At 39.8% G+C, this 72,089-nt stretch overlaps 2 pseudogenes; both read left to right on the forward strand.

The window, feature by feature from the left end:
• Window positions 1-10,725: 10,725 nt before the first annotated feature.
• LOC121458724 lies at window positions 10,726-53,939 on the forward strand (annotated as a pseudogene).
• Window positions 28,985-29,625, forward strand: LOC121458635 (annotated as a pseudogene).
• Window positions 53,940-72,089: the final 18,150 nt, after the last annotated feature.

The raw sequence follows: 72,089 nt of genomic DNA on the forward strand, positions 1-72,089 counted from the left end.
ATGTGTCTTTAAAAAAAAAAAAGGAAACAAAATGTCTTTTTGTTTCACCTTGAAAACACACCTAACATGATTATAATAAGTGACTGTTAGGCCAATTTATTCTTTTGAAGAGGATATTTTATTTGGATGATGTGTTATTTTTTAGATACCTCGGTTGTCTAGTGGTTTTTAGATTCCTTAGTTCAATGTTTTCATACTTTTGTAAAGACAAAACAAAACTCTGCCGGAACCCTACCTTTATGAAGATTTATTGTTGGAAATTATATTTAATCAAAAGGAAGACATCTGGTAATCTTACGAATTAGTTAAGATTGAATGGCAATGCTCTCTGATGAACTACTGTTTCTTTTACTCAAGGGATTTTTTATTTATTTATTTATTTACTTAATTATTAAAGATTTCTGTCTCCTCCCTGCCACCACCTCCCATTTCCCTCCCCCTTCCCCCAGTCAACTCCCCCTCCATCATCAGCCCGAAGAGCAGTCTCAAGAGATCTTTTTGTTTGAAGCTAATCTTTAAGGATTGAAGTGGTATCTATAACTTTATTCCCCAATTTAATACATATCTTGGTTTTTATTCTGAATGCAATGTATCTTTAAACCATACAGGTTGGTTTAATTTAGCAGGGCTTTTTTATTATCTAAGGTCTCCCCACAGCTGTTGTTTCCTTTTTACTAGCATTTAAAACTGTAAAAATTAATAATCTATTCTGTAACCTATCTTTATGGCCTTAATTCCTCCTTTCTGCTAACTGAGCATATATTTTAAGATGCCTGATGAAGTGTTAATCTAATTAATCTTTTCAATCCCAAAACAACCTAAAAATGGTTTAAAATCTGCTTTCTGCTACATGGCATAGAGCAGAATATGTGGATTGTGCCCTATCTACCTGTCTACCACACTGCACACCTGAGAAATCTCTGCACATCAGAAACTCCTTTTGTCCCCTGGAACTAAGCTTCACTGGATCCCACCATTGCAGCTAGTGGTAACACCATGTTAAAAGCACTCTACTCTACTATTGCTCTACCAGGTCCTAAACAATTTGTAATCTTTATAACACAAACCTGAAACTGGAATGCAATATTCAGAACTTCTAGAAACTAAACCTTCAGTTTTCTAATCTCTCTTCCCACTGCACAGCAAAAGCAGTGCCCATGTGTGTACTCTGGACAGAGATACAACCAGCATCATTTCCTTCCATTCCAGGGCTGCAGTATTTCTATACACAAAGAGGCTCAGAGAACAAGCACCACTGCCTACATGAACCACATGGACCAACATAACTGCAGTCTATCTCATGGTACTTCCCAGTCTCAGCAGAAATGACATTTCAACAGAACTGCTCTGAACATGCCCCACTCATTACAGGATTGCTTATGGTCTTCCTTACCACCCCCTACAGCAGAGACAGAAGAGAATCATGGAAAGAACTGACAAACTGTCTGCCCACTAGTACTCTTGATGTCTAACCCTGCTCAGAATTCCTCACTGGATAGGGCCACCTAGCCTAGCCTCTCACTATTAGCAGCTCCTCTACAGGAGGATCAGAGATCAAATGACTCAGACAGCACAATCCTTCCATCCAGTTCTGCCCTCCCAGCCCAGCAGACAGGGCCCCAGTTTAGACAGTTTGTATTAAGTACACATTTTTCCACTCTACTAGAGCACATCCTCTTTCTCATCTAAAGCACAGGGTCCTTTGTGTGCACATTCCATTACATATCCACTTTCCAGTTCAGCATCCCATTGGCTCAGAGATGGAAAATCCTACAGACAAACAGGTCACATTCATAACGTAACTACTGTTAGAGTGTAACTGTGGTTACTCTATAACTGTTGTTAAAATAGAACAGACCAGGAATTAAAAAACAATCCAGGGATCTTAGGGCTTGGAGGCAGCAAGGAGAATGTAAATATGATGTAGTTGTCATCTCAAAAACTATTTTGAAATCTTGGGACAGACTTTATGGTCATATACTGCAGAGACTAGGGATTTGTATTAGAGCACAGTAAAAATTTTTCATGTATTTTCTCTAAAGATCAATGTCTTAATAGAGAAAAGTCCTGTTAAGTAGAGCCACAACATTTTGCCCAGATCTTCTATTGTAGATGAACTACTGTAAGTATAGCAATTAGGTTTAAAGATAAGGTCACTCCCTTTCCCAGTTTCCTTTTGGCACTGGTCTGTGGACTGCAAACAATGGTCAATCAGGACATTCATAGAGCATCTACAGTTGACTACCTGATTTCACATAGCTAACCTCAACTACTTATGAAGGAGGAAAGTTTTCACCCTCAGTCCAGCCTCTCCTTTTCTGCACTGTGTCTCCACCAGCTTCAATAAACTCTTCCTCCTACTGTAGTCTGAGGACAGAAGGAATGCTCCACATGCAAATCCTTTCCCTGCAACTGCAATGCATAGTCAACTACATGACTCTCATTTATAATTTTAAAACTGTGAGGTGGTGCAATCATTTTTAAAGGAGTTTTGAAAGTCTAGTGTACAGGACAGCAAGGTCATTGCCCTGGACAGCAGCAGACCAAGGCCACCTGCATCAACATAAGAGAACTTGTTTCAGAAACTATTTTTCTAACAGGGTGGAAATGCAGCTGTTCTAGAATTAATATAACTTTCATTGAGAAATCACTTCACACACTGACAGTGGCAAACTGTAATGCCTCCTTGAAAGGCTTGATAAAGGTTGTTCTTTGATATGTGGAATCAACAGTGGATTCTTTGTAATAGTTTGGAGCCAAATATCTGGACAACCCAGTTGAGCAAAGTGTACCCTAGCATCCTAAACTCTAACAGCCCTGAATAAAACACATTTATCTTTTGGGTTATTAAGAGGCAGTCCTCCCTCAGCTAATTCTACTTTGTGAGACTGAACTATTTCCAAGGCATTGGCAAATCCTTTATATCACCAATTCTCCTCTTCTACGTTGCAGCTAAAAGTGCTGCGCTACCCAACTGGTGAGATGCCTTGATACCATCCACATAGTTAAACTTAAATGGAGATTGTATGTAAAGTTAAATGCAAAGTGCGCAATATCGAGAAGATTCTGAAGAACCTAGGCTTCACTGACTTTGGCATATTGAAGTTGACAAGATGTTTGTACACACAGCACCCTGCTCCCAATTCTTTAAGCGGATTAAACCCAAAGCGTAAAGTTATTCAGAGGTCTGTCCCTAGGTCTAGGAATTAACAGGACCACGTGGGACTTCACAATGCAGAGAATCTGGCGGCAGGTTCCCACGCGTATCCTGGGAGGATGCACCATGCTGTCTCCCGCACCTCACCCTCTGCTCCTCCCCATCTGGAGACAGCGTTCCCCTGCTCACCCTGTTGTGGTTTCTCAGCTCGCCAAAGCTCTCAGTTTATCAACTTCCTGCAGCAGTAACTTCACCGGAACACAGAAAACAAATGGCGCCAGCTCCTCTGCAAAATCGAGACTGAATGCGGTGCCCGGAAGAGCCCTGCACAACATCTGACTGGCAGGTCACCTGGAGGGCCTGATTGGCTAGTGAGGGAGGCCTGAGTGACAAGAACACCTCCCACAGGACTGAAGTGCGCTTCACAAGACAGCACAGAGACTTTGGGCCTCTCCAGCCACCTGAGTCAAAGATCTTTTCTTGATTGGCCGAGATATGCATTTCAATAGCACTTGCCCTGGCTATGGAAGCCGACACCATCATAATCTTGCACTCCACAGGAACTTTCCCTTTTACCTCCAGAATACGACCTGGCCAGTTAGCTTGTACAGTGCATATGCATTTCAATAGCACTTGCCCCGGTTATAAAAGCCGACACCATCATAATCTTGCACTCCACAGGAACTTTCCCTTTTACCTCCAGAATACGACCTGGCCAGTTAGCTTGTACAGTGCACTGTGCTGTGCTAGGTGGGTGTAGGGATTCCCTGTCCCACAGGGGAAAGATGCCCAGAACATTAACAGCTAAAGAGAGTTTTAAGGTCACAAAAGGAGATGTTAGTTCTGTGGCTTCATGCTGAGGTCAGATGAACTGAAGATATTTTTTACATGGTTTTCACAGGGATTCACACAACGGAAAAGAGAAAAGGAGGAACCAGATCTCAAACAAGATGACTGATCTTTCCCCCATCAGAAGGCTGGATGATGGCTCCATTGCTTTATGGGTTTTATTACTGGAATTTGAAGCAAACTTCAGGAAAATGAATAATAATAAAAAGAGTAGTGTTCATGGAAATGGGAATATGTAGAGAATAATGGCGCTAGAAGGAACTGCAGTATTCAAGATTCTCTACATGAACAGGATTGGTAGAATGAATCTCAACATGTATGTAAAAAGTGGGCTTAGTATAATGTTTCACAAGCTGTGTTTCAGGTTGTCTAAAAATAGCTACTTAAAAATGACAATTAAAGAATTCCGTAGATTGCTTCTCAGCCTTTTCCCAAAGATCAAGTGAAGAATCCAGTAGTTGTTCAGCCCATGAGGCTTGATGTCTCAACTGATTTTAAGTATTCACCGAAATTTCAAAGAAGTAGTCTCTAGTACTAGTAAAGGAATGAGCTTGGTAGCCAGAGCAAGTTGATAAAAAAGAGACTTTTCTACTTCAATGTACTTTATATGCAATTGCTGCTACCAGAAGGTGAGAAGGTTAAAATTAGATCATAATCTTGTTTGATTCAGATTTTCTTGCTTTTGTGATTTCAAGACAGGATTTTTCTGTGTAGGTGTGGAACTCATTCGGTAGGCCAGACTGGTCTCAAACTCAGAAAATCCCAGTGCCTCTTGTTGTACCCAGATTATGACCACCAGAGAGAGACCACCAGATAGGTCCAGACTGTAATAAGCAAGGTTTAATCAGCATAATGCAAACATGTTTGGAACTCATCTCCACCCCCATTACAGCAAGGTAGAGAGGAGTTGTATCTCCTCTGTGGGGTAAGCTTTTAAAGCCTTAACTACAAAGAGAATCTTTGATGTTGCCTTGGCAAGGGTACAAGGACTTTTGCTCCCTCCCATTCTGTAAAGTCAGCTTACTCCTTGTTCTTAGAGCAAGGCCACTGTCCTTGAGTTAGGCCATCTTTAACAGCCTGTACCAGGTGGCTGGCTGGGCTGACCTAGGTGACCTTCTGCTTGGAATCTTGCAGGTGGGAGAGGGGAATTCCACTATCTTCCTGAGAAAACATTCTGCTAGGAAATTTCTTCTCTTCCCTTTGATAATAAGGGGTGAGGGTCCCACACCTCTTGCTCCTGTGTCAAGGTGTTAAAGGTGTGCATGCCCACCAAGCAGCTAAAGGTGGGTCCTATTATTTCAAGCTATCCAGATTAGTGGAGGATTTTCCCATTCCAAAATCTTTAAGTAAAATCTCTCTCAGGTATAATTAATTCTTTGTGTATTGATTAATTCCAGAGGTAGTCAGTTTGACCACCAAAAATAGCCATTTCTACAGCCAAGACAAAAGAAATGAAAACAAAATTATTCTTGCTGGAGGCACAAAGTGCAAGGGAGTTATTTTCAAAACAGTGTTTTTCCTCAACAAAGGAAGAATGGGGATTTTCCTTAGGATGTCTGAACACACTCATGATATGTTCTCCCTTTTCTTAAGCATGCTAAATTAACAAATCCACTAGTGATCATGATTCCAATGTAAAAACAGATATTTAGGAAATCTTACCACGAAGTCTTGTAGGAACATACGTAAATTAGACAAATGATGGAAAGAACTGTCTCTGGCATGTTTATATTTTACCATAAGGTCTTAGTTGAAAATCAAGTAGATGACATTGTGAAAAGTAGATTGTCAATCTTGATGATCAATCTAAAAGATAACTGTACCAACACCGTATATCTCACAGACACAAAAGATAGAGAACACAAAACCAGAAAACTTCAAGGAAAAGTCACCTAAAAGCCCTCTATACAGTGCTCCTGGATGAACGGTTATGATGATCTCTGTTACTCTCAGAGCAAAGCTGGTTTTGCTCTGAGCAGGGTGGCAAGACAGAAGGCCACAGCTGCTTCCATGCAAGGTAAGAAGGAGTCCATTTTAACTAGACCTGGCTTGCTGTCTGTCTCGGGGTCAGGACATCACTGTAGAGAATTTCATTTTTTTCTTTTCTCTAACCTTAAAAAAATCTTTAGTTATACAGTGTTTTGCTTGCATGTGCCTCTGCACAGTACCTACAGAGGGCAGAAGAAGGGATGAGATACCTGGGACTTGAATCAGAACAAATGGTGTGCTAGCATGCAGGGTCCAGGAATGGAATCAGGGTCCTCTGTGAAAACACCCAGTGATGAGCCATCTATCTAGCCCCTCTTTTTAATTTAAAATTAATCTTTAAAATTTGTTAATCAAAAGAAAATACATCATTTTTTTATTTCCTTATTCCATCCCTGCCACAATTCCCTTCCAACTTCATCCTTGTTAAGTGTGGGTAAATATGTATGCTGAAATACATAAATATGTTATACCCAAATCTGCAAAGTCTCCAAAAAGCCAACAAGGAGATCACGTCCTATACATAAAAGCAAAGAGCCTTTATTTTATGCAAGTTTGCAAACTCGGTCTCTCTGCATGTCCTGTGTATTGGAATAACTGGAGAGCTCTGAACTGAGTTAGAGTTTGGTTTTTATAGTAGTCAAGGTGGGGATGAGGAGTTTCTAAGGTTCAGGACCCCTGATTGGTTGACATTTGCCTAGGGGTGTCCTGGTGAGTGTGTGCTGGCAGGTGATCCTATCTAAAATGGTTGGAATGTTAAGCATTTCCTTTGGATGGTCTATTTTTGGGTGGTGCTTGGGTAATCTCAGTTTATATTGATATAGATTTTTGTAAATTGATACAAATTTACAGTTGTTTTGTTAGAAAATTATATATATATACATATATTTGTTTTTAATCTCAATCAAAGTATTGTACCTATATACCTTATATAACAATTCAATGCAAATGTGTAGGCCTTTAAAGTTATTATATCAACTAATTAGAATATCATGAAATATAAATTAGTAGTCATCAATTATAATCCATCTTGTAGTTATATTAGGTATATTTTCAAGGTCAAGCTGAGATATATTTTAGATAGTCTATGACAATTGGGCATGACTTACCATGGGTATGTTTTTCTCTGTAAATATGACCAAAAAAAGGGAGTAGAAGTTTATGTTCTCTCTTTGTTAGTCAGAACTGGTGCAATCCTGGCTGTTGGTCATCATAGCTCTTGGGAGAATTACAGGACAGGAGCATCTAGAACAGTGGCATCTACCTAGTTCTCTATTTCTGAGTTTATTTTTCCTTTGAACCCTGAATAGTTAAATACACTTTTGTGGTTTCTCACTTCAATAGGTAGCATGGTGGTGTGCACGCAGACTTGGTACTAAAGAAAGAGCTGAGAGCGCTACATCCAAATCACCAGGCAGCAGGTAGTGAAAAATACTTATATGTCCCTTGACCCAAGAATGAACAAGGAAAGGGGGCTACATTTACATAACTGAGTACTTCACAGTAAAATAATGACATCTTGAAATTTGCAGGCAAATGGATGGATCTAGAACACACTATATTGATTGAGGTAACCCAGACCCAGAAAGAAATATTGTATGTATTCACTCATAAGTAACATTTAGACATAAAGCGAAGAAACACCAGCCTAAAATTCACAATTCCAGAGAACCTAGACAACATGAGGACCCTAAAGAGGCATACATGAATCTAATATACAGGGGAAGTAGAAAAAGACAAAGTCATGACATCTGTTAGTTCTCAAACACAGTGGTGTTTGTTATACAGCTTGTTCCCACGCAATAGAAAAGAACTTTTTCTTTTTTTAATATTTATTTATTTATTATGTATACAATGTTCTGTCTGTGTGTATGCCGGCAGGCCAGAAGAGGGCACCAGACCTCATTCCAGATGGTTGTGAGCCACCATGTGGTTGCTGGGAATTGAAATCACGACCTTTGGAAGAGCAGGCAATGCTCTTAACCTCTGAGCCATCTCTCCAGCTCCTGGAAAAGAACTTTTTCAATCCTGCTATTGACATGATATTTTTATGAATTCTGATGTCATCATCACATTTCCAAACAATAATTATTTAGTTTCTACATTTCCTTATGCTAGAGGACCTGACAGACCCATATGGGATCTAATGTGTGCTATATATATATAAGACAAAGCCTATTCCTGATTATATCTTGAACCTGAAAAAACAATGGAGTCAATTCTACATCATCTGGTATTAATTATGTGGTTTCAATATCCAAAGTTACTTTTTCTGCATATTGCAAATCAATAACTTTGTTGAGAAGTCCTTTAAAATCCCTTAGTACAGAAAATAGAACGCTAAGACAAATAACTATTAAAGGGACTAAAGATAATCTAAGATAAACTATAATTATGCTCTAAACCTACATCATCCAAACCTCTCCAGAATCACAAAAGTTCTAATCAATTGATTATTCTTGCAGAAGGCCCAGTGTAGGTGAGGCATTCTTCTGGGAACAACTGTTCACAGTTGTTTAGTCCTGTGCCATTAGGCAGAAATTCACAATGACTGGAAAGGTTACCGAGAAGTTTCTTTATGTCATGGGGACTAGAAAGCAGAGAGAAGGAATACACGAAAGGCCAGGGAAATATATAACTTGCACGGCACATCTCCAGTGACCTACTTCCTCCAACTATACTCTAAAGATCACACTAACCCCAAATGGTACCACCATCTGGGAAAAACAAGTCAATAAGCATGTGAACTATGGGCTCAATTCAATTTCAAACTCTAACCATGGCAATGAACTCCTAAGCACTAAAGCTAGACTTCACAATTGCTAGCCATTCTGTGTCATCAGTTTATCTAACATCTATCCATCTGTTCACATTGTTTTCATAATCTGCTTTCTAGGAGATCGCAGTGGGGCATGGGGGGATGTTAAAGTCCGTAGTGCAAGAATTAGATACCTGATTTTGGGTTCCCAGCACCCACATAAAATGTCAGGTTCTGGATGCCTATGCCTGTAATTCCAGGTCAGGGGAAGAAGCAGACAAGAAGATTCCTGGAATTTATTGATTAATTAGAGTAGGAGAATTTGAGCGCTCCACTTTGAGATACTGTCTCAAAAAAATTAGAAAGACAGATTGATAGGTACATAGATAGGTAGGGAGATAAAGCACTTGGAGTCCAATCTCACGGCTACATGGAACTATCTGACAAACTAAACCAAAACTAAACAATGCTGACAGAATATCTGTAGTTGAGAGGCCTGAGAAGACAGGTGAGATTTTCTTGTAAGAAGAAGGAACTCAGTTTGAGCCCAAGAATCCATGCTGAAGAGAAAACGAAAAAAGTCACAAGGACTTTTAACACTAGTAATGGGAAAGGGACATGGAGACAAATGAGAACCTGGGGCTTGTTGGTCAGCTAGCCTAGTCTACTTGGAAAGTTACAAAGCAATCAGAGACCCTATCTGAAAAGAAATAGAAAATAAAAGTTTGATCAAATCAAAGGCCTGAAACCAGAGATTCACTTCTGTCTTCCAAATATATACACACACATATATACAATCACATACTTATATTTCCACAAGTATATACACACAGAATGCCCAAACATACACACACAGTTGTACAATAGCACATACAAATTCATACAATAGTACATACAATTCATTGCTAGCTCTGACTGTGTCTTTCTATGGTTATTTATGCTGGTTTATATTTGTAACACACATGCTCAGCTTTGAGTAGGTCTGATGTAAAAAGGATATCAGCTTCATGACAGGTTTTGAATATTTTGCAAAGCAAATCTCATGTACAAGGAACATCTGTGGTGGGTTGATTATTCTGTTGTATACTCTGAAGAATTGTCACTCAATTTGCCTAAATAAAGCAATGACTGGCCAGCAGATAGGCATGAGACAGAGGGAGCATGTCTAGATTGTGTCATGCTAATAAATGTTTTACTATGTGGAGAATATGTGTTAACTTAAAAATGTGACAGGTAGTTAGTAATAAGCCTGATATATTGGTCAAGAATTTTCAATTATTAAAAGCCTTAATGTAGTTACTTTGAACTGGTATGTAGGAAAGAAAAGACTGTGAAGGCGTAAGTCACAAACAATGCCACACCAATTCGGGGTTATGATTATTAGGGTGGTATTTATTTAAAGGGGAAAAAACTTACAGATCACTGTCCCAGGCAACAGCCCTCTACGCAACCAGGAAAGGAGTCTAGTCACAGGCGGAGCAGGAAGTGAAGAGAGAGAGGAGAGGGAAGTGGCCGCTTTTTTAAAGGGAGAGAAACCACGCCCCAGTGGGCTGGTACCTCAGCGGTGATAGGCTGGAGGAGTGGGAGGACCTCCCGCAACAAGACTGTTTAAAAATGGCATTCGGGAAGAGCAGAGGCGTTCTGTAGGGCTGGGTTGAAAGCCTCTGTCTAATAGCATCCGCCTGACCCCCAGTTGGGGGGCACCTAGCCAGGGGCTGTCCTCCCTTACTCTAGCCTTGCATGTACTTGGTATTAACCTAGACGCAGAGAGCGGGTCTCGCTCGGGGGTCAGAGAAGGAGGAGAGTGACCAGTCCTGGGCCCTTCCTGCATACCTGGTGGCGACCTGAACTCCAGCCCTGGGGAGTGGGCAGGACCTCTAGCCACGCCTCGCTCCCTGCTTTTCCTCTCCTTCAGCGTTGTCTACTAGCTACTTTTCCTGCTCTCTGTCCCAGGAGACGAACGTTTGAGCCTGAGATGGCAGCCACCCTGCTCATGGCTGGGTCCCAGATCAGACTTAATGCCAATGCCTTCTCGACATTTCTAACCATGTCTCTAATTTCAAGAAGAAAGGCTGGGACTAAACTCCTAGATGCTAAGTAGTGAGGAAGCATTGTGTGATTTCAGGCCCCTGTGACATTTGAAGATATGGCCATGTACTTCACTCAGGAAGAATGGAGACCTCTGGATCCTACACAAAGAGACCTTTACAGGGACGTGATGCAGGAGAATTAAGGAAATGTTGTCTCACTGGACTGTCAGATCAGGAACGAGAACGAAACAACCCGAAAGAAGAGCTTAGTGAAGATGTGGAGTTTGTGACCATGTCCGAAGAGCCTATTGGGGATGCTGAGAAGAACCTGGAAAGCGAAGAAGTCTTTGAAAGTGGGGACAGGTCCGAAAGACAGTGGGGAGAGCTGACCGCAGAGGAGTGGGTCAGCTACCCTCTCCAGCAGGTCACTGACCTGCTGGCCCACAAAGAAGTTCACACAGGCATCCGCTATCACATATGTTCTCTGATGGAGGAAGGTCATTGGTTAAATAAAAAGAAACTGCTTGGCTCTCATTGGTTAGAAGATAGGTGAGAGGAGTAAACATAACAGAAAGCAGGGAGTAAGAGGAAGTGAGCTCAGACTCCACAGCTCTCCTCTCAAGAGCAGACGCCTCAGAGAGACGCCATGCTCCCAGCTCCCGGGAAGATGGATGTGATGAAGCTCAGACCCAGGATGGACGTAGGCTAGAATCTTCCCGGTAAGCGCACCTAGCTGTGCTACATAGAATATTAGAAATGGGCTAGTCCAGGTGCGAGAGTTAGCCTAGAAGAGGCTAGATAGAAATGGGCCAAGCAGTGATTAAAAGAATACAGTGTCCGTGTAATTATTTCGGGGCATAAGCTAACCAATCAGGCTGCCGGGGTGCTGGGAACGCAGCCCCGCTGCTCTTTTTACTACAGTTCTCAGTGTGGGGAGGCCTTCAGTCAGATTTCAGACCTCAATCGACACCAAAAGCACACACGGGACACAGACCCTACAAGTGTTACAAATGCGGCAAGGGCTTCAGCCGCAGCTCCCACCTTATCCAGCATCAGAGAACACACACGGGCGAGCCACCCTATGACGGCAACGAGTGGGGGAAGAGCTTTGGAAGGAGCTCTCACCTCATTCAGCACCAGACAATCCACACCGGGGAAAAGCCGTACCACTGCAACGAGTGCGGGGAGAACTTCAGCCGCATCTCGCACTTGGTCCAGCACCAGCAGAGGCACAGGGGAGAGAAGCCCTACGAGTGCATGGCCTGTGGGAAAAGCTTCAGCCACAGCTCCCATCTGATCACACACCAGAAAATTCACACCGGGGAGAAGCCCTATGAGTGTAACGAGTGCTGGCGAAGCTTCGGGGAGAGGTCAGATCTGATTAAGCACCAGAGGACTCACGCGGGAGAAAAGCCCTACGAGTGTGTGCAGTGTGGAAAGGGGTTTACACAAAGCTCCAACCTCATCACCCATCAAAGAATTCACAGGGGAGTGAAGCCTTACGAATGTACCAAGTGTGACAAGAGTTTCAGCCGGAGCTCAGCTCTTATTAAACACAACAGAGTCCATACCGACTAAGTCCTATATTCCTGAGTAAGAAATGACTCGTGGAGGTAGTTATATTTGATTTGATATCAGTGAGCTTCCTTTAGATTGACTTTCCTTATTGTTGGCCACGTTTTCAAACATGGTAGAATACGACCCCTTTGAAATTCCGACCCACAGCGTTGGGGAAGTTTTCCCCTTCTCCAAAATAGTTTTCTTCACTGGTTTTATTACAAGAATCGCTTCATCAGAAGCAGCCCCCGTTCCTAGTAACTTGAAAGCTGAAGACCATAGGACAAGATGCTGGTGGATGCTTAGTCCTGGAAATGGAGTAGGTTTTTAAAAAGTTGTTTTTTCCTCTCGTATCTTTGGCCCCAAAAGACTGTAGTGGGAATGTAGAACTGGACTAGGGTGGCCGCAGCTGCTCTGGAAGAAGGCATGCGGACTTGTCCTGGGTAGCCACTGTTCACACACCGCAGTGGCCGGGCTCATGCACTTCCCTTCCAAAGGGCTTTTTCCTTGAGTAGCTCATATTGGTACCTTGCCTTCTTGTGCACAGGATTCTGCACGCTGAAAGCAGTGACTGAATCACTTCCCTTGTTTCTCACTTGTATATAGCTTGCACGCTTTTGAAAGCTACCCGAAGACACAGTGTGAAAGGAGAAGGGTACAAGGTTGAGGACCAAGGGCCCTTGGATGGTGGTGACCTTAGCAAGAGATACCCATTGATGCTGTCATTAATCAGGTTTATGAATTGTCTTCAGAAATCACTTTAGAGATCGCAGTGTGGAAACTGCCTTTAGGAAAGGACAGGACCGCAGGTGATGATGGAAGGAGTAGAAGTGGGTTGACTCCTTCAGGGAAGGGAGCACCGAGCCCTTCCCAGGGAGCGACAGTCCTTTCTGTGTCCTTTGCCATCTACCTTTAACAGTTAGGTCACTCGCCCTTGTACTGCTAACTCTAGGGTTTGATAGGGCCACGCCCCAGTCTTTATCATAGCTCGCTTAAAGGAATGTGTATGTATAGTGAAGTGTGTATTCTAATAGCAGAGACTGAATTCCTAAGAATCAGCATGTTCTTACGTGATGTAGACCATAAGATAGAACTGTAGGCATACTCCATGTGAGAGAATTCCTTTACTTTTCTTGTGTTATGGGAAAGAATTTGAACACTGGTGCGCAGGCGTGCACTCTCCTGTAAGGCTTGGTTTTGTACAGAACTAAACTCTTGCTCGTATGTGTCCATCAGTTGTGAGACAATGACTGGACAGTTAGGTCCTTTGCCCTTTCTCAGACTGAGTTATCTTCTCCTGTGATGAAACCTCTTTGGCCTCATCAGAAGAAATGAATAAGCCTAAAGAGGAGTGTGTTTCCCGCCTCCAGGTACAAAGAGTTACAGTGAGAGTTGCCCAGTGTCGCCCAGTACCTCAGTTCTCTTTATCTCAGCCCAGGCAGGAATTATGAGTAGCCCGGATATTGGTGCTTACTCCGTCCCCTGGGGATGGAAGGGGATGGGGCCCAGTGCATTTTATGGTGCTTAGTGCAGACTTGCAAATGTTAACATGTTTTTTTTTTCAAGAAACCTTTTTTTTTGCAGGGGTGGGGATTGGGGGTGGCACATGCCTTTAATCCCAGCACTTGGAAGGCAGAGGCTGGCAGATCTCTGTGAGTTCAAGGCCAGCCTGGTTTACAGGATAGAGTTCCAGGACAGCCAGGGCTACACAGAGAGTCCTTGTCTTGGAAAAAACAAAAAAATTTTTTGTTGAAGTTCTTTGGGATTTGGCATTTAGTGCTTTCACTACAGAGTCATTGTGAGTGAAGCTGGGTGACACCTACCGTGTCATTCACTAGTGACAGCCTCAAAAGCAACCAAATGAAAAGCACTCCGAGTGGCCCCTCCCATTTGAGCATGAACTTGGGGCAGGCACGTGGTTTCTATTCTGTACGACATCTAGCCTGCTGTGGGTATTCACATTTTAACCGTTAGGTGACTTATGTATTCTTGGTAACTAAACTCAGATATGGCATCTGTATGTAGCCAATGACTTGGTTGAGTCATTGTAAGTGTCTGCTTGGGAGTAGCTTTTAGAAGACAGCACCTCTGATCCAACTTCATTTTACCCCTTTCTCTACCCGGTCCCCATCCCCCCAGCCCTGCAACACCACCTCCAGCCTAAAGGTTTTGCTAGTGTGCCATTTGCTGCTTTTGCCTTGTAGATGAAAGGCTCAGGGAGGGTCTCTGATTGCCTTCCCATCTCCCCATACCTGTCTGCACCAGCTGAGTGCTCTCCCTCCTGCAGTCATCCGCGGCCCACTCCCAGTGCTGAGCTCTGTGGAAGTCATGCCTCTGTCACACTTCACCAATGCTGTTTGCATGCCTGCTGTTTGCAGGCCCCTGGCTGCTCCTGCACATATCCAGACACTCTGTGCCTGTGTTCTGTGGTTGTGGAGAGCGGATCCCGTTGGTATTGGTCAGTTATCCTAGTGTCTTGTCTATGGCTGTATTATCCTAACAATATTCTATAATTAAAGGTATAATTTTTAAAGTAAAAAAAATAAAAATGGCATTCCAATGTGTGGCCAAAAATTTCAGATAAAATCTGAAATACCTTGGAAAAGGAATCTAAACACAAAACTACATAGACAAATGCAGCTTCTCGGTAACTGCCTTTATTTGGTGGGCTATGCTGGAGATCTGTGATCAGAGGCTCGCCTCCTATTACAGATGGCTTTCTAAATCAGCATTTGCAGGAAATAGGCAGTTCTTTAAAGAGACATCAAGTTTACTCATATGGTGTCTTCTTTCTCTTTCTGACCTGAGAGCCTAGGTTATGAACCTGCTGGCCACACCCCTGTATTTCTGCAAATCAAAGAATGTGTGGATCCCTGACTTGATTCTCCAGGACAGACATGCTCAGGAGTTAAGGTCATGTGTTTGTGGCTGAAGCCCACCTTTAGTCTTTTATTCAACATGACTGCATCTTGAATAGTTTCTAGATAGCATTATTGGGAATTACCTTCAACACCTTCACAGAAATGTCCTTTCTTAGTCACTGCACTGATCTTCTTTGCTACTGTGCACTATATCATACAGAAATTTACCATACAGTTCTGTGTTCAAAGATATGATTGCTGACTTCTACTGCAGAATGGTATTTTCCCCATTTTTAATTCTGTGTCCAATTTCTTGATAGTTCAGAATTTTGAGTTATTTAAATGCATGATGATTGATTATGGTCTATAAACAAAAGTCAGGATAAGAGAAAATTTTAAACTTTGAATATAAAAGTGATGTGTTTACTGTCATTAATAGGTGCCACCAATAAATGATAACAACATGATTGCTCTTTCTGGCCAGCCAAGAATGATCTACAACCTCGTAGAATGAACTTAAGCATGGGTACACCTGAATAGTAAGTATTTATGTTCCAATTATGGCCAATTGCTTTGGTTAAATAGCCAACTATCTTTTATTTATATTTATTTATTTGTTTGTTTGTTTGTTTGTTTTTCGAGACAGTGTTTCTCTTTGGCTTTGAAGCCTGTCCTGGAACTAGCTCTGTAGACCAAGCTGGTGTCGAACTCACAGAGATCCGCCTGCCTCTGCCTCCCGAGTGCTGGGATTAAAGGCATGCACCACCATCGTCCGGCCGCCAACTATCTTTTAAAGACTTACATTTTCAGCTTGTTTCCTGATTATTTGTTTTGTTTTGTACTTTTCCCTCAGTTGAGGAATATTTGGGCTCAGAAATTCTTTAAGAAGAAAGACTGCCAGGCGATGGTGGCGCACGCCTTTCATCCCAGCACTCGGGAGGCAGAGGTGAGTTCGAGACCAGCCTGGTCTACAAGAGCTAGTTCCAGGACAGGCTCCAACACCACAGGGAAACCCTGTCTCAAAAAAAACCAAAAAAAAGAACAAAGACTAAATTAGTTTCCAATACTATCAGTCCTTTATTTCTTTTGGGCAAAGGATGAGTTAAGATGAACTTCGATCAGCCTTTTATACCTTACTGTTATAAATGACATGTTCATGAGGCTGAAAAGAAGGCTCAGCTCTTAGAACATTGGTGACTCATCCAGAGAATCTTTGATACCCAGCACCCATAAGACAGCTCACAACTGTCTGTTCCTCCAGTCACAGGAGAGTAGACACTGTCTTCTGGTCATCACTAGTACCTGAGATACACTTGCTACACTCACTGGTCAAACTCCTACATCTAAGTTGAATTTCATTCCTTTTTAAGGTAACAGGCACATAAAGAAAACCTATTTAAAATATAGAATCAAATACACATCTGTCTTTTCAGTATTTGCCCATTTTGTACCCTAAGAGGCCAGAAGAATGCACCCGATCTCCAGGACCTCCAATTACAGGGAGTTCTATCCAATCAGATATGGTGCTATGAGTCAAACCTGGGTACCCAAGAGGAGCAGTACTCCTGAGACAACTCTCCAGGTCCCACATGTGTCATTATAATTCTTAAGGTAGAGGAGTCACATTGTTCCTTCTGTCTCTTATCACTTGAAGGATAAAGTCCACTATAGATGGTTGTCAAAGATTCAATGGAAGGAATGTGAATGGAATTTGTATATTGCTTCTTATTTTCATTGTTAAGAGACTTCTCTTTATGTGAGGGAATATTTAAAATGTTGGTTGAAATCAGTCTGACTCCAGGCAGATTTTATTAGGAAAACTTCCATAATTTGGGAGTCTTTGTCTTTTGTGATGTTTTTGAGATAGGATATGTCCACATAGCCATTGATGCCAGGTATGCATTATGTGGAACAAGCTGGCATCAAACTCACTGAGATTGGACCCACCCACACTCCTGTGTTCTGTGATTAGAGCCATGCACCTCTATGTTGAGCTGAAATGTTTGTAAAGGACTTATTGAGTAAAAAAAAAAAAAACATAATGAAAGACTTAAAAGGGAACATCATTGTTTTGATAAATAACAATATTTCTTCAAATTGTATTATTTAAATGGCCAAATAATTTCATATGTTCAAAATAATGAGTCATTGTTATTGCATTGTCAATTCCATCCATTTAAAAATGTTTGAAGTGTGCTTTTGTGACTACACCTGCGACATGATGTGCATGTAGCACAGATAGGAAAACTAACAGGGGTCTATGATCTACGTCCACGTTGTGAGTTTTAGTCCTTAAACCTTGGGAGTCATTTGACTGCAAATACACTGAAAGAAACTTCTTTTGGTTTAAAAATTATTTGTGAATGAGATGATGTAGGAGTGTGTATAAGTAACTGATGAAGTCAACAAATATGAAAAAATTCGTAAGAGTATTAGGGTAAACAAGATATAGAAGCCAGGTTATCAGACTTAGAGGCAATGAACTTTAATAAATGATGCAATTTTCTGGCATGTAATTTTGGTTTTGAGAAAGTATAAATACATGTCTTGTTCTCAGAATGAAGAAATTAAAAAAATCTGTGCTGGTAAGAATATTTTCACATGCATAGCAGATTGACTATTCAAATTGTCCCATGGTCCTCTCTTGTTGTATGAAATTGCATTTACAATTTGAAAAGAAAATAAGACTCTACTGTTGTAATATTTCTTCTAATTGAATTTGAGCACCAATGAGATGACTCAGTGGGAAAGGACTCTTATGGGCAAGACTAGAATCCCAACCTCGATTACATGTTGAATTTTTCAGGAAAATGGATGGAGCGAGAAAACATCATTTTGAGAGAGCTAACCCAGACACAGAAGACAATTATCACATGTAGTCAGTCATTAAGTGGATTTTAGTCATAAAGCAAAGAAACCCAGCCTACAAATCACAGTCCCAGAGAACTTAGACAACATGAGGACACTAAAGAGACATACAAAGTTCTAATATACATGTGAATTAGAAAAAGACAAGATCTCCCGAGTAAATTGGGAGGATGGGACCTTGTGAGAGTACTGAAGGGAAGGGAAGAGGCAGGAGGGGAGCAGCAAAAAAATGTAGAGCTCAATAAAGATCAAAAAAATTTACAAGAAAAGAACATTAAGTTATGGTGTCAGATAAACAGATGATTGCTGATTAGACTACGTTATTACATCTATAAAACATGAATGAAAATACTTCTTTAAATACACATAAGGTATTTAACATTTCTTATTATTTATTTTATCAGTCATTTTAATGTGAATACTGTCAAATTCTGTTGAAAAACCACATACATTTGGAGTTCATCATCGACCCTTGGACTTGTATACAGGGGGCAGACATATGAGCATCATGAATTCAAAATAATCCCTGAATTTTTCCTGACATCCAAGCTAGGATTAATAACAAACAAAAGCTGAAGGGAATTTCTGAAAAGATAAAAATCTAAACCAGAAACAACCCAAAACATTTACTCAAAAAGTATGTTCCCACATGGCCTGACACTTCAATAACCAATGGGAAACAAGTATGATGGGTTTACCATTCTATACATTATAGCAGAAAAATACCCATCACTTGGTAAAGGCACAAAAAAAGATGAACAAAATCCATAGAAGTAATATAAAGACTACAAAATAGAATTCACTAAATGGATTTGCCACACATATAGCTCACTTTAGTACATACTTCAAATATTTCAATGTAGAAACCATAATGCAATGATCTCCACCAGTCTTGATTAAACATGGTATGTAATTTACTTCCCTCAAGGTTATGATAAAAATTTTTACTTAAAGCTAGAGAAAACTGTGATTTCTAAAGAAATTAACCAATTGTTGTCATGAATTGAACTTTCTTTTTTCTAAGAGTGTGTTCCTATTTCCAGACTTCAAAAAGATATAAATAGACTAAAAATATATGAGGCACTAGAGTCATGCCTAGGTGAGAACTAATGTCAGATGTTTGACAGCTTCCTGTAATTTCTTCTGCAATAATATCCAAGGTATTATCTTTATGTGGATACAGAATGCACATTCAAATACACACAAATACACACACATACATCACATAACTACAATGAACAAAACTTTTAAGACAGTTTTTCACTCATGAAAACATTTCTCCTGTAAACATTCATTCATTTCTGTAAAAGAGGAGCTGAGAGTCATCGTACAGCTTACTTACACAATGAATTGGTTCATGTAAAGAAAAAGCAAACTTAGACTTGAAGTAAAAGAAATTAATTCTTCTAAGAAAGCTTTCCAGGCCGGGCAGTGGTGGTGCACAACATTAATCCCAGCACTTGGGAGGCAGAGGCTTTTCTAGGACAGGCCCCAAAGCTACAGAGAAACCCAGTCTCAAAAAACAGAAGAAAAAAAAAACAAAAACAAAAAAAGAAGAAAGTTTCCCAGTAGAAATATCTGGTTCTGATCCCCTCTACTCTCAAGGGAATATTTCATAATATATGTCCAATTACTCTGTCATCTTCTGAACTAAGTTCCCAAACAGAGGCATCAATTGTATCTTGGCTCAACTCCAGGAGTTTCTGAAACATTCCAGTAAAAGAGGTATTCACATAAATCTTGAATCAGATTTATTTGAGAAGGAAGAAAACATGAGTATGAATACCTCTGCAAAGTGTGGAAAGGGACAGCTGCATGCTTAATGAGCATAAGGCTCAAATAGGACTTCTTAATAACCGAGAGCAAAGGAGATTTTGATGGTGGGAATTTGCTGGATTTCAATACCTGATCCTGAAAAAGCTCCGGGATGGGCTTGATTTTATGCCGAGGGATTCATTGCTTTTGTGCGCAGTGGACAAGGGTAGAGTTTGTTTTTATGGATCTGATTTGAGAGCCAAATTGTGTTTCTTTACTGGCCCCTTTTAACGTTGGCTGTTTTCAGAGAGATGTTGTTTCTTTAACTACTTCTAGATTCAGAGACAAGGTACTTTCTTTTGGCTCTGGTTTCAGGACCAATGTATGTTTCTTTAAATACCCTTTCTCCAACCAATAATGCTTCATAAAATGTTTGTCCATTAGTTTGCTACTTCAAACTAAAATAATAAGAGGTATCATGATGCTTGAACAAATTGTTGACACTATAAAATTCTTTTCTATACAATAACTGTTTTTGTTTAAAGAATAATTTACAATAAGCCCTCAGTTTTTTCCTCAGGTCCTAAGATTATGGTAATATGCACCACAAACTTAATCAGATTGATTACACACAAAAAGTCTTACTCCTATATGAAGCACAAACCATTCTGACACTGATTTTCATAGAGTATCACTACAGTATGATTTTTCTCATGTTTTTAAAGAACACACATATTAAACTCAGGGTTTCTCTATAAGATGTCTTATTTTACATATTTGGAGATGATTGGGAAAAAGGATTCAGGACAGATTTCATTCACATGTATCTCTCCAGTATGTGTTCTTTTATGCAATTGAAGATGATTGTGACATGCAAGTCCTTACCACATTGATGGCATTTATAGGGTTTCTCTCCGGTATGGGTTCTTTTATGATTTTGAAGAGCACAGTTGTGAGCAAAGACCTTACTTCATTGATTACATTTAAAGGATTTCACTCCAGTATGTGTTCTTTTATGCCTTTGAAGATGACTGTGTTGAGCAAAGGCCTTACCACACTGATTACATTCATAGGGTTTTTCTCCAGTATGTGTTCTTTTATGTTTTTGAAGATGACTAAGATATGCAAAGGCCTTACCACACTGATTACATTCATAGGGTTTCTCACCAGTATGTGTTTTTTCATGGTATTGAAGGTGACTATGATGGGCAAAGGCCTTACCACACTGAATACATACATAGGGGTTCTCTCCAGTATGTGTTCTTTTATGCATTTGAAGAGTACCACGGTGAGCAAAGGCCTTACCACACTGATGACATTCATAGGGTTTCTCTCCAGTATGTGTTTTTTTATGACTTTGAAGAGTACTAGGTCGAGCAAAGGCCTTACCACACTGATTACATTCATAGGGTTTCTCCCCAGTATGTGTTCTTTTATGCATTTGAAGAGTACCAAGGTGAGCAAAGGCCTTACCACACTGATGACATTCATAGGGTTTCTCTCCAGTATGTGTTTTTTTATGACTTTGAAGAGTACATGGTCGAGCAAAGGCCTTACCACACTGATTACATTCATAGGGTTTCTCTCCAGTGTGTGTTCTTTTATGCCTTTGAAGACTACCATGTTGAGCAAAGGCCTTACCACACTGATTACATTCATAGGGTTTCTCTCCAGTATGTGTTCTTTTATGCATTTGAAGAGTACTAGGTCGAGCAAAGGCCTTACCACACTGATGACATTCACAGGGTTTCTCTCCAGTATGTGTTCTTTTATGACTTTGAAGAGTACTAGGTCGAGCAAAGGCCTTACCACACTGATTACATTCATAGGGTTTCTCTCCAGAATGTGTTCTTTTATGACTTTGAAGAGTACTAGGTCGAGCAAAGGCCTTACCACACTGATTACATTCATAGGGTTTCTCTCCAGAATGTGTTCTTTCATGCAATTGAAGGTAATCCAGATGTGCAAAGTATTTACCACACTGACTAAATTCATAAGGCTTCTCTCCATTATGTGCTCTTTTATGCATTTGAAGATTACTTTTCTGAGCAAAGGCCTTACCACACTGATTACATTCATAGGGTTTCTCTCCAGTACGTGTTCTTTTATGTGTTTGAAGATTATCCTGACATGCAAAGCATTTACCACATTGAAAACATTCATAGGGTTTCTCTCTAGTATGTGTTCTTTTATTCTTTTGAAGATGACTGTGATCAGCAAAGGCCTTACCAAGCGCATTAAATTTATATGATTTTTCTTCATTATGTGTTCTTTTATGACTTTGATGAGTTTCATAATGAACACAGTCTTTACCATCTTGACTATATTCATAGGGTTTCTCTCCAGTGGGTGTTCTTTCATGCATTTGATGATGACTGTGATAATCAAAGGCTTTACCACATTGCTTAATTTCACAGCATTTTTCTCTGGTATGTGTTTTTTCATTCCTTAGAAGGTGAGTGTCATAAGACAAGGTTTTAGCATAGTGAGAACATACTGAAAATTTCTCTCCAATTTGATTTCTTTCAATCCTGCAAGGATAATTTACACATGTAAAAGCTTTACCACATTCAATATACTGTTGAACCTCAGATCTGTATGAATTAATTTCATAATTTGTTCCAGTTGTAAAAATGAATCAAATATTAATGTCTTATAACTTCATTTAAAATCATGTTTTCTTCTTTCATTAGGAAAAATATTTGTGATGATAATTCCTTTGTGTCATGGTTTACCATTTCATCTATACCTATCTCTATATTTTTCTATGATTTTTTCACATTTTTTAAAAGAAATGCATACACTGAGTGCCTTACGATCTTTACTGCATTCATAAATTTTACTGTGAATCCTTATACATTGACTAAGTGAACTAAGACACTAAGAAGTATTGGCAGACTTAGAACTCATGGGGCTTTTTTTTTAATGTGAAGTTGTTTATGTATTAACAATGATGGTAAAATACCAATTACTGTATACTTGCACTTAATTGAACAAGTATACTCTCCATGGGAACTACAGTTTATCTTCTAATTGTTCTTAATGAGTCGTATGCTACATCTTTCCATATCCATATTCTCATATGCTTGTATCAAGAGTTCACATATGATATACATAGTAAGGAAGAATAGTAAATAAAAGATTTCCACATTGAATCCTCATGGTTTCACTTGCTGTTCCTCATAGACTTGTGGTATAGATATTAAGGTTTCTCCACAACAACTGCCCATTGACCCTTGACTCTAACTGCCACTTTCACTAAACTTAACAAGTCACAAAAAGTCTATGAGTAATCCAAGTCTTACCATGAGCTATTGATTTAGGAGAAAGTTTGCAGCTACACTCATCACTGAAATGTGTATAAAGTTATTGTCATAAGTAGCAAGAAAGAAATGGACTGGCAGATCTACTACATAGCCCTCACGTTGCTATGATTCAAATGGTGATTATCTGTTTAGTCATTGCTTCCTTGACTTTTTCTTTTTTTTTAGTTTTTTTCGAAACACGGTTTCTCTGTGGTTTTGGAGCCCATCCTGGAACTAGCTCTGTAGACCAGGCTGGTCTCAAACTCCCAGAGATCCGCCTGCCTCTGCCTCCCGAGTGCTGTTGACGTTTTCTTAAATGAATGCCTTGCACATGCAATTCACCTATGAGAAATTGAGGAATATGGATTTGTGAGAATTTAATAACCATCAATGCATTTAAAGCTGTGCTTATTTACAATGCTGCTTTTGATTCATTGTTCCAGGACATATTAGAAACTCATCAGAGGCACATTGTTATAAACATGCACAGGAAAATTACCTTGTAGGTCTTCTAGAGCATTGACTATGTTCTTCAGTGTTACAGACCTCCAAAATGTACCCTGAAATACAGTACCAGAATATGTATGTTATATTATTTAATATTGTACAACAATTAGGTCATTCTCTTTTTTTAATTATTATTATTTTTTTTTGTTTTTCGAGACAGGGTTTCTCTGTGGTTTTGAAGTCTGTCCTGGAACTAGCTCTTGTAGACCAGGCTGGTCTCGAACTCACAGAGATCCACCTGCCTCTGCCTCCAGAGTGCTGGAATTAAAGGCGTGTGCCACCACTGCCCAGCTAGCTCATTATCTTAAGTGCACCTAAGAACTATGATTGTGTTACTCATCTCATTTTCTTCTTTCTAAATCAAATTACAGAACAACATTATAAGGCAAGGAAAGGTTGTCTCCATATTTTGAAACATGAAGGAAATTCATTTTTACCTGTAGTAGTGAGGTTCCTGAAGGTCTCCAGCATCACATCTTTGTAGAGATTTTTCTGGGAAGGACTCAGCAAATCCCACTCTTCCTGAGTGAAGTTGATATGTAGATCATCATAGGTCACTGCCTTCAAAAATATACCATACGTGTGTACATGTAAACATGACAGTGACATCATTGGAAATGCATACTTCTTTGAAAGTACAGTTGTATGATTCTGGTGCTCCCCATTCTTATTCTGTGATATAGTCAGTTACTTTAGAAGTAAATTGAAAATTAGAGTCAATTCTGTCATTTCTATACAATCTGAATGGGATTTCACCTTATAAGAACAATATCTATTAACAGGGTGAGACAAGAAAAAAGATCAACAGTAAATTGTATGCATGAGAAAATTGTATGAAAAATTCCTCATTATAGAAAGAAAAAAAGATACACAAATGGGTGTATTGGTTTATTGTGCCTTTAACCACAACACTGAGAAAACAGAGGTGGGTATATTTGTCTCTGAGTTGAATGCCAGTCAAGTCAATGCAATCAGGTCCAGGAAAAGTGGCAGTACACATTAAGACTCTGTCTCCATTGCAAACCTCAATAAAACAAACAATGGGATAGAAAAACTAACAGGCTTTTATTGAAGTTTCTACAAAGAGTTGTTTTCACTCCAGTTCTGTAGTCTTCTTCCAGACCCTGAAGTACCCTAATATAAACTTCAATACCAATAACATTTTGTAGAAAAAGAACTTCCTGTATAAAACAGTTAAAAGTGGACAGATGAAAACAGTAGAAATATATATGTTGGTCATAAATAATCAACACAGACCTGGAGAGGGGGCAGATTAATTCAGCACTCTTGCTGATCTGGAATGGAGATGGACAAATTTGCCTGTACTTACATGGGGATTATAACTATCCATTTTCCAGGGTAAGGATTTCTGATATTCTTTGATCACTTTCATGGTACATATCCATGCAGGCATATAAAACAGTCATATTGATTTAAAAAAATCAAAGCAAGCATAACAAGCAAGAAGATGTTCATACAGCTGCAATTTAATGACTCAAAATACTCAGGCAGTATTAATGCTATCAATCCATGGGATGGTATCCTGGGAATCAGAGAGATACCCTCTGTCAAATTTTAAAATTCAAGATAAGCATGAAGCTCAGCACAGCAGCATATACTTGACATAAAAAATACCTGCATTCCAGGGCCATCATCCAATAACATCACAACAAATAGAGCGAGGAATGATGCCTCCCTTTACTTTCAGGAATTTAGAGCCACACAATGACTCAGATAAAACAGCAGGTTACCAAACACTTGAGCACTGAATAAGAACTCTTTCTGCTATATCTTATGTGATTTAGAGATTGAGCCCATAATGATGGTAAACACATTTCAGTATAAATAGGAATTTGGCTGATTAATGTCAAGCACAACACAGTAGATATAAATGTCAGGAAATTACTTTAGGGTATTGAAACTCATAGCATACAATGAGGAATTTTATCTAGAAAGGCTTCTCCTGGTAAGGATCCACAGAAAATTGAAATAAAACCAATAAGGAGAGAAAGTTCTTCAAATACATGATATTTTCTGGTGGGTTGTTTATTTAATCAAGTACATTCTGAACCCAGTCACTATTGGTCCATGGTCAACAAATGAAAGAAATCATTTCATCACTTAGAAGATTCACATTTAATGATCCTTAAAGAAGGACTCTTAGAAGAAATGCAATACTAGCTCAGAATTGAGAAATAGATGTTTATTTATTAGGGATAGACTCACAAATCAGAATCCTATGCTCAAACTGAGATCAGAAACCGAATCATGCAGCCAGAAAGAGGCTGGACTCATGCTCTATACTGGCCTATATAAGAGGCCATGCCTTAGTGGTCAGGAAACCACTGGCTGTAAGATTTCCTACAGCGCCTTCTCCTTTTGTTTAAATAAGAGAGTTCTAAGCCCAATACACAATTCTATACTATGAATAAGAACAATATATTCATTAATTATCCTATCCTAACTAGTTTATGTCTTGTATAAAAACTTAGCCAAGTCATGAGAGGAAAGTAACTTCAACTATCTAGTCTTCAACCCCATCGAAGATCCAAGAAGGGAAATAATATTACTTGAGTAAGCAGGAAGTGCAATCAAGCAACTTTCAAAATGTGTAACAAATTACAGAGACAACTGGCTCCCTGGGCAATCATCCAAAGTCTCATTTGCAATGTTGAAGCAACCAACTTTGGCAAAGACCTAGAATAACTGACCGACAACTTAAGGAGGTAGGAAAATTTTAAAAACCATCTTATCCTATCTTGGCAAGATTTAACAATCCTGCTTATCCATTTTGGATATCATGTATCTTGTCAGTAGTTGAGACATGAACATGTCTTTGCCTAAAGGCCAGTTTTGGTAAGAAGAAAACAAGCTCCAAGTGAAGTGACCGGTGTTCAACATTCTCTTGGAAATAGAATGATGCTACTAGGAGCAATTTTGTCTCACTTAAACATAATTCAAAGTTATTTAAATGCCATAATCTACAGCTCTTTGAAGTGGTTGAAGATTACCTATATATGAATATAATCTCTATGTATCTAAAGAACCTGATTATTCCAACTATAAAAACCATAAATGACTATTGATCTATAATTCTTAATACCTATAAACTTAAAAACTAAGGCTCATATTAGAATATTATACAAGGGGACTGGAGAGATGGCTCAGTGGTTAAGAGCATTGCCTGTTCTTCCAAAGGTCCTGGGTTCAATTCCCAGCAACCACATGGTGGTTCACAACCATCTGTAAAGAGGTCTGGTGCCCTCTTCTGGCCTGCAGGCATACACACAGACAGAATATTGTATACATAATAAATAAATAAATATTAGAATATTATACAATAAACAACTGAAACAAATGAGGACAATGACTTCAAAATGTAAACAATGTATAAGTATCTTGATCAGAGGTAGAAATGTATGTTGCAATATGATAAATATATATTAATCCATAAAAATGTTTTTAAGCAGAGGTAGAAGCATGAATGCATACAATATTCAATATAATATCACATTATATTAATATACAATAATCTATACCAATGCAATTGCCTATAAATAATAACTCACAATATTCACTCTATTTACTCACTATTATTATTAGTGTGAGTAAGCTCACACTAATCTATTATCCCATCCAATTTTCCCATTTTTTTTCAAAGTGATCCCTCAGCCTCTAAAATTTTCTCTCCATCTTGCAACCCTATACCAATTATAATCAACCCCTAAATGATATCCCTAATTCTGAGAACAAACTTTGTTGGGAGAGGAGACCTTGTCTTTTAGAATTACTTCCAGCTGTCATGGGGGGGAATTTTCTTTCTATGGGATCCTGTGAAAGTAAAATGATGGTTAAGTTCCAAGATTACTGTCTGGTATAATTGCAAATAGTCTCTGCATATTTGGTAAGGTTTTTCTGAGCTTCCTATTAGGAGGTCTGTCCAGAACATTGTAAAAAGTGCACCATTTCAGCTAACCAAGTTGGAACCACCTTGAGTAGCTGGTTCTCAAAACAGATCTTGTAGTAGCGCTATCATCATCATGACGTCATATCAACCAGGTTGAGTTGATGTTCTGGGGCCCCATCTTCTTCCTGGAAATTTCAAAATTCACTGCAGGAAAATTTATTGTTCATTGTGCAAACCTTCAACATTAATTATATAGACATATACAGACAAATATATTCAGTGACATGGACAATAGAGACAAAAATAGATATAAAGAAAAGTAAATTTTTTTTCTAAATTCTTTTTTATTTCTGTCCCATGCTCCTGACATGAGACAGAAACTCTGAATTTTTCTTTTAACGTGTTTGGATTTATAGAGGGACAGAGCCAGTGTCCAACTCCAAAGCCAACTCTATATATTCATAAACATTTATCCACCTACAAAAGGCACCCAAGGTAATGATAGAAAAAAAGTGTAGATTATTGAATCTACTCTTAAAAAAATCAAGAGGCATATATATGTATGATGAGATAAAAGGGTAGATCATTAAAATTAATTTAAAAAGTAACTACTTATTTAAATATTTTACAATGATATAGATATGTATGCTTCCTTTTGATAGTAATTTGATATTATTTTTGTTAAAACATACTGTCTATGATGTTATATATATATACTCAAGATATTTTACCTAAAACAACTAACTTAAACATGTAGTGAAAATGGTTGCCAGGCAGTGGTGGCGCACGCCTTTAATCCCAGCACTCTGGAGGCAGAGGCAGGCAGATCTCTGTGAGTTCGAGACCAGCCTGGTCTACAAGAGCTAGTTTCAGGACAGGCTCCAAAATCAGAGAGAAACCCTGTCTCGAAAAAGCAAAAAAAAAAAAAAAAAAAAAAGAAAAGAAAAGAAAATATTTAGTCCTTGAAAGTTATTATTATTAAAGTACTGCATATTAGTAGTTTGTTACTTATTACAGTTGAAAGTATAATCATATTAGGTATGTTTTAACATTATACAGAATTTTATTATGCCTGCTGTTCTTCTTCCAGGAACCTTGATGGTGGTGAATAACATCTGTGTTAGCCAACAGAAAAAGCAGTTATCTCAAAGTGACCCTTAAACTGTTGTTTCTGACCTCTAATTACTGATCTATCTTCCAACGACAGAAGTCTCATGATATGGATATTCTCTTAGCAAACAAAAGAGATCTCTTGTGATGGCTCTCCCGGCCCTAGTGCTTTCTTCTGGTTTAGATAAATGCTGCTCCACTATTACCCAATCCCAAACAACCTAGAGAAATGATTTGAAGAAAAGTGGGGGAAGCAGGTGGTTGGGGATCCCTGCCTGAGAAGTGGGCTTTTGGGGAGACTGGGAATGAGGATCCTTCAGCTACAGGTTCTGGGATGAGTTGGGGAGTCCCCAGAAGCCAGAAGGAACACTTCAAGGACAGCATCATTGAGGACCCAGAGCTAGAAGGTGATCAAAGCTTCAGGGAGTCAGGGAGATAGAGGAAGAGGATGAGAAATTAAAGGAGCTACAAAATGAGGTAGAGAAGCAGATGAATAAGAATACAACCCCAAAATAAGAGTACAACCCCAGGCAATGCTGGCTCAGTGATCTCATCTCTTGAGGAGAAGATGGAGGCTGATGCCAGTTCCATCTATGTTGGCAATGTGGACTATGGTGCAACAGCAGAAGAGTTGGAAGCTCACTTTCGTGGCTGTGGTTCAGTCAACCATGTTACTAATTTGTCAGTCTGTGACAAATTCAGTGGCCTTGGCAAAGGGTTTGAAGATGTAGAATTCATAGACAAAGAGTCAGTGAGGACTCCCTGGCTTTAGGTGAGTCCCTGTTTAGAGTGAGACAAATCAAGATGATTCTCATCACTACAACAGACAGGGGTTTCCCACAAATCCAATACCATGCCCAGACTACTAATTACAACATCTCCCTGTCTTGATTCTACAGTGGTATTAACAGCAGGCCCTGGGATCAAGTCTACAGGGGCCAGGCTAGAGTGATATCATGGTATTCCCCTTACTAAAAAAAGTATTGGAAAAAGAGAGGGGGAAAAAAGAGGAAAGAAGGGAAAAAAGAATGTAAAAAGATAGAAAACAAACGATGACCTCGATGGGAAAAAATCTTTTTAAAAAAGGTATACTGGGGGGCTGAGAGATGGCTCAGAGGTTAAGAGTAATGACTGTTCTTCCAGCGATCCTGAGTTCAATTCCCAGCAACCACATGGTGGCTCACAACCAATTATAATGACATCTGGTGCCCTCTGCTGGCCTGCAGGGCTAAATAAATAAATAAATAAATAAATAAATAAATGAATCTTTAAAAAAAGTTATACTGTGGAAGGGGGAGAATCCCAAAATTAACTGTAGGGACCTGCTCTGGGCAGTAGGAGAGGCCCAGGGAATGGGGCAGGTGTGACATATTTCCTATGGAGATTCAACATGGACACTTCTCAAATGTGCAAACTGTTTCCTGTTTCTCTGCTCCACTTCACTCTCTTTAGGACTGCTCAAGGGTAGGTGGGTACGGGTGGTAGAAGAACTTCTTTTACACAGAGTTCTGGAAGGGCACCAATCTGTTCAGCTTATTTTCTTCCCTCATCTTCTCTCTGTCTTTTGCAGTCCCTGCCTGCTTCTGATTTACCAGGTCTAGGCACACGCCTAGGGCTCCAGCCTCTCCAGTTTTTTTTGGTGAACTATTTTGTTTGCTTTTTTGTTTATTTTTCTGTCTTGAGTGTCTTTCTTTGCAGGTTTTTGTACCAGAAAGAACTCACTCCCAGTGGATTCAGTGTGAATTCTACTTACCTTAGAGGAATACAGTACTTTGTTTTGTGAAGTTTTGCAGTGTTTTTTTTTAATTTATTCATCAGGTGTTCTGGTTTTATTTTATCTTTACATTTTCCCCTTTTATTTAAAAGGAATGGGAAGAAGTGGGAATAAGGAGGTGGGAGCTGGATTTTGTTTATTTTCTTAAACTCATTTAAAAGGGATGGGTTTTTTAAAATAATGTGTCATGGAGAATGTTGTTTATGGAAAACAAAAAAAAATGGTTTAAATTTATTTTCTGCTACATGGATTATGGTCCAAGATGTGGATTAAGCTCTATCTACCTGTCCAATACAATGCACACCTGAGAAATCTCTGCAGATCAGAAAATCCTTATTCCCCTGGAAGTAAGCTTCACTGGATCACACCATTGCAGCAAGTGGCAGGATCACAATAAAAGCATTCTGATCATGCATTGCTAGAAGGTCAATATCATCATTTCCTACCAGTTCCTAAACTATTTGTAATCCTTATAACACAAACCTGAAATTGGAATGCAATATTGAGAAATTCTGGAATCTAGACGTTCAGTTTTCTAATCTCTCTTCCCACTGCACACCAAGAGCAGTGTCCACGTGTGTACTCTGGACAATCACGATCATATGCTGAATTTCCAGAGACTCCTCTGCCCCAATAAATTCATATACAGGGAGGCTCAGAGAACACGGGCCACTGCCAACATGAACCACATGGACCAACATAACTACATGCTGGCTCATGATCAGGCCAAGTCACAGCAGAAATGACAGTTCAACAGACCTGAACACCTAACACTCACGATGGTATAGCTTGTGATCTTCCTTCCAACTCCAACTGCAGAGGCAGAATAGAATCATGGAAAGAACCCACACACTGTCTGCTACTAGTATTCCCTATTTCTAACCCTTCCCAGAATTCCTTACTGGTTAGGGCCACGTGGCTGAGCCTCAAAATATTAGCCGCCTCTCTATAGAAGATTCAGATATCAAAAGACTCCAGTTCTGCCCACCCAGCCCAGAAGACAGGGGCCTAGATTTTTTTTTTTTTTGGTTTTTCAAGACAGGGTTTCTCTGTGGTTATGGAGCCTGTCCTGGAACTAGCTCTTGTAGACCAGGCTGGCCTCGAACGCACAGAGATCTGCCTGCCTCTGCCTCCCAATTGCTGGGATTAAAGGCGTGTGCCACCACCGCCCAGCCAGGGGCCTAGATTAGAACATTTGTCTTTAGTACACATTATTCCACTCCCCTATAGCACATCCTATTCTTCATCCAAAGCACAGGGTCCTTTGTGTGCACATTGCCTTGCACACTCACTTTCCAGTGCAGCCATTCCATTCCCTCAGAGATGGGAAATCCTGAAGACAAACACAGGTCACAGTTATAAAGGAATCACTGTTCCTGTGTAACTGTGGTTACTTTGTAACTGTTGTTAAACAAAAACAGACCATGAATTAAAAAACAATCAGGATATGTTACGGCTTGGAGTGAGCAAAGACAATGTGGACATGATGAAGTTTTAATCTCAAAAATTATTTTGAAAACTTGAAACACACTGTATGGTCATGTGCTCCAGAGACGAAGGATTTGTATTAGAGCACAATAAATATTTCTCATGTATTTTCCCTAAATATGAAGATCGTATTCCAGAAAAGTAATGGTCCTGTTAAGCAGGGACACAACATTTTACCCAGATCATCTATTTTGGATAACTACTGTAAATATCACACATTAGGTTTCAAGATAAGGTCAGTCCATATCCAGATTGCCATTGTCTGTGGACTGCAAACAATGATCAATCAGGATAATAATACAGCATCACAATTGACTACCTGATTCCACATAAGTAATCTCAGTCGAAAGAGGAAAGCTCTCACCCCCAGGCTAACCTCTCACTTCCTGTACTGTGTCTCCACCAGCTTCAAAGTTGGTCAATGAGTTCAATTCTTATAACAATCCCTCTATATTTCTATGTTCCCAGTAAAAGTCAGAAAGATCAACAGACACTCATTAACTGCTCTATTTTTCTTTCTATCTGACTAGTGAAGGACAAACCTGGAAGGAGTTGCAGGACTGTCGTCCCAGAACTGGGCAGCAGAGGCAGAATTAGGTGTTCAAAATAATTCTCAATTTTTTTTTTCGAGACAGGGTTTCTCTGTAGATTTGGTGACTGTCTTGGAACTAGCTCTTGTAGACCAGGCTGGCCTCGAAGTCCCAGAGATCTGCCTGCCTCTGCCTCCTGAGGGCTGGGATTAAAGGTGTGCGCCACCACCGCCCAGCAAAATAATTCTCAATTACACAGCATGAGGCAAGCCTAAAATATAGGAGACATTGATCTACATAGAAATCTACATAACTGGAAAGAAATGAAATGAAACTATTAATGACTTAGAAACAATGGATAACAGAAACAAATAGAGATAAGAGCAGCAATACACTTAAAGAAAGTGTTTGAGCAGGGCAGTGGTGGCGCATAATTCTATAAAAAATGGAGTAAAGACCTAAACAGAGAACTCAACAGAGGAATCTAAAATGGCTGAAAGACACTTAAGGAAATATTCAATATCCTTAGTCATCAGAGAAATGCAAATCAAAACAACTCTGAGATTATAACTGACACCTGAATATATGGCTAAGATCAAAAATACTGATGACAACTTATGCTGGAGAGGTTGTGGGGAAAAGGGAACATTTCTGCATTGCTGGTATGAATGCAAGCTGGTACAGCCCCTTCAGATGTCAGGGTGGCAATTTCTCAGAAAATTAGGAAACTACCTTTCTCAAGACCAAGAAATACCACTTTGGGGAATATATCCAAAGGATGCTCAATCGTGCCACAAGGACATGTGCTCAACTATGTTCATAGCAGCTTTGTTTGTCCTAGCAGAACCTGGAAACAACCTAAATGCTGCTCAGCTGAAGAATGGATAAGAAAAATGTGGTACATTTACACCATGGAGTGCTACACAGCAGAAAAAATAATGACATCTTGAAACTTGCAGGGAAATGGATAGAACTTGCAAACATTATTTTGCATGAGGTAACCCAGACCCAAAAGACAATTATCACATGTACTCACTCATAAGTGGTTTTAAAGCACAAAGCAAAGAAAGCTAGCCTACAGACTGCAAATCCCAGATCTTAGACAAAAATGAGGATGCTAAGAGAGACTTACAGAGCTCTAATCTACATGGGAAGTATAAAGTATAAAAAGACAAGATCTCCTGAGTAAACTGAGTGCATGTGGACCGTGGGAGGGGTTGAATAGGGGAGTGGAGAGGCAGGGAGTGAAGAAAAGAAAATTGTAGAGCTCAATAAATACCAATAAAAAAATAGATCATATCTGCAAGGGATAGTTATCTAATTGCAAATTCAATGTTTCTTCACTCAAGATAACCTTCCTAATCTGGACACCCACACAATCTGGTCTGTGTTCATTCACATGACATTAATTTACACATGCTGGGCAATTACAAACCACTCCTGCTACCACAGTCAGGCCCTTTTACATAGTGGTGGCTCCAACAGCTGATTGCCTACGCTGTGCCCCCTGCAGTGCACACAATAATCTATTCTTCCTATTGTGATCTGAGGACAGAAGAAATGCTCCATATGCAAATCCTTTTCCTGCGACTGCATTAGGCAGTCAACTACACACCTTGAATGCATTATTTTACTTCACTGGGTTTTTTTATTTTGAGACAAGGTATCTCTGTAGCTTTGGTGACTGTCCTGGAACTAGCTCTTATAGACCAGCCAGGCTTCAAACTCACAGAGATCTGCATGCATCTGCCTCCCAAGTGCTTGGATTAAAGGCATGCATCACCACTGCCCAGCAAATACATAATTTTAATACTGTGAATTGGTACAGTCATTTAAGAACTTTGAAGGAGTAATATAGAGGACACTCAAGGTTGCCTAGGAAAGCAACAAAGAGGGACCAAAGCCACCTGAGTCAACATAACAGAAGTTGTCTCAGAAGCAATATTTCTATCGGGACAGAAATGCAGCTCTTCTAGAATTAATATGCCTTCCCTCTGAGAAATCACATCACACACTTAGGAGATTAATAAAGAAAGTATCTTTAATGATGTTATGCCTTGATCTCTGTCCAATGCTCAAGGGACAGAAGTTAGATAGATTGTGCATTCAATATATGCTGTTAGTCATAAGTATCCCATAGGATAATGGTCCAGATTATACTCTGAACAATTGAAATAGAAACAGGCAACTTGCCAGTCTAAATATTTAGGCAAAAATATTCTCAGACTATTTTCTCAAGTATGCCCATGGCCTGTTACAGCAGCTCATTCTTCACTGACAGGGTTCTAAGGTGAAGATCACAAGGGAGGAGAAAGACTGGACTGGACAAGTAAAAGATAAAAAAGATAGGGTGGGGAGGTGTTGCAGAAGATACGTCCCAGCCAAGTAAGCTTCTTAAGAAAAATAGCATCTTAGCTGAGCAGTGGTGGGGCATGTCTTTAATTCCTGCCAGCAGATCTCTGTGAGTTCAAGGCCAGCCTAGTCTATAAAAGCTTGTTCCAGGATGGGCTCCAAAGCTACAGAGAAACTTGAAAAACCAAAAAAAAAAAAATGAAAAAAGAAAAATAGCAACTTGTCAGGTGGTGGTGGCCTATACTTTTAATCCCAACACAGGAAGAAGAACCCTGTGCCTCTCTGTGAGTTCAAAGCCAGCCTGGACTATTACTTCCTAGGGGGAAATGAAGGAATTACATGAAGTCAGCAGAAACTATGATACAATGAGACAAATTTAGGGAGAGGCTAGTCCAACAATTCTACACAAAGAGTATACAGGTTATTTCGAAATCTTTGCTACGTCCAGAATGGCCTTGGTACTGAGAACCATAGCTCCATATGGTGGGAAAGGTTGAGTTGTCAAGATCTGAAGCAACCCCTCCACAAAGGCCTGGGCACCAAACCATTATGGGCTCTCCAATACACAGTCCTGTGATGGAGGAAGATCATTGGCTAATAAAGGAACTGCCTTGGCCCATTTTATTGGTTGAAAGATAGGTGGGAGGAGTAGGCAGAACAGGACGCTGGGAGGAAGAGGAAGTGAGGTCAGTCTAGACAGCTCTCCTCTCGGGAGCAGATGCCTGAGAGACGCAATGCCCTGCTCCCGGGATGAAGCTCCGACCCAGGATGGACATAGGCTAGTATCTTCCTGGTAAGTGCACCTTGGGGTGCCATACACAGATGATTAGAAATGGGCTAAATTAATATGTGAGAATTAGCCTAGAAGAGAATGGGCCAAGCAGTGTTTAAATGAATACAGTTTGTGTGTTGTTATTTCGGGCATAAGCTAGCTGAGCAGGCGGCTGGGGTGCTGGGAACGCAGCCAAACCGCCCTTATTACTACAGTCCTGGTTTTAGAGAAAGAGCTCTGTTTTAGTATCAATACATCAGATCCTTAGGGAAACTCACAGGCTTATGTACCAGGCTGTTGCTAGGTCAGCAAGAATGTCCCTCCTCCCTGCCTGAGGTCCTAAAGGAAAGCCTTGATTGCTCAGGCTAGTCCTTCACACAACACTGTTTTACATTTCAAATATATGTCACCGGTAATATTGGTCTTCTGACAGAACTATGCCTCTCTCAAAAAGAAAACTGGAACTTTATGGCATGCCAGGTCTTAAGGTTGGTTGTGACCTGTAATGTCTCCTTGAGCAGCTTGTTAACAGGTCTATTCTTTGATATTTGGGTGGGTCTAGTAATTTTTTTTTATTTTTCAAGACAGAGTTTCTCTGTATCTTTGGAGCCTGTCCTGGAACTCACTCTTGTAGATCAGGCTGCCCTTGAACTCATAGAAATCCACCGGCCTCTGCCTCAAGCGTATTGGAATTAAAGGTGTGCACCACCACCACCCAGCAGTGACTTTTTATTTTTAACTCAGTGATGGCTTCTTTGAAATGGTTTGGAGTCAAATATCTGGACAATCCCGATAAACAATGTATACCCAGGTATTCTAATCTCTACCAGCCCTCATTAGCATAGACTCACAGTTTGGGTGTTTTAGACGCATTTCTCCCTCTGATAAATTCTACTGTGTGAGAGTTAAATAATTTTTAAGCATTGGTAAATCTATTGTATCACCAATTCTACTCTTCTCCATTATGACACAGTAGTGGAGAGCTACACGACATGTAAGATGCCTTTGATAACATCCACAAATTTAAATATAAATTCAAATTATAGTTAAAGCTTAAATGCAAAGTGCTCGATATCGAGAAGATACTGGAGAAACGAGGCTTCCCTGAGTTTGGCAACTTGTTTCCATGAATGCAGGAAACGTGTTGAAGTTGACTAGGAAGGTGTTTTTACACGCAGCTTTCCACTCCCAAGACTCAAATGAGATGAAGCCACAGAGCAAAGTTATTCAGAGGCCTGCCCCTAGGTCCAGGAGTTAGCAGGGCCCATGAGGGACTTCACAATACAGGCAATATGGCGGCAGGTTCCCACCCAGGCCCATGGAGTTCACACCATAGTGTTTTCCGCACCTCACCCTCTGCTCCTCCCCATCAGGAGACATCATTCCCTCACTCACCATGTTGTGCTTCTCCATTTTCCCAAAGTTCTCAGCTCATCATCTCCCTGCAACAGCAACTGCACCCGAGAACAGGAATCCACTGGCGCCAGCTCCTCTTCAAAGCCAAGACTGAAGGCGGCTGCCAGGAAGAGACCTGCACTGCTTCTGACTGGCAGGTCATCTGGAGTGCTGATTGGCTAGTGAGTCCTGAGTGGCTAGAGCCCCGCCCATATAGGGTACAGTGTGCTTAAAGAGACAGAATACTAGCTCCTGTCCATTCCATTCACCCCAAGAGAGAACTTTCCAGATCTGAGAATACATGCATTTTAATAGCACTGGCCCCTGGCTACTAAAGCAATCAATGTCATCTTCTTGCACTCCTAGCAACTTTCCCTTTTTCTTCCAGCATTCTGTGTGACTTATACGGTGCACTGTGCTAGGTGGGTGGAGCAATTTCCTGTCTCACAGATGTAAGGATGCCTAGAATACTAACAACTAAAGAGAGTTTTAAAGTTACAAAATGAAATATTTGTTCTGTGGTCAGGACCTCTCCCACAGCATATTTAGGTGGGATCCTAGAGGCGAAACACATGGCTCCCAGTTTGCATGGGCTCCCCCGTCCTGATTCCCTGATTCCCAACATGGGATCAACCACTAGAGGGTGCTGTACTTAATAAAATGATGGATATTTTGATTTGTTTTCATTTCACCTAATTGAACTTCTATGTGCTAGCAGAGCTGCGCAATCTTAGGATTTTTTCTTACCAAGAAGGAAGCACAAAACACACAAGAAACACTCTTAGGAGATTATTAGAGGGGGCATGTAGAGGCCTGGGAAGTTAGTGTTCAGAGACAGGGAGGACAATGGCTCATCTAGATTTTAAAAGCTGCCTGGTGCATGCACACAGGGGTTGACATGGCTCCATCATATGCAGATGATCGGGCTCAAGGAAGCGGGCAAGGGTTTAGCTGAGTCATACGTGGATCATGCAGGAGGGAACCTTTAACATCCCCAGGTGACTGAGGGCTTGTGTGCCCCTGCATGACCCCTAGAACCTAGAAGTACCAACCATATGTGGCTTAATCCATTGCAGTCACCACCTTACCAAGTGATTTGAAATGCCCATCATGAGCTGAATATTACTGGATCTATCAAGTTATAAAGTAGGACATTTACAGCTACAACCTGTTATCAAATGGGAGTGGTATATTAGAGATCAGGACCACGTAGGTCCTGAAGACACAAGGAAGATACATGAAGAAATGGCCAACTTCCAATGGTTTCTACTCCTGTTACAATGCCTTCTGCTGTCAAGCATACACCTATAGTCTATTCCCTATGATTGGTTGAATGAGGAAGAGATGACTAGGTAGTGGGATTTTCTGAGTTTGAGACGAGTCTGGCATACAGAATCAGTTCCACAATTACACAGAAAAATCCAGTCTTGAAATCACCAAAAAAAAAAAAAAACTGAATCAAACAATAACTATGACCCAACTTCAATCAGCATCTTACATTCTAGCAGCAGCAGTCACATATAAAGTATTTTGAAGAAGAAAAGTCTCTTTTTGCCTCTGTGCTTTGGCTCTGGCTACCAAGCTCATTCCTGTACTAGCATTAGTGCCTACGTCATTGTAATTTTGGTGAATACTTAAAATGAGCTGAGAAGTCAAGGTTTGTGGGCTGAACAACTGCTGGATTCTTCACTTGATCTTAGAGAAAAGGCTGAGAAGCAATCTATTGGATTCTTCAATTGCCATTGGTAAGCAGCTGTTCTTAAGTTACCTGGACCACAGCTTGTAAGACATTCTAATAAGCTCACATTTTACATCCATGGTGAGAATCATTCTACCTGTTCTGTTCATGTAGAGAATCTTGAATACTGCAGCTGTATATTTTATTCACCTAACTATAGAGGAAGATATGCCGGCTGACAATAGTGCTCATGAAGTCATTCTTTCTAGCTCCATTATTCTCTACATATTCAAATTTCCATGAACACTACCCTTTTTATAATTATTCATTCGCCTGGAGTTTGCTTCGAATTTAAGGAATAAAACCCATAAACAATGGAGTCATCATCCAGCTTTCCGATGGGGGAAAGACCAATCATCTTGAGACCTGGTTCCTGCTTTTCTCCTTCCTGTTGTGTAAAATCCCTGTGAAAACCATGTAAAAAGTACCTTCAGTTCATCTGACCTCAGAGTGAAGCCACAGAACAAATATTTCATTTTGTAACTTTATTTATTTATTTATTTATTTATTTATTTATTTATTTTTCGAGACTTGGTTTCTCTGTGGTTTTGGAGCCTGTCCTGGAAATGGCTCTTGTAGACCAGCCTGGTCTCAAACTCCCAGAGATTCCCCTGCCGAGTGCTGGGATTAAAGGCGTGCACCACCACTGCCCAGCTCATTTTGTAACTTAAAAACTCTCTTCTTGAGGGGCGGGGTGGAGCCGCGGCAGGAAGGCGAGGGGCGGGACCTGCTGGGAGCGCGGCGGCGGCGGCAGCGTGCGCGGGCACGAGCGACGGCCCTGCTTCGTGCTCAGGCGCGGCGGGCGCGCGCTGCGGCGGGTGTGCGGGACGCGGTCTGTTGTGCTCCCGGTTCTGCTCGGTCCCTCCTCGGTGGCTGGCGGAGGCCCCGAGCGCTGCGCTGCGGGGCGCGTCCCTTCCTTCCCTGCTCGTCCTGCCAGGCTCCTCTCGCACTGAGCGGTCTCTCGGACGCCACACCGGCCCGGATATGGGTCGTGGACAGCAGAAGATTCAGTCTCAGCAGAAAAATGCCAAAAAGCAGACTGGACAAAAGAAGAAACAAGGACATAACCAAAAGGTTGCTGCGAAAACTGCCTTAATATACACCTGCACAGTCTGTAGGACACAAATGCCAGACCTGACTCTTCTACTGTCTCAGACCTAGGTAACAAACCTGCAGCTGCCTTTTTTTTCTTTCTTTCTTTCTTTCTTTTTTTTTATTTTTTTTTTATTTTTCGAGACAGGGTTTCTCTGTAGCTTCTTTTTTTTGGGGGGGGGGGGGGGGTTTCCTGTCCCGGAACTAGCTCTTGTAGACCAGGCTGGCCTCGAACTCCCAGAGATCCGCCTGTTTCTGACTTCCGAGCGTGCGCCAGCACCGCCAGGCTGCAGCTGCTTTTTGTAAACAAACTGTTGATCAGCAAAAATAAAGGGGCTACAGAAACACTCATTTTTATGCTGTTCCCTTTGGGCTTCATGCAAAGACAATTCTGTGTAAGTGTATAGTCAACTCTGATTTGGAAATCTGAAAAATCAGTCCATTCTTATAAAGTTTTTTTTACAATTGTAATTATATTGATGTTCATATTGTGTAAAATAACTCATTCGATAAAGTAGTGCTTTGATTTCACAACATCACAAGAAAAAAGAAACTCTCTTTAGTTGTTAGTGTTCTGGGCATCCTTACCCTTGCGGGACAGGAAATTGCTCAATCCACCTAGTACAGTGCTCCATACAAGCTAGTGAGTCACCATTGCATCCAACAGGAAAAAAAGAAAGTTCCTCTGGAGAGCTAGAAGATGACATTGATCACTTTAGTAGCCAGGGGCCAGTGCTATTAAATGCATGTATTCTCAAATCTGGAGAAGTTCTCTGTTGGGGTGAATGGAATGGACAGGAGCCAGTATTCTGTCTCTTTTAGCACACTGTACCCCTATGGGTGGTGCTTTCGCCACTCAGGACTCACTAGCCAATCATGCACTCCAGGTGACCTGTCAGTCAGAAGCAGTGCAGGTCTCTTCCGGGCAGCCACCTTCAGTCTTGGCTTTGAAGAGGAGCTGGTGCCAGTAGATTCCTGTTCTCGGGTGCAGTTGCTGTTGCAGGGAGATGATGAGCTGAGAACTTTGGCAAAATGGAGAAGCACAACTTGGTGAGTGAGGGAACGTGGTCTTCTGATGGGGAGGAGCAGAGGGCGAGGTGCGGAAAACACTATGGTGTGTCCTTCCGTCATCTGCATGGAAACCTGCCGCCATAGTCCCTGTACTGTGAAGTCCCTCATGGTCCCTGCTAAACTCATGAGTCTAGGGGCAGGCCTGTGTATAATTTTGCTCTGACTCAATCTGCTTAAAGTATTGGGAGCAGGAAGCTGTGTTTAAAAACACTTTTGTAGTCAACTTCAGCAGGGTCGATGCATTCACGGAAACAAGTTGCCAAGCTCAGAGAGGCCTAGTTTCTTCAACATAGTTTCAATATTGAGCACTTTGCATTTAACCTTTAAATGTAATCTCCATTTATATTTAAATCTGTGGAGGTTATCAAATACATCTCACATGTTGGGTAGGTCTCCACTACTATACGATAATGTAGAATAGTAGAATTGGAAATACAAAGGATTTACCAATGCGTTTGAAATAATTAAGTCTCACAAAGTAGAATTTAGCAGAGGGAGGACTGTGTCTAAAACACCCAAAAGCTAAGTATATGCTAATGAGGGCTGGTAGAGATTAGAATGCCCAGGTATACATTGTTCATCAGGATTGTCCAGATATTTGACTCCAAACCATTTCAAAGAAGCCAGCACTGATATTTTTTTTAAAAAATTGCCGGTGGGCAACGATGGTGCACACCTTTAATCCCTGTAATCCTGAGGAAGAGGCAGGTGGATCTCTGTGAGTCTACAAGAGCAAGTTCTAGGACAGGCTCCAAAGCTACAGAGAAATCCTGTCTCGAAAAGTCAAAAGTAAATAAATAAACATCACTAGGCTCATCCAAATATCAAAAAACAGACCTCTTATGAAGCTGCTCAAAGAGGCATTACAGAGTCACAGCCAACCATAAGGCCTGGTCTGATTTCAAGTTCCTGTTTTCCTTTTGAGAAAAGCATAGTTCTACCAGAAGGGCTATATGACACCAGGTGACCTATATTTGAAATGTAAATCACTGTTGTGTGAAGGACTGGCCTGAACAATCAAGGCTTTCATTTAGAACCTCAGGCAGATAAGAGGGACATTCTTGGGAGACCTAGTAACAGCCTGGGACATAAGCCTTGTGAGTTTCCCTAAGAACCTGATGTATTGATAATAAAACAGAGCTCCTTCTCTAAAACCAGGAATATGCATTGGAGCTGGTAATGGTCTGGTGCCCAGGCCTTTGTGGAGGGGTTGCTTCAGATCTTGACAACCCAACCCTTCCCACTAGATGGAGCTCTGCACTTAGCCAAGATTTCAAAATACCCTGTATATCCTTTGTGTAGAATTGTTGGACTAGCTTCTTCCTAAATTTGTCTCATTGCATGATAGTTTCTGCTGACTTCATATAATTCTTTCATTTCTCCTCAGGAATTAGTATACAAAATGCTAGACATCATCTTCTCTCTCCCTGTATTCTTTTTCTTGATACAGTGTTTCTCTGGCCTTGAACTCACAGAGAAACACAGGGCTCTTCTCCCTGTGTCTTGGGATTAAAGGCATATGCTACCACCACCTGGCTATTTTTCATAAGAAGCTTATTAGCATGGGACATATCTTCTGCAACACCCCCCCCCGGTCTTTTTTTATTTTTTACTTGTCCAGTATTTCTCATCCCTTGTGACCTTCACCTTACAACCCTGTCAGTGAAGAATGACCTGCTGTAACAGGTCACTGGCGTACTTAAGAAAATATTCTGGGAATATTTCTTGTCTAAATATCTAGACCAGCATGTTGCCTGTTGCTACCTCAATTGTTCAAAGTATAATCTGGACACAGTGGTGGCGCATGCCTTTAATCCCAGCACTCGGGAGGCAGAGGCAGGCGGATCTCTGTGAGTTCAAGAACAGTCTGGTCTACAAGACCTGGTTCCAGGACAGGCTCCAAAAACCACAGAGAAACCCTGTCACGAAAAACCAAAAAAAAAAAAAAAAAAAAGGGCTGGAGAGATGGCCCAGTGGTTGAGAGCACTTGCTGCTCTTCCAGAGGTTCTGAGTTCGATTCCCAGCAACCATATGGTGGCTCACAACCATCTGTAATGAGATCTGGTACCCTCTGGCTTGTGGACATACATGGAGGTAGATTGTTGTATACATAATAAATAAATCCTTAAAAAAAAACAAAGTATAATCTGGACGAAGTGCCTAAGAGATACTTAAAAGATAACAGCATATATTGAATGCAAAATCTGTCTAACCTGGTTCCACTTGAGCATTGGACAGAGATTGATGCATACTGTTATTAAAGAGATTTTTTTTCATTAATCTCCTAAGTGTGTGATGTGATATCTCAGTGAAAAGGCATATTAATTCTAGAAGAGTTTCATTTCCATCCTGATAGAAATATTGTTTCTGAGACAAGTTGTGTTATGTTGACTCAGGTGGCCTTGGTCCCTGTCTGCTGCCTTACACAGCAGTGACCTTGAGTGTCCTCTATATTACACCTTCAAAATACTTAAATGACTAAACCAACACACAATTTTAAAATTATGTATTTGCTGGGCAGTGGTGGTGCATGCCTTTAATCCCAGCACTCAGGAGGCAGAGGCAGGCAGGTCTCTGTAAATTCAAGGATAGCCTGGTCTACAAGAACTAGTTCCAGGACAGACACCAAGACTACAGAAAAACCCTGTCTCAAAAAACAAAAACAAAATGAATAAAATTATGCATTTGAGTCATGTAGTTACAGTCAAATGCATTTGCAGGGAAAGGATTTGCATATGCAGTATTATTTCTGTCTTCAGACCACAGTAGAAAGAATAGATTATTGTGTGCACTTCAGGGGGCACAGCATAGGCAATCAGCTGTTGGAGCCACCACTATGAAAAAGGGCCTGATTGTTGTAGCAGGAGTGATTTGTAATTTGCTAGCATATTTAAATTAATGTCATGTGAATGAACACAGACTAGATTGTGTGCTATACATATTGGGAAGGTTGTCTTGAGTCAAGAAATATTGAATTAGCAAATAGGCAACTATCCTCTGCAGATATGATTGATCTTGCTTGACACAGTTATTTCGGCTCAGTGATTTGAAAAACAGGCCATTGACTAACTCTATGTGTCAAGTTACAGATCTCAGCAGCCAACATATGTATATGGGCACCATCAATCTACCTCTTATTAATGACATCCCCTCCCCTAGGGAAGGGCCTTCTCTTTTTTCAAAGTTATTATAGAAAATTTTATTTAATCTTAAAAGTACATTATTATCATCACTTCAAAAATCACTTTTTGGTATCAGTTTCAAATACTTTCTTTAAGTGTATTGCTGCTCTTTTCTCTATTTGTTTCTGTTCTCTAATGTTTCTAAGTCATTAGTAGTTTTATTTCATTTCTTTCAAGTTATGTTCATTTCTTTGTAGAGCACTGTCTCCTGTAGCTTAGGCTTGCTTCATGTTGTGTAATTGAGAATTATTTTCAACACCTAATCCTGCCTCTGCAGCCCAATGCTGGGAAGACAGTCCTGTAACTCCTTCCAGGTTTGGCCTTGACTTATCAATGAGAAAGAAAAATAGCAGTTAATAAGTGTCTGCTAATCTTTCTGGCTTTTATTTGGGAACTTAGAAATGAAGAGGGATTGGTATAGGCTTGCAGTCTTCTGTTCCTATTTAAAGTGTTCAGAGTGTGGAGCCTGAACCTAAAAGATGCAAAGATGGCAACATGTGGAATGCAGAATCTCTTCTAGCCTGGCTTCTCTTCGAGCTGCATCTAGAGATGGGTGTACCATATAATCATAGAGACTTATTTATTGATCTCTCAAATGTGTAGAGTGAATTCTCTCTGGGGAAGTCCTATCAGTTCTAAACAACCGTAGTTTCAGGCTTTCAGAAATTCCTTTCCGAGACTAGCTATCTTACCCTGACATAAGTGGCTTTGGTCCCAGACTTTTCCTCTCCAGGGCAATGACCTTGTTGTCCTGTATGACACCTTCAAAATCTTAAATTAAATGATTGTAGCACCTCAGTTTCAAAGTTACACATTTGAGTCAGGAAACTGAATATCCACTGCAGGAAAAATATTTGCATGTGGAGAGTGGTCTCTCTCTTGAGATCAGAATAGAAACAACTATCTCTATTTTTTCTCTTCTCCAATGTTTCTAGGTCATTAATAGTTTCATTCCATTTTTTAAGTGATGTTGATTGTTGATTTCTTTGTAGAGCAATGTCTTCTGTGGCTTAAGCTTGCCTCATGCTAAGTAATTGAGAATTGCTTGAACACCTAATCCCACCTCTGTTGTCTACCACAAGTCAGAAGCCAAATTTGGGCGATAACACATGTTATACTTGTACTGGAAACAAGAAAGATGCACAATCTATAAGTGATAGAATCTTCTTCTGAAGTTCGCTTCAGCACTGTTGCACCAATCTGTTTTGCAGAGTTGGAAACTCAGTTAAGATTCTGTGAGAGTTTACTGAATGAATTTGTAAAAATGGAGCCACAGTTGTATGATGCGATGATAGGATGTTGAGATACCAAGCTATGAGACATATGCCATAAAGAGCTTCATACAGGGAGTGGAAGCAGCAAAAGAGAGACATATACAGGAATAGAACTATGTAAGCCCTTTGAGAATGAAGTCCTAACAGCCTGAGACAGACCTACATGATTCATTGTTTGCCCTGATAAGTTTTAGTCTTACCTTGGTCAAATACCCTAACTGTACTCATATTCCTTTTTTTAAAATTTATTCTTCTCTCATACTATACAATGAGTCAATACACCCAATTTTTCATCTTATTTTTCCTTTTAGTAGTTAGTAATTCTTCATTCAGTTTCAGTTTTCTTATGTGTACTGTGTACATTGATCTGCTTCCTTGCCTCTCTCTGTTAATAGACATTTCTCTTGTAAGGTGATATCTTATTCAAAGGGTACAGAAGTATAGAATCCTGAACATAATTAGCTGTTAGTCTAGGACCAGGAAAATGGAAATAAATGTTAGGAATAATGGCAGAAATTGAGTATTGTGGTCATAGGATTTCAGTTGGAAATAAACTCCAGAAAAAAAATTAATCCTGAGGTCGTTTGTGTGATATTTTGGCTCAAATCTTTCTTCCTCTGCCTGTGCTCTATAAATTGAGTAAGACAGAATTAAAAAATAATGAGCTAATTTCTTAAATGGAACATTGAATATGTTCAAAGGTTATCACTGATGGCTTATTCAGGTGCACAGTGGAAAAAACAAGTGAGCAAAAATTAATAAAAATGAGAAGGTAGTTTCAGACAGCAGTCATGTGTTGAGATAGGCAGGGATTTTCAAGGTGTTTATCACCATTATAGAGAAGGCCCATGCTATGGAATGGAAGCTTATCAAGGTGCCACAAGCATAAGACTCTGGCCACAGAAAACTTCAATTTAGGGAAGGTGTGAGCAAAGTGATTCATAGTCTCAGGAAGCTACTTCTTTTTTTGTTTGTTTGTTTTTGTTTTTGGAGACAGGGTTTCTCTGTGGTTATGGAGCCTGTCCTGGAACTAGCTCTTGTAAACCAGGCTGGTATCAAACTCACAGAGATCCACCTGCCTCTGCCTCCCGAGTGCTGGGATTAAAGGCATGCGCCACCACCACCTGGCAGGAAGCTACTTGTTTCAAAACTTTCTGCACCTGTGGTCCAAGCTTGTTAGTGTCCTTCACAAATAAGAAATCACACTTTTCAGCATCACCCCTATGTGTTGCTCTTGGAAACAAGAAAGAATCAAAATTTAAGATCATGAATTTTTAGTTTATGGTTACAGTTTATCATTGTTGCAGGCATCTATGTTATGCAGAGTTAGAAGCCCAGAGAGGAGACAGTGAGAGTTCATTGCATGGAGCTCTGAGGATTGAAGCCTGGCATTGTTGGTTGTTTTCTTTTACTTCTTTCTCTATTGAGAATCTGCTACCCATTTATCAAATAAATCTCACACATGGAGGCTTATGTTTTCTTTCCTTTTTTTTTTTTTTTTTTTTTTTTGGTTTTTCGAGACAGGGTTTCTCTGTTGTTTTGGAGCCTGTCCTGAAACTAGCTCTTGTAGACCAGGGTGGTCTTGAACTCACAGAGATCCTCCTGCCTCTGCCTCCCGAGTGCTGGGATTAAAGGCGTGCGCCACCACCGCCCGGCTGGCTTATGTTTTCTTATAAATGTCTGACCTTGCTTTGCTTTGGCTTCTTTCAAGGATGGTTATTTTAAACTTAATTTTTTCTTTCTATCTTTTCACTCTGGCCTTCATCTTTCTCTATTCTGTATTCCCTTCTTTATTTCTGACTCCATCATTTGCTGTGTAGCTAGGTGAATGTCTCCTGTTGTTCTCTCCTTTTCTTGCCTTGTCTTCACTTTTTCATCCCAGAGTTCTCCTTTCTTTTATTCTCTTTGGCTGCCAGCCCTCTCTATGCTTTCTTGTCGTTCTCTTGGTCCTTCAGTTCTTTTCCATATAAACCAGGTATTTTAGATAGGCAAAGTATCACAACTTCACAGAGCTAAACCAATGCAGCATAAAAAATGGCAGCACTTCTTTGCATCATTAAATCAAAAGTTCTACAGCATAAACAAGTAAACACAATTAGAGATGTTATTTCACAACACACTGGATTTTCATTTTGAGCCCAAAGATGTTAAGATACCTAAGTTATGACACAACTTCCATGGAGACCTAGCTGCTCATAGGGAGTGGAAGTTACCAAAGAGAGAAATGCATGAGAAGTCGCAAGGACAGGGCCGTTTAAGCTATTTGAAACTGAAGCCATCCATCTGACAAGGGAGCTACAGGATTTGATGTTTGTCCTGCTCTGCTTCAGTCTTTCCATGGTCCAGTCTTCCCTCACTGTGTCTCCATCTTTCTCTTCTGCAATGTTAATGGGATTATGTGCCATTCTATATTGGCAATATGTAACTAGTTTTCATGTTTTACAAGATGTTACTGTCAAGAGACAGAAGCTTCTCAGCTTCAGGATGTGCCGTTTATTATCTGTGCTACTGTGGTTTTACGAAGGAAGTGGTCTACTGTGCCCATGTATTACAGGCTTCTTCCCACTTTCTCTTCTATCAGGTTCAGTGTGTTCGGATTGATATTGAGATCTTTAATCCATTGGGACTTGAGTTTTGTTAATGGTGACGAACATGGATCTATTTTTATTCTTTTACAGGTTGTCATCCAGTTATGCCAACCCCATTTGTTAAAGATACTTTCTTTCTTCCGTTGTATAATTTTAGCTTTTTGTCAAAAATCAGGTGTTCTTAGGTTTGTGGGTTAATAGCTGTGTCTTCAATTCAATTCCATTGGTCAACGTCTTTTTTTTTTTTTTTTTTGGTTTTTCGAGACAGGGTTTTTCTGTGGTTTTGGAGCCTGTCCTTGAACTAGCTCTTGTAGACCAGGCTGGTCTCGAACTCAGAGATCCACCTGCCTCTGCCTCCCAAGTGCTGGGATTAAAGGCATGTGCCACCACTGCCCGGCAACGTCTCTGTTTTTATGCCAATACCAAGCTTATTTTTTTTTTGCTTTTGTTTTTTTTTTTTTTTTTCAAAATAGGGTTTCTCTGTAGCTTTGGGGCCTGTCCTGGAACTAACTCTTGTGGACTAGGCTCATCTTGAACTCACAGAGATCCACCTGCCCTGCCTCCTGAGTGCTGGGATTAAAGGCATATGCCATCAGCATCCAGCCAATACCAAGCTTTTTTTCATTGCTGTAGAGTTTGATGTTAGGAGGGTCATGCCTCTGGAAGTTCCTTTATTGTATAGGATTGTATTGGCTATCCTGGGTTTTTTGTTTTTTCCATATAATGTTGATTATTGTTCTCTCAAGATCTGTGAAGAATTTTGTTGGGATTTTGATAGGGATTGCACTGAATCTATAGATTGCCTTTGGTAGAAATGCCATTTTACTATGTTGATCCTACCAATCCAAGAGCATGGCAGATCCTTCCATTTTCTGGTCTCCTCTTCAATTTCTTTTTTGGAAGACTTAAAGTTTTTGTCAAAGAGATCTTTCACTTCCTTGGTTAGAGTTACCCCAAGATATTTTATGCTATTTGTGGCTATCATTAAAGGTGATATTTCTCTGATTTCCCTCTCCACTTCTTTATCTTTTGTGTATAGGAGGGCTACTGATTTCTTTGAGTTGATCTTGTATCCTGCCACATAACTTAAGGTATTTATTAGCTGTAGACATTCTCTGGTAGAGTTTTGGGGATCACTAATGTACACTATCATATCATCTGCAAATAACGAAAATTTAACTTCTTCCTTTCCAATTTGAATCCCCTTGATCTCCTTATGTTGTCTTATTGCTATTGCTAGAACTTCAAGCACCACATTGAAGAGATATGGTGAGAGTGGACAGCCTTGTCTTGATCCTGATTTTAGTGGAATGGCTTTGAGTTTCTCTCCATTTAATTTGATGTTAGCTGTCAGCTTGCTGTATATTGCTTATATTATATCCAGATATGATCATTGTATCCCTATTCTCTCCAAGACCTTTATCCTCAGTATGGAAGCAGGGCCTCTTGCTGGGCTCCAAGGACCTCACAGAGAAAAAGGCCGTGCATCATTCTTTGTAGGAACTTCAGTAAACATCTCTGAATTCTTTCATTTGTTCTTTCATTGATTTTATTCAATGGATACAGTGTCTTAATGTATACTTCCACCTGTCCTGGACATGATTCCATAGACTTGGCTGACATTCAAACCAGGAAAATATATCCACCTGTGCTTCAGAAATTCTGAGTTTAAAGGCCTGAGTCAATACACCCAGTTTGTCTACTGTATTTTTTTTGTGATTAGTATTTCTTCATACAATTTTCTCATGTGCACTATGTCCTGTTGATCTATTTCCTTTGTCTCTCTATTAATAGTTCTTTTGTGAGGTGATATCCCATTCAAAGGGTACAGAAATGACAGAGGTGAATCTCCTATTCAATTTCCTTCTAAAATGATTGTCTGTGTCTTGGAATAATACCAGAATTTTATGACTATACAGTCAAAGAAGTATACATTTACGATGTTGTCACCATCATGCTTTCTATTATACATGTGACTGAAATATTTTAGAGGGCAGTGACCTATGATGATGTGCATATCAACTTTACTCGGGAAGAGTGGAATTTGCTGGATCCTTCCCAGAAGAATCTCTACAAAGATGTGATGCTGGAGACCTACAGGAACCTCACTACTATAGGTAAAAATGAATTTTCTTCATGTTTCAAAATAAGGGGATAATTTTTTCTTGTTTAATGATGTTCTTCTGTAATTTGATTTAGAAAGAATAAGAATGAGTTGAATAAAGCAGTCATAGTTCTAAGGCTCCCTTGAGATAACAGTTTAAATATTGCATAATTTTCAATAACTTAACATATATTTTCTGGTATTATATTTTAGAATGCATTTGGGAAGACCATAATAGTGAAGAACATTGTCAATTTTCTAGAAGACATGAAAGGTAATTTTCATGAGCAAGCTGATAACAGATGATACTTTTTAAGGCATAGCACCATGAGAGCTTTGTTGTAGATCTGCAAATAAATTTCTTTTTGCTACTCATAATATAAAAGTACACACATTGAAGCAATGATAAGTATATCTGCAAAATTATTTACTAAACCAATAGCCCATAGTAAATCTTGTATTCCTTGTACACTTCTTGTGACTGTGCTAAGTTTAGTGAGAGAAGCAGTTAGAGTTGAATCATTGGCAGTTGTTCTGCAGAAACCTTTATCTATACCATAAGTCTGTGAGGAACAGCAAGTTCCCTTAGAACTCAACGTGAAAATATTTTAATTGAAATTCTTCTTTACTATGTATACCATAGGTTACTCTTGATACAAGAATATGAGCATAGGGATATAGAGAGATGTAGCATCCCACTCTCTAAGAATAATTAGATAACCAATAGTCCCCATGTTGAGTATACTTGTTGAATTGGATTAAATTATACAATTAATTGGTTTTCCACCATCACTGTTAATATATGAACAAACTCTCACTGCAAGAAGCCCTATGAGTTCTAGAACTGTGCAAATACTGTTGGGTGTCCTAGTTCACATAACATATGTAATATGGTTCATGGTATAGGAGAATTCATGAATGTTAAAGCTCTGAGTTTATCCAGTTCTCTTCGCCTTTGTGTAAATTATCATAGAAAAAAAGATTCTGTGACTATAAAAAGGTAAGCCATAAAAGAAAGGGATTTGCCATTGGAGGTATCTTTCAAGTTGCAAAGCAGTGCCTAATCAAAGAGCAAAACATGAGTTTAGACAGACTTACAAAAACATAGTATCTGATTCCTCTTTAGAATTGGAACATATTATAAAATTCATAGAAATGTGTAGGCACAACAGTGTTTTCAATGTAGTAAAGCTTTTACATGTGCCAATTATTCTTACAGGAGTGAGAGAATTCAAACTGGAGAGAAACCTTCAGTAAATTTTCAATGTGATAAATCCTTGACATATGACAAGCACCTTAAATGGAATGAAAGAACACATACTGGAGAGAAACCCTATGAATGTAATCAGTGTGGTAAGGCCTATGCTTACCGCAGTACTCTTCAAAGCCATGAAAGAACACATACTGGAGAGAAACCCTATGAATGTAATCAATGTGGTAAGGCCTTTGCACGGCATAATGCTCTTCAATACCATGGAAGAACACATACTGGAGAAAAACCCTATGAATGTAACCAGTGTGGTAAAGCCTTTGCAGCTCAAAGTACTCTTCAAGTACATAAAAGAATACATACTGGAGAGAAACCCTATGAATGTAATGAATGTGGTAAGGCCTTTGCAGCTCACGGTACTCTTCAAAACCATAAAACGACACATACAGGAGAGAAACTATTTGAATGTAATCAGTGTGGCAAGGCCTTTGCAGTTCACAGTAATCTTCAAAACCATAAAAGAACACATACTAGAGAAAAACCCTATGAATGTAATGAGTGTGGGAAAGCCTTTGCATCTCACAATAATCTTCAGAACCATAAAAGAACATATACTGGAGAGAAACCCTATGAATGTAATCAGTGTGGTAAGGCCTTTGCACGACACAGTAATCTTCAAAACCATAAAAGAACACATAGTGGAGAGAAACCCTATGAATGTAATGAGTGTGGTAAGGCCTTTGCACAATACAGTAATCTTCAAAAGCATAAAAGAACACATACTGGAGAGAAACCCTATGAATGTAAAGAGTGTGGGAAGGCCTTTGCATTTCACAGTAATCTGAAATGCCATAAAAGAATACATACTGGAGAGAAACCCTATGAATGCAATGAGTGTGGAAAGGCCTTTGCAACTCACGGTACTCTTCAAAACCATAAAAGAACACATACAGGAGAGAAACTGTATGAATGTAATCAGTGTGGCAATGCCTTTGCTGTTCACAGTAATCTTCAAAGCCATAAAAGAACACATACTGGAGAAAAACCCTATGAATGTAAAGAGTGTGGGAAGGCCTTTGCATCTCACAATAATCTTCAGAACCATAAAAGAACACATACTGGAGAGAAACCCTATAAATGTAATGAGTGTGGTAAGGCCTTTGCAGCTTATCGTACTCTTCAAGTACATAAAAGAATACATACTGGAGAGAAACCCTATGAATGTAATGAATGTGGTAAGGCTTTTTCACAGTACATTGTTCTTCAATGCCATAAAAGAACACACACTGGAGAGAAACCATACGTATGTAATCAGTGTGGCAAGGCCTTTGCATCTCACAGTAATCTTCAAAACCATAAAAGAACACATACTGGAGAGAAACCCTATGAATGTAATCAGTGTGGGAAGGCATTTGCAGCTCGCAGTACTCTTAAAAGGCATAAAATATCTCACTCTAGATAGAAACTCTATGAACTTAATCAGTGTGGTAAGAGCGTTGCACAGCACAGTCATCTTCAAAGGCATAAAAGAACACACAAAAGAGAGAAACCCGATGGATGTATTTCATGTGGTAAAGCACAGTAATCTTCAAAGGCTTAAAAGAACAAGAAACTGAATGAAATCAGCATGATAAAGCCTTTTCATGTCTTATTCATCTTCAAATGCATATATGTACACCTACAGGATAGAAACCGTAAATGGAATCTATGTGGTTAATCCTTTGTCACAATAATCTCCAAATACATTAAACAATCCATCCTGGAAAGAAACTATGAATTTAATGAGTACACTCTTCAAAAAGATTTTTTAAAAATCATACTGCAGTGAAACTCTCTGAATATATCCATTATGGTAATGTTTTGTACTTTATACAGGAGTAAATCTTTTTGTGTATACATCTGATAAAGCTTGTGCAAATTACAATATCCTTTGGTTACCTAAAGAAGAACCTAAGGGCTTATTCTAAATTATGTTTTAAGATCCTTACAGTCAGCTAACTAACAACATTCGTTCTGTAGAAAAAAATTTAATCATGTCAATGATCTGTTCAATATGATACCTCTTTATTTTGTTTGCAACAGCAAACTAATGAACAAAAGCTAATTCTTGAATTTATGAAATCATATGGGTAGGAGAAAAGGCTAGTCAAAGAAACACATCCTGATCCTGAAATGAAATCTAAAGTAAAACACTTTATCTCTAAATCTAGAACTGGTTATCGAAACAATATCACCCTGAAAACAGAACCAAAAAAATAAAAAGGGCCAGTGAAGAAAACACACTTTTGCTCTCAATCCAGAGCCAAAGAAACACTCTTCCCTTGTTCAACTGAGCACCAAAGCAACCAATCTCTGAGCACAGAATTCTGCCCATGTCTCAGCTTGTTCAAACTCAGGGACTGAAATCTGACAAATTTCCACCTTCAAAATCTCCTTAGATCTGGTTTTAAGAAGCCCTATATAATTCATATTGCTCATTCAGTTAGCAGCTGTTTCTTTCCACCTTGGCAGAGGCAGTCACTCTCTTCCCTCCCATATAAATCTCCTGACTGAGGTTTCTGTGAAGAACTTCTTTCACTGGAATGGATCAGAAACTCCCTAGTGGAGTTGAATTGAGACATAATTGATACTTCTACTTGAAAGTCATTTAACCCAGAGGAGCACAGCAGCAATGGACACCTCTTTTGAGGCACTTCATTAGGGGAGTAGAGCAGATCAGTAACAGACATTTCTGCTGGGAAACTCTCTTAGAAGAATTGAGCGGATCCTCTCTCTCAGAGAGGAACATCATTGCCTCATCTAGTGTGGCACCCTTCTCTTCACAACTGTAGGTGTTTCCTGACTTCAGGCAGTAAGGGTATCTTTCCCTTCAGAACTGTAACTCTTGAGTTGTGAAGTTGAATGATAATGTAACTCTTTTAGATTTTATACTTCTTCAATTGCAAGACCAAAGTAATTAAGGTATAAGGATTTATGGATGGGTACTTTGGTCTTTTGTTTTGTTTTTCAAGACAGGGTTTCTTTGTAGCTTTGAGCCTGTCCTGGAACTAACTAGTGTTGTAAATGTTTTAAATTCTATTTAGCTCACTTTTAAGTCTGAGCTAGGAACAAACTCAGAATGAAAAAGTTCATATTCATGAAAAAAATGTTAATGGCTTTAAACATCACAGATTTCTTTAGCTTCAAGAAAAATAATTTTTTATCATAGCCTTGCAAGAAATAAATTACATACCATGTTCATTCAAAACTGATAGAGGAGATAATTGCATTGTGGTTTCTATTTTTACGCATTTGAGGTAGTCACTAGAGTGTGCTGTACGTGTGGCAAATCCATTTAGTGAAGTTTAATTTGTAGACTTTATATTCCTTCTACGACTTTTTCATCTTCTGTTGTGCCTGTACCTTGTGATAGGTATTTCTGCTGTAATGTATGTAATGGAGCCCTTATCATATAATTTTTCTCAATGGTTATTGAAATATCAGGCCATGTTTAAGCATATTTTCATAAAACAGTGGTGATTTATCTTTCTGGTTTTGATTTTTTCTTTTCACAAGTATTTCATTGAAATTTTGTTGTTTGATATCCATCTTATCTTGGATATCAGTAATGATTCAGGGATACATTTGAACTCATGAGTACAAGTCCAAGGGTAGATGATGAACTACCAATGTGCTGTTTTTTCAAGAGAATTTAACAATGTTAATTTTAAAATGACTGATAAAAATTATAAGAAACATTAAATACCCCATGTGTGTATTCAAAGAAGTATTTTTATTTATCTGATATGGATGTAATAATTTATGAGAATCAACAAACATCTGTGTATGTAATTCCATAGCTTGAGGTTCTACAGGAATTGAGGTAAGATTTCTAGTCTTGCTCCGAACAGTGCTTTCCCACTGAACCATTTCAGTGGTGCTCAAATTCAATTTGAATAAATATTACACTAGTAAAATATGTTCATTTTGAGGAGTAGACATTTATTTATAACACTTTTTCAAAACCAAAATTATACACCAGGAAATTGCCTCATTTAGTAAAGATCATTGCTGCTAAGTCTGATGACCTGGGATCTATCTCTGGGTTATGCACAATACCTTTACAAGTTTTCTCATATTTCTTTACATTAGCAGTTACCCATAGACACTCCTCCAACAGCTCATTCATTCATGAATAATTTTCAAACCCAAAGAAGTGCCATTGAGGTCATTTGTAGGCAAATATCTCCATAGGTTTAATCACTAGAACTCACAAAGCAGAAGTAGATTATTGACCCCTGCTAGCTTTCCTGTCAGTGCTACATACACATCATGGCACAGGTGTATTCACACAAACACTCCAAACAATTTTAAACAGATGGAATTAACAATGCAAAGAAAGTAACAAATTACTGAGACCATATGAAATAATTTGGCCATTTAAATTATAGAATTGCAAGAAACATTGCTATTCATCAAAACAATGATGCTCCATTTTATATCTTATTTTATTATTTATTTCTCTGATTCAATTCAATTAAAATTAAAATTCAGTGCATTTAAAAACACATATTTCACCTGGACATAGAATTGTATGGCTATAATTACAACACACAGGAGTGTGGGCTGGGCTGATCTCAGTAAGGCCAGCATATTCCCCAAAATAAATTCCTGGCATCCATGGCTATGTGGAGGTAACCTGTCTTAGAAATAAAAAAAACTTAAATTATGGATCTTATGTTCATAAAATATGAGTGGTTCTTGGTTGGCCAGGAAGTACAACCACCTTGTTTTCATTTATTGGTGGCACCAACTATTGGTGACAGTAAAAATAAAGTCACTTTTGTATGCTTACACATTACAAATTTCACTTATCCCAACTTTTGTTTATAGAACACAATTAACCATCATGCATTTAACTAATTCATCTTTCTGAACTATCAATAAATCAGATACAATTAAAAACAGGAGATATAGAGCATTCTACAGTAGAAGTCAGCAACCATATCTTTGACTCCAGAACTTTGTGGTAAATTTTTATAGGGTCTAGTGTGTGGTAATCAAGTAGATCAGTGGTACTGAGTAAGAAAGGACATTTCCGGGAAGGAGTTGGAGGTAATTCCCAGTAATGCTGCCCAGAAATTATTCAAGATGCCGTCATGTTGAATAACAGACCAGACATGGGCTGGAGCCACAAACAAATGCATGACCTTGATACCTGTGGGTGTCTGTCCTAGAGAATTAAATCAGGGCTCCACACATATTTTGATTTACAGAAATACAGGGAAAGTGGCCAGCAGGTGCATGACCTGAGCCCTCAGGTCGGATAGAGAAAGAAGACACACAAACAGTAAACTTAGAATCTGTTAAGGGAGCTGCTTGATTTGTTGCTAATGCTGAGTCATGAAGCCCTTGGTTGAAGGAGGCAAGCCTCTGGTCACTGCTAGCAAGCATAGCCCACCAAAGAAAAGGCAGTTACAAAGACATTGCATTTGACTATGTTTTTGGGTGTTCAGATTTTTTTCCAAGTTATTTCAGATTTTTTGTGAAAGTTTTGGCTACACATTGGAATGGCATTTGTGAACAGACTTATTTTTCCTAACTGCCACCTCAAGATTACCAAACAGAGGCTTTTAAGATTTTAAGAATTGAAAATGTTTACCCAAGATCATAGTTATTACTAGCCTGCTCTTACATTTTAAATTAACCCATATTCCCCATTTAGTGTCTTCCACTGGTAGAACATTTATCAGCATGGCACATTCATGTCTTCCTCCCTCTGCCTCATGCCCAGCTTCTAGCCAGTCAGTGTTTTATTAAACCCATTTGAGTGACAAATCATTGGAGTATACAAGAGAATTACTCCAACATAGATGTTACTTAGAAATGGGATTTCGTTTACCAAAAACCTTAGTACTCATGGAACTGTGACTTCATTTTTATGTAAAACCTACTCAATGGCTGGGAATGTTCATGTTACAAATATAAATAAGCATACGTAAACATTTAGAAAGCTACACAAAGTTAGTATTGATTTGTATGTATATTTGTAGGTACAAGTTTATATCTGTGTGGAGATGTATGTATGTGTATGATTCTGTATGTGTGTATGATGGGGAAGCTCTATTAGCCAATCATGCCTAGTAAAGACATGGCTAACTGGAACCCAGGAAGAAAACTGGGACTTACCAGGTGCTCACTCTCTGCGTAATTCTCACCGACACAGAGGATGTTGGACTCCCCATTCTTGTGGTGTGAGTTTCCCATTGTAACCATTAAAAATATAATTGTTATCCTTAAGCTGGCCTGGTTATTTCCCATATTGAGCTAATTCACAACATGCATGTTTATATGTGTGGAATACAAGAGAAACTCTGGTGTTATTCCTCTGATTTTCCCAAACTTATTTGTTATTTCTTTTGAGATAGAGTCTCTGATTACTCTGTGACTTTCCAAGTAGACTAGGCTAGCTGGCCAACAAGCCCTATGTAGCCAATATTCTCTGTGTCCCAGTACAGTATTAAAACTTCTTGTGACCATAGTTTTTTTTTTTCTCTTTCTCTTCAGTATAGATTCTGGGCCTCAAATTGATTTCCTTAAGCTTACAAGGCAGGCTCACCTGTCTTCTCAGACCCACACAACTTCAGGTTTTTTGTCCTTTCTCTTTGGTTTTCATTTAGTTTTTTGAAACAATTCCATGTAGCCTTGGCTAGGTGCCTTCAAACACACCTATAATACCAGTGTTTATGAGGCTGAGGCAAGATGTTGACAAACTTGATGTCAGCCTGTGCTACACTGTATGAACCAGTACCAAGAAAATAAATAGATACTACTCGTTAGTATTGCCCTCTTTAGTATCTCCTCAGTCCAGCATCAGGAGTGCCATTTTAGTTACCAATTAAGATTGCATCAATCTGCTGCCTGACATCCATAAATGGCTCCGCATTGCTCTCAAGATGATGAAGATGCTCATCAGCAGGGCCTCACTGCTGTCTGCCTGACTCCCTAGCTCCCAGTTTCTCCCCACTCTTTCATAGTCAATGCAATAAATAACCAAATGTGTCTTTAAATCTTCCCGATATTCAGGATGTAAAGTATCAAACGATGAGCCTCGGGGTAAAATATAAAATAATGGAAATGGGTTAATTTAAGATGCAAGTACTAGATTGGAATAAACCTGAGCTGTTGGCAAAATAGTGTTGTAATTAACAACATTCTGTGTGATTATTTAGGTTTGGGTGGTCAGGAAACACAAGTGCGGTCTCCGTTTACACATCGTCCACACCATAGTGAGCTAGGCCTGAGCTCTAACAGTGGTCTGCTGTTGTGGAATATTATTTTCACTGTGTAAAGGTGTGCTACATTTTTCTACTACTTCGTAAAATGATGCAAACATGATACAGTTTTTGATTAAATAGGATTAACCTGGGGTCAAGAGGCTGTATCAGCAATCAACAGACAAGACGTTGTAGGGAGAAGCTAAGAGTAGCAAGTGTTCTTAAGCGGGGGCTGAGTAGAAGGACAGCACATTTTGGAAGGAGTACGCAATGAGAACATATTAGGTTGCTATTCAATGTCTTTGAATACTTCACCTCAACTTTTTTTTTTAAAGATTTATTTATTTATTATTATTATGTGTACAGTATTCTCAGTATTCTGTCTGCATGTATGCCTGCAGCCAGAAGAGGGCGCCAGATATCATTACAGATGGTTGTGAGCCACCATGTGGTTGCTGGGAATCGAACTCAGGACCTTTGGAAGAGCAGGCAGTGCTCTTAACCGCTGAGCCATCTCTCCAGCCCTTCACCTCAACTTTTAAGTCCTGTGTTCTGTAGAAGGATAGAGACTTAGATATGTAGTTCCTTACTCGCTTTCATAGCATCCCCTATCTCATGTCTCTATGACTGTGAGGCTGGAGACCAAGGGCCAAACTGCTGCTGGTAAATGTGGAGTTGCAATCATGGGTTGAGACAGCAGTTGCTTGAGGTACAGTCCCTTTGTATATGTGTTGGTTATGATGGTTAATGAATAAGAAGCTGCTTTCAGCCAATGACTTAACAGAATGTAGCCAGACAGAAAAAGCTATGTAGAGAAAGTAGGCATAATCAGAAGAGAAGCCAGGTAGCCACCACAGGAGAAAGACACCACCAAGCGCTGGTATTAAAGGCTTATGCAATTATGCTCAGCTATGAATTACATCCCTTAAGATATGTGACAAGCTCGGTGGTGGTGGCGCATGACTTTAATCCCAGCACTTGGGAGGCAGAGGCAGGCAGATCTCTGTGAGTTCGAGACCAGCCTGGTCTACAGAGCTAGTTCCAGGACAGGCTCCAAAGCCACAGAGAAACCCTGTCTCAAAAAAAAAAAAACCAACAACAACAAAAAAAAAAGATGGGTGACAAATGTTTCTGTATCTTTTGTAAGGACACCTAAGCACAGTGTCTCTCTCTATTTAGTACCTAATCTTCTGTGTACACATGTTCCCCCTCAATGTCTCTCTGACTTTTGTGGAAATATTTTTCTGTGGTGTAGCCAAGGATTCAATATTACCCAAGTGGTGGTTCCTTAAGAGGGCTCTTCCCAAGGCATTTGTAGCAATTCTGGACTGGATCTACCACTGAAGTTGATACAGAGGTGAAAGGGAAATTACCAGGGCTCAGAGACATCTTCTGAGCATGCATGAGTCAGGGCTGGCATCAGTCTGGCTATGCTACTTTTAATTCAATCTCTGACAGGATATCATCTTCCCTTACACACTTAGTGTATCAGCTTTTCTTGATCTTGTGCATATTGTTAAATAAGGAGTTGGAGGGGTAATAAATCAATATGAACCTCTTATATAGTAATTGGAAAACAGGGTCCTTAAACATCAGTTCTGTTAATCCTTCACTGCCAGCACGGGGAATCTAGTTTAAGAAAAAATGAAGGGCACAGCTATATCATGGTGGTGCCTACCTATAATCCTAGCACTTAGGAGACAGAAACAAGGAGATCAGAAGTTAAAGGCACTCCTCAAACACAAAGCAAGATTAAGATCAGCCTGGGAAACACGAGACACATCCACATGCACATACACCCACAGGCGCACATACACACACACAAGGATAAAAGAAAAATATGCAGCACTCGGGAGGCAGAGGCAGGTGGATCTCTGTGAGTTCGAGACCAGCGTGGTCTACAAGAGCTAGTTCCAGGACAGACTCCAAAGCTTCAGAGAAACCCTGTCCCGAAAAACCAAAAAAAAGAAAAAAAGAAAAATATGGTACAATTAATGATTAATATGTACAAATTTTACTTATAGCACAAAATACATTAATCCAAGTTACAAAAAAAAATTGCAAACTTGATGCTCAAGTAGAACAGAAATGTTTAAACAAATTTCTGTGGAGTACAATGGTGAAATGCAAGAGATAGAAAACATTTTTAAAGAAATATTGGATTATAGGAAATTATCATGATGTAATCAATGGGAGGGGAAATATGCAGACCATAAAACATTGCATTAGCTTCTGTCCTAATCTTATTTTTTTTTAATTATTGTCCTATGGATATATGTTTAGTTCTAGAAAATTCTGGAAAATTGTGGTGAGATACTAATAGTTGCTTCCTTTCTGGGCAATGTGGTTACAGATAACTACTCTTCTTTTCACCTTTTTAGTTATGTTAGGTATTTCTAAATAAATATGACCTTGGACCATAGAAATGCTGGCATTCTTTTTAAGAAGGCAGGGGACACCTTGTTCCAAACAGATGGGCTCCATGAGGGTGTAAGTGATGGAGATGGTGATGCAAGCTCAGCCATGTGGAAAGATAGACAGAGAGGGTCAAAAATAAAAGTATGAAATATTGACAGGGATGAATAAAATAGTTGGGAGAAGGACATATGTGGGATAGAATATGTGATTTACCTATACTATTTGCCATCCTAGAAAAGGGTGAGGAAGAGGGAAGACTGTGGGCTTCATGAGATTTCTTGGATGGCTAGAGATGCTACTGCCGTCTACTGTGGTGCAAAAAATATGTGCAACACAGGTAGCCTGTGCTGGGGAACTCCTGCAGTCAATAGCCTTTAAGATACCTGCCACCTTGGGCATCATCTCATGTACGGTAAATACAGACAAAGCCTCTTGGCTGTTGGATTTGGTTCCCATTCCCATTGCTCTCAGAAGGCTCTGGACTAGTATTCTTTCTGTTAGTTTATTTCCAGATGAGTAAACCTTTGTTATCTCTATTCTGAACTATTTAGGAACTCTTTGTACAACAACAAATTGGTGACCATATGGCCAGAATACTCACTATTGCTGGGTCTCTCCTGCAGCCTTCTCCCACCACACACAGCTGAACTACCTCTCTGCAACTTAACCACCTCCCCTCTGGCACACAGCTGCACACCATTGTGTTGGCCTCCTGGAAGACAACTTTACAATTTCCTTCCTCCTATGCCCAAGTGGCTTAGTCCCTCCTACTAAGTGGCTGACTTACTGCTGCTTGTGGCTTTTGGCTTTTGGCTCTGCAGCTTCCAGCTCCTCTGGCTTCTGCCAACCCTACTCTGATTAGGCTGAGATCTGACTCTGGGAGGAGGGGCAGCTCCAGCTTGCATTTTAGATCAGCAAATGCCTGAACCAAGCTTTGTTCTGTAACCTCATGGCTCACAGCCATCTGCAAGCTCTATGTTCCTTGATAGTCTGCCCAAAACAAACCTGTATGGGGATATGCTGTTCTTAAGTAATTAACTAAATTTTGTTGTGATTTGTTTTTGTTAAGATTGATAGAGCATTATATTTTTTTATTTTTTTTTTAAATTTATTGAAGCCGGGCGGTGGTGGCGCACGCCTTTAATCCCAGCACTCGGGAGGCAAAGGCAGGCAGATCTCTGTGAGTTTGAGGCCAGCCTGGTCTACAAGAGCTAGTTCCAGGACAGGAACCAAAAGCTACGGAGAAACCCTGTCTGAAAATCAATCAATCAATCAATCAATCAATAATTTATTAATTGTTTGATTTAAAATTTCCACCTCCTCCCATCCTCTCATTTTCCTCCCACTCCCTCTCCCCCTCACTCTCCAGTCCTAAGAAAACTCAGGATGCCCTTTCTTGTGGGAAGTCCAAGCCCCCGTCTCCATTCTAGGAAGGTGTTGATCCAAACAGACTAGGCTCCCAAAAAGCCAGTACATGCAGTAGAATCAAAATCCACTGTCATCATTTTCTTCTCAGTCTACCCTCATTGTCAGCCACATCCAGAGAGTCTGGTTTGATAACATGCTTGTCCAGACCCAGTCCAGCTGGCCTTGATGAGCTCCCAATAGATCAGTTCCAGAGTCTCCATGGGTGGAAGCAATCCTCGTGGTCCTGCCTTCCTTTCTTATATTCTCCCTCCTTCTGCTCTTCATCTGTGCTTTGGCGGCTCAGTCCAGTGCTCCAATGTGGGTCTCTGTCTCTATCTCCATCCATCACCCGATGAAGGTTCTGTGATGATATTTAAGATATTGATCAGTGTGGCTATAGGACAAGGCCAGTTCAGGCACCCTTTCCTCCACTGATCAAGGACCTAACTAGGGACATTCCCTTGGACACCTGGGAAGCCCTCTAGAGCCAAGTCTCTTGCCAACCCTAAAATGGCTCCCTTAATTAAGATATCTTATTCCCTGATTCCCATATCCACCCTTCCTCCATCTAAACCCTCCCAGTCCCCCAAAATCTCTCCATACTCCCCTTCTCCCTTCTTTCTTCCCCTCTCCCCTTCCCTCAACACCAACCCCTTCCCCATGCTCCCAACTTTTGCCTGGTGATTTTGTCTGCTTCCAGTTTCCAGGAGGATCTATATGTTTTTCTTTGGGTTCACCTTGTTATTTAGCTTCTCTAGGATCATGAACTATAGACTCAATGACCTTTGTTCATGACTAGAATCCACTAATGAGGTAGTACATACCATATTCATCTTTTTGGGTCCTCTCACCACATAATAATCAAAACACTAAACATAAAGAGTAAAGAAAGAATATTAAGAGCTGTAAAGGAGGGGGCTGGAGAGATGGCTCAGTGGTTAAGAGCATTGCCTGCTCTTCCAAAGGTCCTGAGTTCAATTCCCAGCAACTACATGGTGGCTCACAACAATCTGTAAAGAGGTCTGGCACCCTCTTCTGGCCTTCAGGCATACAGACAGAATATTGTATACATAATAAATAAATAAATAGTTTTTTTTTTTTAAAAAAAAAGAGCTGTAAAGAAAAAAGGCCAAGTACCATTTAAGGCAGACCTATCAGAATTATACCTGACTTCTCACTGAAGACAATAAAAGCCAGAAGGTCATTGTCAAGCATTGTGCTGACATTAAGAGACCAGTGATGCCAGCCCAGACTACTATACCCAGTAAAACTTTCAATCACCACAGAAGGACAAAGCAAGATATTCCAGGACAAAACTAGATTTAACCAGTACCTAGCCACAAACTCAGCCATACACAAAATACTAAAAGGAAAACTGGAGAAAGTTAGGTTAACCAACAAAAACACAGACAATTGATGGTCTCATAGGAGTAAATCCTAAAAAAGGGAAAAGGCATGAATTAACATCACCAACAATGAATACTAAATTAATAGGAGATAGCAATCACTGGTCAGTATTATCTCTTAATATAAATGGGATCAACTCACCTATATAAAGACACAGGCAAACAGATTGGATACAAATACAGAATCCATTCCCCTCCTGCATAAAAGAAACACATCTCAACCTCAAAGACAGACATCGTACCAAAGTAAAGGGTTGGAAAAAGTATTCAATCAAATTGACCTAAGAAACAAGTGGCTGTAGATGTCCTAATATCTAACAAGATAGACTTCAAGCTAAAATTGTTCAGAAGAGACAAGAAGGTCATTTCATATTAGTCATGAGAAAAATCTATCAAGAGAAATCTCATTACCGAACATCAATGTCCCAAATATAAGGCCACGCTCATATGTAAAAGAAACACTTCTAAAGCTTAAAACATACATAAAACCCCACGTACTAATAGTGGAAACTTCAATGTTCCCCTCTCACCACTGGACAGGTCATTAGACAAAAAATTAACAGAGAAATAACGTATCTAACAGATGTTATGACTCAAATGTACGTAACAGACTTTTATAGAATATTCCTTTCAAACAGAAAAGAATATATTTTCTTCTCCATACCTGATGGAACTTACTCAAAAATCAACCACATACTCAGTAACAAAACAAACCTCAACAAATAAAAAAAATCAGAATACCCCTATGTACTTTATCAGATCATCATGGTTAAAAACTAGAAGTCAACAGCAATACTAATTTCATCAAATGCACAAACATGGAAATTAAACAATGCTAACCAGAATCATCAATGGGTCAAGGAAGAAAAAAAAAGAAGAAATTAAAGAATTTCTAAAATTCAATGAAAATGACCACACAACATATCCAAATTTATGGGACACAATGAAAGTAGTGTTAAGAGAAAAGTTATTGCACAAAATCCCTACATATAGAAGACAGAAAAATCCCACATTAGTGAATTAACAAAACCTTTGAAAACTTTTTAACAAAAAGTAGTAAACTCACCTAAGAAATCAAGACAGCAGGAAAAATCAAACTAAGAGCTGAAAATAATAAAATAGAAATGGAAAAAACAATACAAAGAATCACTGAAACAAAGAGTAGGTTCTTATAGAAAATCAGCAAAATAGACAAAACGTTATCCAAATTAACCAAAAGGCAGAGAGAAAATATGCAAATGAACAAAATCAGAAATGAAAAGGGGGGCATAACAACAGACATGGAGGAAATACAGAGAATCATCAGGTCATATTTTGAAAACTCCACAAAATTGGAAAACTTAAAGGAAATGGACAACTTTCTGGATAAATATCACTTACCAAAATTAAATCAAGACCAGATAAACAAATTAAACACACCTATAACTGCTGAATAAATAGAAACAGCCATCAAAAGACTCCCAACCAAAAAAAGCCCAGGACCAGATGGTTTCAGCTCAGAATTATACAAGACTTTCAAAGAAGAACTAATACCAATACTCCTTGAGTTATTTCACATGATAGAAAAAGAAGGAACAATGCCAAACCCCTTTTTTGAGGCTACAATTACCCTGACACTCAAACCATAGAAAGACATTATAAAGAAAATTACAGACCAATCTCACTCGTGAACATTGATCCAAAAATACAAAAAAAAAAAATTACTGGCAAATCAAGTCCAAGAACACATCAGATCATTCATCCACCATGATCAAGTTGGCTACATCCAACAGATGCAAGAATGGTTCAACATACAAAAATCTGTCAACATAATCCACCATATAAACAAAGTGAAAAATAAAAACCACGTGATCATCTCATTAGATAACGAAAAACCATTAGATAAAATACAACATCCCTTCATGATAAAAGGAATATACCTAAACATAATAAATGCAATACTCAGCAAGCCAACAGCCAACATCAAACTAAATGTAGAGAAACACCCAGCTATTCCACTGAAATCAAGAACAAGACAAGATTGTCCACTCTCTTCATATCTATTGAATATAGTTCTTGAGGTTTTAGGTAGGGCAATAAGACACCAAAAGGAGATCAAGGGACTACAAATCAGAAAAGAAAAAGCCAAATGCTCACTGTTTGTTGATGGCATGATAGTTTTCCTAAGCGATCCCAAAATTCTACCAAGGAACTTCTACAACTCATAAACATTTTCAGTAATGTAGCACGATCCCGGATCAGAAAAAAAAAAAAAACAATATCCCTCCTATAAAAAGATAATAAAAGGGATGGAAAAGAAATCAGAGAAACAACACCCTTCACAATAACCAAAAGTAGAATAAAATATTTCGAAGTAACTCTAACCAAACAAGTGGAAGACTTGTATAACAAGAACTTTGATTCTTTGAAGAAAGAAATTAAGAAGAAAATAAAGTGGAAAGATCTCCCATATTTTTTGCTAGGCAAAATAAACATAGTAAAAATGGCAATCTTACTACAAAAGCACTCTACAGATTCAATGCACTGCCCATCAAAATCCCAGAAAAATTCTTCACAGACCTTGAAAGAAAGGTACTCAACTTCACATGGAAAAGAAAATATCCCAGGATAGTGAAAACAACCCTGTACAATAAAAGAACTTGGGGAGGCATCACAATTCCTGACTTCAAACTTTACTACAGTTCTACAATACTGAAAACAGCCTGGTATTGACAAAGGAACAGAGAGAAGATGAATGAACCAAATCAAAGAACCAGATAATAATTCATACATCTTTGAACACCTGATTTCTGACAAAGCAAAAAATATCAAATGGAAAAAAGAAAGCATATTTAACAAATGATGCTGGAATGACTGGATATCAACATGTAGAAGAATAAAAATAGACCCATATCTATCACCATGCACAAAACTCAACTCCAAATGGATCAAAGACCTCAACATGGAGCCAGCCTCACTGAAATTTATAGAAGAGAAAGTGGGAAGTACACATGAACATAAGGGCACAGGAGACCACTTCCTAAATATAATCCCAGCATCACAGACACTGAAAGAAACAATTAATAAATTAGACCTCCTGAAACTGAAAATCTTCTGCAAAACAAAGGAGATGGTCAACAGAACAAAACAACAGCCTACAGAATGGGAAAAGATCATCACTAACCCCACATCAGAGGTCTGATCTCCAAAGTAGAGAAAGAACTCAAGAAATTGGTCATCAAAAGAACAAATAATCTAATTTTAAAAAATGGAGCACAGACCTAAACAGAGAACTCTCAACAGAGGAATCTAAAAGGGCTGAAAGACACTTAAGGAAATGTTCAACATCTTTAGTCATCAGAGAATTGCAAAACAACTCTGAGATTCTGTCTTACACCTGTAAGAATGGCCAAGATCAAAAACACTGATCACAACTTATGCTGGAGAGATTGTGGGGAAAATGGAACACTTCTGCGTTGCTGGTGGGAATTCAAGGGGTACAACCTCTTTGGATATCAGTGTTGCGATTTCACAGAAAATTAGGAAACAACCTTCCTCAAGACCCAATAATACCACTTTTGGGTATATAACCAAAGGATGCTCAAAAATGCACAAGGACATGTGCTCAACTATGTTCATAGCAGCTTTGTTTGTCATAGCCAGAACCTGGAAACAACCTAAATGTTCTTTGACCGAAGAATGGATAAGGAAAATGTGGTTCATTTACACCATGGAGTACTACACAGCAAAAAATAATAATAATGACAGGTTGAATATTGCAGGAAAATGGATACAGCTAGAAAACATTATTTTGAGTGAGCTAACCAAGACACAGAAAGAAAATTAACACATATCCTCACTCATAGGTGGTTTTTAAACGTAAAGCAAAGAAAGCTAGCCTACAAACCACAATCCTAGAGAACTTAGACAACAATGAGGACATTAGGAGGGACTTACATTGATATAATGTACATGGGAAGAAAAGAAAGACAGGATCTCCTGACTAAATTGGCAGCATAGGGACAATGCAGGAGTGTTAAAGGGGGTAGGGAAAAGACAGGAAGGGGTGTAAAGAGCAATGTAGAACTCAAAAAAATCAATAAAAAAATACATTCCTAAAAATATCATCTGGTCATAAAAATATTAGAAACCCCAGTAGCACAGACAATGGGAGCAACAATGAATAAATGGGACCTCCAGAAACTGAGAAGCTTCTGTAAAGCAAATGATACACTCATTAAGACAAAAAAGCATCCTACTGAATGAGAGAAGATCTTCACCAACCCCATATCAGACAAAGAACAGATCGTCAAAATATATAATGAACTCAAGAAACTAGACACTAGCTGGGCGATGGTGGTGCATGCCTTTAATCCCAGCACTCAGGAGGCAGAGGCAGGCGGATCTCTGTGAGTTCAAGACCAGCCTGGTCTACAGAGCAAGTTCCAGGACAGGCTCCAAAGCCACAGAGAAATCCTGTCTCGAAAAACCAAAAAAACAAACAAACAAAAACAAAAACAAAAAACAAAAAACCTAGACACTAAAATTCTAATTAACCCAATTTAAAAATGGGGAGCCGAATTGAACAGAGAATTCTCAACAGAAGAAGTTCAAATGGCCAAAAGACACTTAAGGTCATGTTCAACTTCCTTAGTGATCATGGAAATGCAAATCAAAAAAACTTTGAGATACCATCTTACACCTGTCAGAATGGCTAAAATCAAAAACACCAATGATAGCCTTTGCTTGAAAGGATGTGGAGTAAGGGGAACGCTCACTCATCCACTGCTGCTGGGAATGCAAACTTGTGCAACCATTTTGGAAATCAGTGTGGTGGTTTCTCAGGAAATTCAGAATCAACCTACCTCAGGATCCAGCAATACCAATCTTGGGAATATATCCAAGAGATGCCCAATCATACTACAAAAGCATTTGTTCGACTATGTTTATACCAGCACTGTTTGTAATAACTAGAACCTGGAAATAACCTAGATGCCCCTCAATGGAAGAATGGATAAAGTGTGGAATATATATATATATATATATATATATATATATATATATATATATATATGAGTAGTACCTAGTGGTAAAAAAAATGACATCTTGAATTTTGCATGCAAATGGATGGAAATAGAAAACACTATCCTGGGTGAGATAACCCAGACCAAAAAAATGAATTTGGTATGTACTCACTCATTTGTGAACTCTAGCCATAAACAAAGGATACTAAGCCTATAGTTCACAAGCCTAGAGAAACCAAATAACAAGGTGAACCCAAAGAAAAGCATATATAAGTCCTCCTGGAAATTGGAAGCAAAAAAGATTTCCGGGCTATAGTTGTGAGCATGGGAATGGGGGTAGGGGTGGGGGTGAAGTTGAGGGAAGGGGAAAGGGGAAGAGAGAAGGGAGAAGGGAAGGACTGGCAAGAGCTTGGGGGAGGGGGAGGTTGGAGATGGAGGAAGGGCCGATTTAGGAGCAGGGAAGAAGATAACTACAATAAGGAATGCATTTTAGGGTTGGCAAGAGACTTGCCTCTAGAGGAGATCCCTGGTGTTCAAGGGGATGTTCCCAGCTAGCTCCTTGGACAGCAGAGGCAAAAGGTGCCTGAACTGTCCTTGACCCACTATCACACTGATGTGAGATCAGACTATCACACTGATCTCGAATATCACCATAGAATCTTCCATCGGCCGCGATGTATGGAGATAGAGACAGAGACCCTCATCAGAACAACGGACTGTGCTCCCAAGGTCCAGATGAAGGGCAGAAGGAGGGAGAACATGAGCAAAGAAGTCAGGACCGTGAGGGTTTGGTCCACCCACTGAGACAGTGTGCCTGTTCTAATGGGAGCTCACCAAATCCAGGTGGACCGGGTATGAATGAGCACGTGATCAAACCGGACTATCTGAATGTGGCTGACAATGGGGGCTGACTGAGAAGCCATTGTTAAAGTCACTGGGACTTGTTTTATGGCATGTTCTGGCTTTTTGGGACCCTAGTCTATTTGGATGCACAGCTCCCTAGACCTGGATGTAGGGGGGGAGGGCCTTGGACTTCTCACGTGACAGGGTTCCCTGCCCTCTCTCAAGCAGGGAGAGGGAGGGGGGAGGTAGGTTGGGGAGTGGGAGGGGATTGGGAGGAGGGAAGGAAGTGTAAATATTTGAATGGAAAAATAAAAAAAGAAGGAAATAAAGAAGGAATGAGCAAAACAAAATATTAGAAACCAAGGACACAGGACGGAGATAATGAGAGGAGAAAATGGCTTTGAGCCTAAAGGAAAAGAGGGTTCAACTGCTCTTGAATGAGTGCTGTAAATAACTGCCTCACAAGGAGAACACAAGTGTTTGTGAGGTAGGGAGTTTAGGGAAGATCGAAACACACATTTGTCAATTGTGTGTGACTGTGAAAGTGTAGGAGAAGACTGGGATCTAGGCAGGCATGCAGGCAGCTGTGAGGTCCTGCTGATGAGCATCTTTTTCATCTTGACAGCAGCGAGGAGCCATATGTGGCTGTCCATCAGGAAATGATGCACTCTTAAATAGTACTTAAAATGGTACTCCCAGTGCCCCACTGAGGACACATTAAGAAGGGCAATACTAAAGTCTAGTATCTATTTATTTTCTTAGTACTGGTCATACGATGTAGCCCAAGATGACATTAATTTAACCATCAATCTGCCTTAACTTCACAAATGCTGGTATTATAGTTGTGAATGAATGAACCTAACCAAGACTAAAGTCTTTTTTTTTCTTCCGAGACAGGGTTTCTCTGTAGCTTTGGTGCCTGTCCCGGAACTAGCTCAGTTACTGGGTGCGCGGCAATTGGAGGTCTTCCACCGAGATTTCATCAATTGGAGGTCCTAGCCGAGATATCGGGAACTAGGGAATGCTGAGAGGTCACCCTCAGAAGGTGAGGGTGGATTGGGGTATATGTGTTAATCTTGACATCCTTCGCTCAGTTTGGCAGCAAGTGGAACCAACCAAGAAAGAGAGGTAAGCAAACAGGGTTTTCCCCAGCCGGAGGGGACATATGTATTGGGAATAGATAATGTATATAGCTTAAAAAGATAAATGTGTACAGATGTATGATATGTTGATTTTGTTGTCTTTTGTGTTCTGGACTGGAGAAAGACATTTGATTCTAGGAACTGCTAAGAAAAGTATCTTGACTTTAAAATATGGGCTTAAGAATGTGATGTTTTGGAAAAGAGGTTCTGTTTTTGTCTCCACAGATATTTGATATTCATGTGGTTTGAATCACCGAGATCTCCTGAAATGTTGCACTGGACTGTGAGCTGGGGCGGCTCCAAGCAGCGGCCACTGAGGGTCTGCGACACATGCAAACCCTGGGACCAGCCTCGAGGACAGATGAGGCAAGAACACTAGGCCCACTTCCAGCACGGGCCTCAGGGTGCAGAAGCTCATCACAACTGCCAAAAGGCCTGTTGGCCTGGACCTCTGTCCCAGCCCGGGCCAACTGGCCTGGATGAAATCTACCCCATCCCGATGGAGTAGGAGCCCACTGCTCTGCCCCACTGCGCCTCCACCTTCCAGCTCGGTGAGAGCCCAGATCCTGAATTTCTTGTAATCCCCTGATCTGAGTGCCTACAGCTGCTCTGAGCATGAGACCTTGAGGAGTTCCTGATGGCAAGAGGATAGTTTTTGGTTGGTTCGGCTGGGGCATGGCTATCTCCATATAATCTGCCCCTGAACACAATAAAGGGGGCATTCTTGGGGAATTCAAGGATGACCTGTGTCACTGTCTCTCTGTCTGGTGTGTCTGTGTATTTTAACCTCCATCCCCCTTGCCCAAAGCTAGTGAACAGCGTGCCAGCGCACAGAGCACAGACACAGGGACATGGGGCGCGGCATTTGGAGGTCTCCACTGAGATATCGGCACTACATAACACAGAGTTATGTACACAGTAGAGTGGAAGGACAGAGGATGCAGGGTATTGAGAACAGAAAAATTGTTAAGGTCTTTTCCAACCTGGATACAGGTTCTGTGACTTTGGGACAGTCTTCTAATTTTCTGTAGGTTACATCGCATCCATGTGAATAGTGAGGATAATATCCCTAAGAGGGTATTTATGGAAGTATGAATCACAGAGATCCAAAGGTGAATGAAAAATAAAGGTCTTTACTGTAGGACTTCTTGAAACCTCTAAATGGCTAATGTTTATTGGTGACTCTCCAAAAACAATGTAGATTATGCACTTACAAACTTATCTGAATTTACATCCACTTCACCTCTGGTCCTATGCCCAAGAAGAGCCCTGCAAACAGCATTTGAGAGCTGGTAGCCTGGATCAGAGGTCCTAAAACTTACTTACATACTGGAATTATTTGGAAGACTGTCAAAACACAGTGTGTTTTCCTTCCAGAGTTTCTGGCTTAGGGC

Source organism: Microtus oregoni, unplaced genomic scaffold (assembly GCF_018167655.1).
Source record: "Microtus oregoni isolate MIOR12 unplaced genomic scaffold, Mior012 000018F_ref0000195, whole genome shotgun sequence".
NCBI classification, from domain to species: domain Eukaryota; kingdom Metazoa; phylum Chordata; class Mammalia; order Rodentia; family Cricetidae; genus Microtus; species Microtus oregoni.